This window comes from Salvia miltiorrhiza, chromosome 2, assembly GCF_028751815.1.
Source record: "Salvia miltiorrhiza cultivar Shanhuang (shh) chromosome 2, IMPLAD_Smil_shh, whole genome shotgun sequence".
NCBI lineage: Eukaryota > Viridiplantae > Streptophyta > Magnoliopsida > Lamiales > Lamiaceae > Salvia > Salvia miltiorrhiza.
This window is the reverse complement of record NC_080388.1, coordinates 36,144,827-36,215,492: the sequence shown is the minus strand read 5'-3', so window position 1 is coordinate 36,215,492 and position 70,666 is coordinate 36,144,827. Positions and strand designations below refer to the sequence as shown.

The 70,666-nt window shown below is 37.7% G+C and overlaps 7 protein-coding genes, 1 long non-coding RNA gene and 1 other non-coding gene across 12 annotated transcripts; 3 read left to right on the top strand and 6 right to left on the bottom strand.

Annotated features, from left to right (window-relative positions):
- Window positions 1-4,065: 4,065 nt before the first annotated feature.
- LOC131008383 (uncharacterized) lies at window positions 4,066-7,512 on the bottom strand. Its single transcript, XM_057935267.1, has one exon. The coding sequence runs from the start codon at window positions 7,510-7,512 to the stop codon at window positions 4,066-4,068; it is 3,447 nt and encodes a 1,148-aa protein (XP_057791250.1).
- An 11,509-nt stretch (window positions 7,513-19,021) lies between these two features.
- On the bottom strand, window positions 19,022-19,654 carry LOC131008382 (glycine-rich cell wall structural protein-like). The gene has a single exon (XM_057935266.1). The coding sequence runs from the start codon at window positions 19,652-19,654 to the stop codon at window positions 19,022-19,024; it is 633 nt and encodes a 210-aa protein (XP_057791249.1).
- A 4,001-nt stretch (window positions 19,655-23,655) lies between these two features.
- LOC131012218 (uncharacterized) lies at window positions 23,656-27,444 on the top strand. Of its 4 annotated transcripts, none has more exons than XM_057940122.1 (9): window positions 23,661-24,003; window positions 24,311-24,493; window positions 24,979-25,621; window positions 25,729-25,917; window positions 26,009-26,100; window positions 26,293-26,352; window positions 26,443-26,512; window positions 26,597-26,800; window positions 26,949-27,444. In XM_057940122.1, the coding sequence occupies exons 3-9, from the start codon at window positions 25,025-25,027 to the stop codon at window positions 27,321-27,323; spliced, it is 1,587 nt and encodes a 528-aa protein (XP_057796105.1). In that variant the 5' UTR covers window positions 23,661-24,003; window positions 24,311-24,493; window positions 24,979-25,024; the 3' UTR covers window positions 27,324-27,444. The 4 variants fall into 4 exon arrangements, with proteins under 4 accessions (XP_057796104.1, XP_057796105.1, XP_057796106.1 ...); XM_057940123.1 differs by having other exon boundaries at window positions 23,671-24,003; window positions 24,311-24,383; XM_057940121.1 differs by lacking the exon at window positions 24,311-24,493 and having other exon boundaries at window positions 23,656-24,003.
- Window positions 27,445-27,711: 267 nt separating this feature from the next.
- Window positions 27,712-29,805, bottom strand: LOC131012216 (exopolygalacturonase-like). The gene is made up of 4 exons (XM_057940120.1): window positions 29,515-29,805; window positions 29,103-29,405; window positions 28,513-29,028; window positions 27,712-28,429 (listed from the first exon to the last, which is right to left on the bottom strand). Exons 1-4 carry the CDS (start codon window positions 29,656-29,658, stop codon window positions 28,196-28,198), a joined length of 1,197 nt encoding a protein of 398 aa, XP_057796103.1. The 5' UTR covers window positions 29,659-29,805; the 3' UTR covers window positions 27,712-28,195.
- Window positions 27,802-27,962, bottom strand: LOC131013726 (U1 spliceosomal RNA). Its single transcript, XR_009097813.1, has one exon. It is a non-coding gene; the product is annotated as a U1 spliceosomal RNA (small nuclear RNA).
- Window positions 29,806-43,468: 13,663 nt separating the features above from the next.
- Window positions 43,469-44,895, bottom strand: LOC131012215 (WRKY transcription factor 71-like). Its single transcript, XM_057940119.1, has 3 exons — window positions 44,364-44,895; window positions 44,026-44,151; window positions 43,469-43,934 (listed from the first exon to the last, which is right to left on the bottom strand). Exons 1-3 carry the CDS (start codon window positions 44,714-44,716, stop codon window positions 43,637-43,639), a joined length of 777 nt encoding a protein of 258 aa, XP_057796102.1. The 5' UTR covers window positions 44,717-44,895; the 3' UTR covers window positions 43,469-43,636.
- Window positions 44,896-47,850: 2,955 nt separating this feature from the next.
- LOC131012214 (probable receptor-like protein kinase At2g42960) lies at window positions 47,851-51,462 on the bottom strand. Its single transcript, XM_057940118.1, has 8 exons — window positions 50,871-51,462; window positions 49,693-50,423; window positions 49,503-49,607; window positions 49,244-49,366; window positions 48,853-49,023; window positions 48,633-48,762; window positions 48,350-48,559; window positions 47,851-48,213 (listed from the first exon to the last, which is right to left on the bottom strand). Exons 2-8 carry the CDS (start codon window positions 50,334-50,336, stop codon window positions 48,109-48,111), a joined length of 1,488 nt encoding a protein of 495 aa, XP_057796101.1. The 5' UTR covers window positions 50,337-50,423; window positions 50,871-51,462; the 3' UTR covers window positions 47,851-48,108.
- A 5,031-nt stretch (window positions 51,463-56,493) lies between these two features.
- On the top strand, window positions 56,494-57,369 carry LOC131012213 (uncharacterized). Its single transcript, XR_009097235.1, has 2 exons — window positions 56,494-56,839; window positions 57,087-57,369. It is a non-coding gene; the product is annotated as an uncharacterized LOC131012213 (long non-coding RNA).
- An 8,674-nt stretch (window positions 57,370-66,043) lies between these two features.
- LOC131012212 (protein ALP1-like) lies at window positions 66,044-67,999 on the top strand. The gene has a single exon (XM_057940117.1). The coding sequence runs from the start codon at window positions 66,369-66,371 to the stop codon at window positions 67,731-67,733; it is 1,365 nt and encodes a 454-aa protein (XP_057796100.1). The 5' UTR covers window positions 66,044-66,368; the 3' UTR covers window positions 67,734-67,999.
- Window positions 68,000-70,666: the final 2,667 nt, after the last annotated feature.

Here is a 70,666-nt window from a genome sequence, read left to right as displayed (position 1 = left end):
AAGGTTTCGGTGCCCATACACTGGATTGGACTTCTCGTCTCTTTCTCAGCACGCAGTTGCAAGGACTACACTTGTCGTGCTTGCGGGGGCTAAGAACTCTTGAGTTCAGACCACTGTCTCGAATTTTCTCTCTCAAACTCTCTTTTCGCTCAATTGAAAAGGGTTCGAAATACCAACTAGATTTCAGAGAATAGGCTCTCTGTAATCGAGGACTTAGGCTTGGGATTTTACAAAGGATTAGCCTAAGGACATAAGAGAATGTATGTAATCAGTGAACAGATTTGGGCTTTGAGTATTCTCTTCTTCGATTCAAACTTTGAAGTCAGTGAAAAGGCTGAATTGCGATTTTGGCAGAGGTTCAGCTTGAGCGTTTGAATCGGTGAATATTGAAGATGTTCCTCGAGCTCTATTTATAGACGAAGTCTTGAATAGATTCGTTGGGAAGATGGTCTTAAAGAATTTGGCCATTGTGAGATAGATTTGAATTTGGCTGAGGCTTCAATCTTCGAGGTTTCTGATTTGGTGAGGAACGACGTCTCTAGGTACAAGAGCATGGTGCATCTGAAAAGTTAGCATAAAAAAAGAATGCTCTGCTCAGGAAAGGACGATCTTCAATATCTCTGCATTTAATGCGGTTGTACTTGGTATGTACGTGGCTTCCTTTTAACTTAAGGTCTTCAGTTCGAGGAAGAATGTCAACTGATACTTGACTTGTGTATCAGTCCGTTAATTCCACGTGGCTAGCATTAGTTATTTTAGGGCTGTAAACAAACCAAGCCGCTCGCGAACTATTCGGAGCTCGGCTCGAAAAAAGCTCGTTCAAGTTCGTTTAGAGAAGCTCGTAAAATAAACAAACCAAACTTGAGCTTAGTAGTATTCGGCTCGTTAGCTCGTGAATATGTTCGTCAAGTGATTCAACTTAAAAAATATAAATTATTAGTAGACATAACTTATATTTATCCACTAAAATTAATAATAATTGTATTAAATCTCTAATTAATTTTGTTTGTTATAAGAAAATAATTAATATATTTATTATTTTAATTAAAATAATTTATTTTTAAAATAAAATAATCAATATTTTGAATATAAATATAAATTTAGAAAGTTCGTATAGGCTCGATTAGGCTCGTGAGCCTCAAAGTATTCGGTAAGTAAAGTTCGGGATTCGATTCGATACTTAACAAACCAAATTTGAGCACACCACTATTCGATTCGGCTAAGCTTGATTACACCCCTAAGTTATTTAGTCATAACTGAATCTTCAGTGAAGTCTTCGTCCATTAAATACTTCAGTATTTGACTTTGGTCTTCTCAGATGCGATCTTCAGTCGAGCGGTTTTCAGTCTTCAATCTTCAGTACGCCGGTCTTCAGTCTTCAGAACTTCAGTCTAACTATATAACTGAACTCTAACACTTGAGTTCGAAAAGTTCTAGACTACTGAAAAGAAAATCTAGGAGTTTTGGTATCATCAAAACCAGGGTAAGGATATTTCATTAATTTTCCAACAATTTCCCCCTTTTTGATAATGCCAAAACCATACAATCAGTCCTATGACACGCGACGACTAAAAACAAAAAAGCAAGATACTAAACATGGTGAATACTATTCCCCTTAACAATATACCTAACATCTTGCGAACTGAAAGAAAACTAAACATATAAAGAACAAGGAAGAAAGCATAACTGAAAAATATAAACAGATAATCAGAGTTTGGATAAAGAAATATTGTCTTCCGATTGAGATCAAGAGGATTGTACTTTCATTACATATGAATTGACAAGATATCAGTTCCAAAAAGGTTTCAGATACAGAGCCAAGGTAAAAAGAAAAAGATTACAACTGAAAGAAAAAGGCTAAGGCCGGCTTCTGTTGGTAAAGGCCACAAACTGTCATCTTGATGCTGTTAAATCTTGTGGATGCTCCTTCTCATCAACTCTCCAGATTTTGCACAGTGCAGCTACTTCTCATTAATTGTTGAAATTAACTCATAATAAAATTAACATCGAAATTGTTTGTAATAAAAAAAAAATTGTAGTTATGAATGGTACGAATTCGTATTTTCTCTATGTTTTATGTACCCTTCTATTACGAACAGTACGAATTCGAGAAAATGAATACATCACTCGCGCAGCATCATAGGTAAAACTTGGGATGGTGTGAGAGAATTTTCTTCTCCCTTATGGCACTAATGGTGATGTTTATGGTTGAATTGGCACATTGATATGATAGATCTTAGAACGGATGGTACAAATTTGTATCATCATTCCAGATCTTGTTAGACCTAAATTTACATATTATAATTCTTGTACATTTACAATTCCTTGAACTATTGGAACTTTTCGCGGGGGAAGGGGGATGAATTAGGGTTTCAGAGAAAAAATGAATGTAAAAGTGATTGAAAGAGAGAGTCGATGTCTTTCGTATGTACAATAGAAAAAAAAAAAAAACGAATCCAAAACACTTAATTTTATTATAATTTATCATAATTATGTTTATAAGATTGATTTCCATTATTTTCTATCACTACTTTAAGATTTGCCGTATATTATCTATTTATTATATGAAAACACAGTTTGTGGCACAATGGTAATTAAAGAATCATGATAAGGGTATTTACAAAATTCAACAAATTTTAATCTCATATATTTTCTCTCTTCTCTCTCCTCTTTCATGGCTCGATTTCTTTCAATTTTTCATACATACTCTCTCTCTCTCTCATATTCTCTTTTTCATATTTTTTTGATTTAAAAAAATCAAATTTTATTTAAAAAACTATTCATTATATATATATCTTAAATTAAAGATAAATGCAAGATCTTTAATTTGGTATAAAAATTATCAAATATAAATTTAAAATAAATAAATTATTATATTTTAAAATTTTAAGATGTTTATTTTTTCTCTCTCCTATTTTTTTAATCAAATTTTCATATTTTTGTCTTTTCTTATTTATATGGTTGTTTTAAGGTTGTCGTTATTATTAAAATTTTAAGATGTTTATTTATTTTTAAAAAATAAATATCATTGAAACATTATATTTATATGTTGAATTATTTTATCAAGCATAACATAAAGATACCTTTAATTCTTTTGTGGAAATATCACATCTCCTTAATACTAAACAAACGTTTACTTTATCTCTTTGGTTTACTATTGTATATAAATTTAGTGGCCTTTTTGCACATCAATTTTGAAATATATATTAAAATTATCCAATTATTATATATTTTGTATTTTGCATACTCGCTTATTTTTTGGTCAAATTTTGTGCTGAAATACTATATGAAATCCTACGTACCATATTTGTCGATTACTAATATAATGTTAATTTTGGCATATTAAAACAATGTCATTTACGTTTAAAATTAGCATATAACTAAATAAATTAAGAATCGAAGTATTAAATTAAGAGAAAGTGAGATGAATGAAGCTGATGAGAGAAAATGATAAGAAGTAATCCAAGAAATCAAAGTAATAGATATAAACTAATTTTTGCTGCAAAAAATATGATTTTTTTTAATAAGGTTATATTATAAAGAGAAAGAGAAAAAAAAAAAAAACAGCCAAAAAAGGATCCCTTGAAAGCACAAAAGAGAGCAGACTAAGGGCCGAGTCTCGAAAAAACCTCCATAGAGAAAACCCGCAAGGGAAAACCTCTAAGGAGAAAAAAGAGTACTCATAAAAAAACAAAAACAAACGACCTAGAGTAGTTGAAGAGCGGGAAGGACTGCCTCAGAAACTCCGGCCGAACCATCGTCCCTAGGCAATCCGGCTCTGCAACCCCAAAACAAGCACAAGCACAGACCGAGCTGAAAACACCGCAACTAACCTGAAAGAACGAGCTGAAAGAGGCCAAAGAAAACTAGCGAAACGCGCAGAGACAACCACATCTCCAAACTCTCAACGCCGATAGCCAAACGCCATCGCGGAGCAACCAACAGGACCCGACTCCCCAAACCCCAGCGCCGAGCACACCCAGCAGCTGAAAAAAGGCCAGGAAACGCCCTATCTCAACAGCCAAAACCATCCCATCAGGCAGCTAAAACAAGCCCCCACAGCCATCAACCACGAACACGAACAAAACTGTGAGTGGCCATATCCAAAGCAACAGCCTTCCTGACATCATCAATCGCATGAGGCCACCATCCTTCCGACCTATCAGGATTAGCCATAATATCAGCCGCAGAATTACCTTCCCGGTAAATGTGAGAAACCATAATCTGCATATCCGTAAGAAGATGCAGCGTGCGGTTCCAAGACGCCACAAATCTCCAAGGAACATCCCGGGCACGAGAGCTTAACAGATTTACCACATACATCGAATCCGCCTCAATCCAAAGAAACATCCAACCCCGAGCATGAGCAATCGCAATCGCAGTAATAACCGCATGTAATTCAGCCTCAAACGCATAACCACGACCACCTTTCAAGTGAAAGCAACCACGGACCCAGCCAAACTTATCCCGAAAAACCGCACCAGCTGCAATAGCACCTGGCGAACCCGCAGCCGAACCATCAGTATTGACCTTGATCCACTGGCCAACAGGAGGCCACCAATACACCTCAATCATTAACGGAGGCGGAGACGCACGAGAAACAACACCAAGACTACGGGTGATCAAATAATCCTGCCAAGAATTCGAAACCGAACCGATTTTAAACGATGACGCATCGAGCTCCTTAAACGCCACTTTAACGAAGCTCATCACAGCCCTTGGATCGAAACTCTCATCATTGAAAATAGCTCGGTTCCTCCCCTCCCAGATACGCCAAAGAATCGACAAAACACCTAACTTCCAAAAGGAGTTCACTTGAGAACTGAACTTAGCATTCCAAGCCAAAACCAGGAAGCTATGAATATCCGGTGCATGCCCAGAATCACCCTGATGAAACCAACCAAGAAAATCCATCCAGATCGGTCGCACTACCGAGCATTCCCAAAACAAATGGGATATAGTCTCCTCCGCAGCACCACATAAAGAACACCGATTGGGTCCCAAGGTACCCTGACGAATGAGAACATCCAGGGTCGGCAAGCGGCTCTGAATTATACGCCAACAAACAATCGAGCGTCTCACAGGGATATAATTCTCCCAAATCCAATCTCCCCAACGGACTTTGGGAAAGCTATGGCAGATACGAGAATAGGAAAGAGCCGCCGTAACATCACCTATAACAGAATGTTTCCAGAACCTCAAGTCCTCACTCTCCCCAATAGGCAATAATAAAATATCACAAACCGTGTCTGGAAACTGAATAAAGAAATCCTCAGCGAAATGCCAAGCTCCCTCAAAATAATAATCAGCCACCGATTGATGGAGAAATTCATGCATGAAGTGCGGAACCTGAAGCTTATCCACCAACTTATAACCAAGCCAATCATCAAGCCAGAAATAAGTAGAAGAGCCATCCCCAATAAAGGAATATGAATTGTCCACCAGCTCACTTACATTCTCACGAATACTAGTCCAGACCGGCGAAGAAACCAGCGAAGACTTAGCATTCCCAAAACCAGTCAGGTACCTCGTGCGAATAATGGAAAACGCGAAGTCAGTCCCTTTAATGCACTTCCAAGCCAGCTTCATCATAAAACTCTTATTCATGATACCGAAATCTCTAATCCCCAAGCCACCTTCCTGGCGAATAGCACAAACCCGAGACCAACCAACAGGGCAGGTAGGTCGCTGATCAATCCTGCCTGTCCATAAGAAATTCCGGCACTTTTTATCTAAGCTGTGGAGAAGAGATTTTGGCCATCGATAAATCATCATCGAATGAATAACAGAACTCTGAATAACCGAACGAATCAGACAGAGCCTTCCAGCGATAGAGAGCTGCAATCCATTCCAGCGAGAGAACTTCTGAACAATTCTGTCATAAATGCTGGTAAAATAAGAAGCACGAGAGCGACCCGTAAAGATTGGAACGCCAAGATAAGTAACAGGAAGGCATCCCACAGCAAACCCAAGTTCTCGGGTAATATTACGACGCATGACAACAGCAACCCCCGAACCAAAGAAGACATGAGACTTCTCGATGCTGCAAACTTGACCAGACAAACTCCCATAATAATCAAGAATCTCCTTGATTTTACGCGCATTTTTCTGAGAAGCCTTACAGAAAATAAGGATATCATCCGCATAAAGCAAGTGAGTAGGGAAGTTACTCGCCCTACTGAAGCTCATCGGCTGAAGATGACGAGAATTCACACAATTGATGAAAAGGTGACTGAGAACATCTTCCGCAATGCCAAACAGAATGGGGGACAAATGATCCCCTTGTCGAACACCCCGATAGCAAGCAAAGTATCCGCTAAGATTCCCATTATAAAAAATAGAAATTCTAGCCGAAGAAAAGATAATAGAAATCCATCTAATAAAATTCTCATGGAAGTTATTAGCACGAAGAACCTGCAAAATAAACCTCCAACTCATCGTATCAAAAGCTTTGCGAATATCCACTTTGCAAGCAATGTTCGAACCACGACCCGATCTATTCATACAATTAAAACCCTCTGAACCCAGCACAATACAATCATGAATAGATCTTCCTTTGATGAATCCGAACTGATTCTGAGAGACCCCCTCCGCAGCCACCAAACTGAGACGAGTTGCCAAAATCTTGGAAATAATTTTGAAAAAGAAATTGGACAAGATGATAGGACGAAGATCAGCCACAGTCTCCACAACATCTTTTTTAGGAATCAAAATCAAAGTACTCGCATTGCAACCAGCCGAAAGATAAGAATGCAAAAAGAAAGCTCTAACCGCATCAATGATATCCACTTTAATCGTAGACCAGCAGCTCTGAAAGAAGCGCCCAGAGAATCCATCCGGACCCGGAGAACTATTAGCATCCATACTGAACACCGAAGCAGAAATCTCATCCTCAAGGGGGATACTCGTGAGATGGCGGTTCTGCAACTCTGAAACCCAAGGATCAATATTCGCCTCCAACTCAGCAAGATCCACCGAAGTCTGTCTATCCTCAGAAAACAGTGACGAGAAAAAATCCGTAACATGCGCCTCGATAACCTCCGGATCATGCACAACCACCCCATCAATTTTCAAATGGCCAATCGAAAATCCCCGGTTCCGGAACTTAATCATATTGTGAAAAAAAGTCGTATTCCGGTCCCCATCAACAAGCCAATTGATACGACTTTTCTGCTGAAGCATACTATTTTTTCTAGAAAGGAGCACATTAATCTTAGCCTGAGCCGACACCTCCTCATCAAACAAATCATTCGTATATCCCGACTCAGCAATATGAGTTTGAATCTCTAAAAGATCCTGCTGATACTCATGAATGGCAGTATCGACGTTACCAAAAACCGTCTTATTCCAAGAGCGAATCACACCACGAAGACGGCGCAATTTAAACATAACTCGAAAAATAGGGCAATGAGCATCAACATTATCATTCCACGACTCAGCGACCATGTTTTGAAAATCCGGGTGAAGAACCCACATATTGAGAAACTTGAAATGACGCTTACCAGTAGGCATGGCAAGCTTACATTGAAACACCAACGGAGAGTGGTCCGAATAAATCCTAGGAAGAGCGTGAGAATTAAGAGTCCCACATATCCGCGAACCCATCAGAGATCAGTGCTCTATCAAGCACCGATTCCACATGCCTAGGCAAAAATCGACGACCCGACCAAGTGAAGCGCAGACCAGAAGTGGTGGGCTCGCCAAAACCAGAAGCTTCAATGAAATCACAGAAGTCCTGACAAGCGCGCCTGTACGGGAGAACCGAACTAATCCTCTCATTAGATCCTTTCACCGCATTAAAATCCCCAATAAACACAGTATTTCTGCAAATAACCGAGAGTAAATCAGCCCACAAAATACGACGCTCCCCAGCATCATTCGAACCATGAATAACAGCCACGCGAAAATTACGGTTCTGCCAATAACAATCCACCACTACAGCCTGAGAAGAGGAGAAGACAACACTAGTCTGGACCGAAGGGTGCGTCAGAAACCAAATATTAGAACGACGAGGCATCCTGCAATTCTGATGACAAGGTACCATGTTCAAAGATAACCAAAAATTCTGCTGGATTTTTTGAAATTTAGATTTCGGCTCAATAATACCCAGCATAATAGGAGCAAAGGAATGACAATACTCCTTCATCAAACGCTTAGACTCGTCCGTAAGACCCCGGACGTTCCAAACGAGCATATTCATCAAAATGTGGAAGAATGCGTGGACTGGTTGTCAGCCAGCTCCACTTCGTCTGCCCAACGTTTATTAGCAACAGAATCCATCACTCGCAAACTCTCGCGATTGCTGCGATCAACCACATAAGGGTTTGGCTTGTGTCCCGCCTCCACCGACTTCCTAAGCCGCTGCTTGATACTTTCTTCCTGTTGTTTTAGAGAAATGTTGTGATTGCGCGCCACCTGAACCTGCTCATGCTTCGGAGGCCTCCCACGACCCTCGTTTCCCCGTGGTTTCGGTACTAGTCTGCCCCAAATTTCTTTGCAAACGGTCAATTTTTATTTGGTTCTCCAAGGCCGCCACCTTTTTATCATAAACCTCCGCTGTCATAGGCTTAATCATCTGCACTCCATCAGATCCCAACGGCGTCTGCACTCCAGAGGAGTCTTGCTGTCCCCCCGGATGGACCCACTGATTCTGCTCAGTACACGCATCTCCCGACGAATGCTGCCGATTAACCATCGGCAAACCAATCTGCATAGAATCAGCCTTCGAACTTCCATCAAGCATCTGATGTGCGTGTTCAGCCTTCATGTTCAGCGTTGGATCTTGGTCATGCTGCTGTTTAAGCGCGGAATCAATCTCACCAATCTGCCACTGCTCAGCCAAGGATGAACGCAGCATGCTCAAATCTGATGGTGACTGTCTAGCAGCCTCCGGACTGTCCCTAAACAGTTGGCGTGTCGGACTGCTCTGCTGCTGTTGCCTCTTGCCCACATCAACAATCACATTGCCAGCTGACCCATGAGCAATTTCCTCCTCCTCTGAATCCACATCCTCCACCACACCTTCCCTGAAAGTCTTTAAAGTTAAATCAGTCTCCGGGTCATTGCGAAACGTAGCATTTTGCGGCTTGTTCTCCGACACTGGCCGAGTAAATTTGTCTAACAAATCCGGACCAGACAAATGTTCCGATTGTTCATCACCTAACACCTGAAATGAGTTTTGAGATCGTCTACCATTAACAATTTGTCAATCCTTATTAGCAAGAGTTTTCTTCTTATCAGGAAGCTTCTGTTCCGTCTTCTCCACCAGTTTATTTGTACCTTTATTACCAGAATTCCCCTTCAACACTTTACGACATTTATCAGCAGAATGTCCCACCATTTTGCAACGAGGGCAAAACAACGGAAAGTTTTCAAAATTGAACTCCACCGAAAAGGAGCAATCACCACCTTCCACAATTAAAGTTTCAGGGATATGTTGCGTTAAATCCATCTCAACCTGCACACGCACAAAATGACCAACCTCACCGCTTAAAGAAGCCGCATCAGTTCTGAGGGGTTGCCCCAAAATCCCAGCGATACCCGCAATAATTTCTGGATGCCAATACTCAACCGGTAAGTAGTAAATTCGGACCCAAATCTGAGCAAACGAAGACGACGCTTTATAGGGATTAAAATTCCGCACCCACTCACGAATCAGCAACTGCCCCGAAGCAAGATCCCAACCCGATCTCTCCATGGCCAGAATTTTATCTTCGTTCGTCTGGAATTTGATAGTATAGAAACCTTTACCCATAGGCATAAGGGTCCACGGATCTTTCGGCTTCCAAATTCCTTGCAATTCAGCCTTGAGCTCCAGAGAAGTTCTAGGTTTTTCTCCTTTATTAAGAAGGTGCCTTCCAATAAGAGAAAATTTGAAGTTGGAGACCTGTTGCATATAAAGATCACGAGGGATAGCGATCGACGCCGACTCCCCATGTTTGACCGCTTTCAAGGCATGGAATCTGTGGAGAGGTATGTCCGGCTTGCGCGCAGGCCTTGGAGCAACCTTATCAGCATAAGAAACTTTCGGCAACTCAGTCACGTTTGTATCATGCAAATCATCGGGACGTGCCTCGCCAGTCAATGGCTTCTGCCCCATCAACCCTTGGTTTTCCATGTTAGGAATCTGATTCTCAAGATTACCAGACGGCAAAGAAGGGACTCTCTGGTTTTCCACCATCATCCCAGAATTATGAGAATTCGCTCCCCCTGAACCGGGAGAGCTTTTGTTGCCATCGAAATTGGAAGAGACCTGTGGCAGATTGAGCCCACCCCTATCAAGAACAAGGTGAGGGCCTCCGGAATCCATCGCCGGCTAAAGGAAGGCGGCGCAGAAACTAGGTGGTTTTCGTCAAGCTCTCGCCCACTGCACCCAGATTGCCTCAACAAAGGAGGCGGCACCGCCGTGGATGCAGCGCCGATCGAGGGAAGGGGCTCCAGGCGGCGACCTGGGCGCAGTGCGCGGATCGAGGCTCAGAGCGGCGGAGATGGCAGGTGGTGCTCGGCAGGGGCCTCAGGGCGGCAGATCTGGGCGCGGCGGAGATGGCAGCAAAATCACGCACGGCTCTTCTCTGAATTAGAGCGCGGCGGAGAAAGACCTTCTCTTAATTACTCTGTCTACCAGATCGCCAGATCGCAAGATCTTTCAACGGCCGAAGGGACTGCGGCCGACGGAGCTTGGAAACGGAGGCGAGCAAAGGCAGGGACTGCAAGGCTGGGCCTCGCGACTGGGCGTCTCGCGTCTGCGTCTGGGTCAAGCGCGGCGGCACTCCGGTGGGAGAGGCGGGTGGCGCTCAGGTGGGAAGAGGCGCGGTGGCCCGGTGGCCCGATGGGAGTCGTCCTGCGACGAGGGTATCAGAGCATGTTCTCAGTCAATGGAGTATGATTTATGCTTAATTGTTCTAATTTTAGGGGTTTGCATGTGCATATTTTAAATTAAATCTTCTGGAAATTGGTGCGTTTTATGGTTTGTTTGATGCTTTGCAGGAGATTTGGGTTTATAGATGGAAGAATGCAATTTTGGAGATTTTTGGGCTAAAAATGGTGTTTTTAGCAGACATCGACATAGCAGAGCTAAGTGCCAAAGTCAAAGTCATCGCTACTGCAGTCAGCGCTGCCGAATCCAGCTCCACCCATTCTTGCCAGCGCTGACCATTTTCAGCTCCGCCCATTCTTGCCAGCGCTGACCATTTTCAGCTCCACCCATTCTTGCCAGCGCTGGCCATTTTCAACTCAGCTCATAACTGCCAGCGCTGACCATTTTCAGCTCCACCCATTCTTGCCAGCGCTGGCCATTTTCAACTCAGCTCATAACTGCCAGCGCTGACCATTTTCAGCTCCGCTCATTCTTGCCAGCGCTGACCATTTTCAGCTCCGCCCATTCTTGCCAGCGCTGACCACTTTCCAGCTCCGCCTATTTCGCCAACGCTGACTACCTTTCCCAAGCATAATCATAGGAGTTCACTTTCCAGAGCTATGTTTATTCTTTCCAGCTCCGCATATTCTTGCCAGCATCATTACTTTCCAGCTATGTTTATTCTTGCCAGCGCTGCCGCATGTGTATCTAGCTATGCTTATTCTCATCAGAGCTAGGTCTATAAATAGGGTTTCATTTCTATTGTAAAATCATCTATCTTTTGCTATAGTTTTAGACTCCATCCTTGAGATCTCTTGGCATCCGAAATTGAGAAATTATTGCTTTCATAGTTCTTTTTCATAGTATTGAAAATTCATTGTTTTTAGTTAGTTTTCGATTAAGTTAAGTTTTTAGTTATTTATTGGATTGTGATTGCGTGACACAATTACACGTTCAAGACATTTACGGTATTTCGTATTTCAATTCAATTTATTTTCGTTTAATCATGTTTATGTTTTTAGTTCATGTTTATGCTTTCTTTTTAATTATGCAATTTAAATTATGCACTTTAGTTTAATGCTTAGATTAGTTTTATTTTTAATTTACAAGTACTTAATTTCTTAAGTTAGATTTTATTTAAGTTGTTTTAATTCTGCCTAGGGTTAATAATTTAAATCGCCTAGTAATTTTACAATTTGGTTTTAATTCAGTTTTAAGTTTCAGTTCTAGATTAATAATCAAACTCTTTACTGCTTTCTTTTATTACTTTTTCCACGATACTACTAGAAGCCCTTTAAGACTTTCCTTGAGAGATGACACTGGGTCAACTTACCATCACTAGAATGTCCTTGTTCTATTGCAAGTCAAACTAGAGGTGTTCTAGGTTGAGTCAAATTTTGGCGCCGTTGCCGGGGAAAGTTTTAGGCGTTTTAGTTGTGTCGTTTTTACTTGCTTTATTTAATTTCCAGTTTTTCTCGATTTTGTTTTTACGTTTCTTCCACTCGGTACGCGTAATCTGTTTGTTCAGTGTTATGCATGCAGGGACGCCGTAGTCTTAAAGGCAAATTGGTGTCTCCAACTGATGATTTCTACTCTGGCTCTGAATCTGAACCTGAAATTCCAGAGCACACCGTAGAGACAAAGTAGGAAGAGGCCAGCCCTGCCTTCAAGTTCTTCGCTGCCGAAGTCAACGCTGCCAGCTCTGCCGAAGTCAACGCTACCAGCTCTGCCGAAGTCAACGCTGCCAGCCCTACCTTCAAGGAGGAAGAGGCCAGCCCTGCCTTCAAGTTCTTCGCTGCCGAAGTCAACGCTGGCAGCGGTGCCGAAGTTCGCACTGCCAATTTCAGCACAGACCAAGCCAGCCCTGCCAACTTCCGCACTGAGCAGAAAACCACCAAGGAAGAAACCAACTCTGAACAGGACAAAGTTGAGCAGAATTTAAACGAGGAGAAGAAGGAGATGGCCCAGAACCAGGAATACATGGGAGACTTCACCAGACCTGTGATTGGAGATACCAACACATCGGCAATCGTGCTCCCCACTGCTGTGAGAAACTACAATCTCAAACCAAATGACTCGAGTTTACTGCCGGTGTTCCACGGGATGCCAAGCGAGGATGCTCTGCAATTCATCCGAGATTTTTGCACCCAAGTGCAAACAATTCCTTTGCTTAGTCTCACGGAGGACCAACTCAAGCTCAAGTGCTTCCCCTATGCACTTAAAGACCGGGCGAGGACGTGGATGCTATCTCTGCCACCCAACTCAATCACTACGTGGGGAGATGCTTGTGAAAAATTCATGCTGAAATACTACCCAAGCCATAAGACACAGGAGTTGAGAACAAAAATAATGGAGTTCACCCAAGGAGCGGACGAGCCTTTGCATGAAGCTTGGGAGAGATATGAAGAACTCCTCCGTCAATGCCCTCAACATCAATTCACTAATGTTATGTTGATGCAGTTCTTTTACGATGGGTTAGTGCAAACTGCCCAATTTATGGTGGATAGCACGGCAGGAGGTAACATAGCTCGGAAGACAGCAACTGAGTTAAAAGGGATTTTCAAAACTTTAGCTGAGAGCTCCCAACAAAAATCCGTCCGTGGAAGAAGAGTTGAAGCCAGCGCAGTGACGAATCAATTTGAAATACAACAACAATTGGCTTCAATCATGCGGGATGTACAACAACTGAAGATGGGCAAGATGGATACACCTTCCGTTCCGGTGCAGAATTCAGCTCTGCAGAATGCAGCGCTGCCGACGCCAGCTCTGCAGAATGCAGAACTGCCGATGTCAGCTCTGCCGAACCCAGCTATGCAGAATATGGAGCCTTGTGGTATTTGTGGAGATTTCAGCCACGGAGCTAATGAGTGCCATAGAATGGGAGAGTTTACTCCGGAAGGACAAGCCGAGGTCTATGCGGCACAAGGATTTCAAAGCTATAATCAAGGGCTAAGTAGACCATATGGGCAGAACATGAATCAAGGGCAACAGAATGTCAATGGAGGATGGAGAAGTCAACCGAATGCTGTATGGGGAAATCAAAATTTTGGGGGGAATCAATACCGTCGACCACCCCAAATGGGCTACCAACAGCAACCACAATATTTCCCTCCGCAGCAAAGCTCCTCTCAACCATATAGACCGCAATACCAACACCAACAATCAGCCCTGCAGCAGAGTGCACAGCCCATGCCACCACAGAAAACATCCCTAGAGGATACCTTGCAAGCTTTCATGGAGATTAGTAAGCAAAATATGGAGATGACTAAGCAGAATATGGAGTCCCAAGCATCTACCATAAAAAGGCTTGAAACAACTGTCGGTCAACTTTCCGGTACTTTGAATCAAATCCAACAACAACGGCAGCCCGGAAAGTTTCATGGCCAACCTGCTCAGCCGCATCAAGCTCTAGCTGTAACTGTTCTTCGTAATGGTAAGATGGTGGATAACAAAGTGGAAGTGCCAGCGCTGCCAAGATCATCCCTGACGAACTCAGCATTACAGAATCTCTCAAAGTCAAAGTCAGCGCTACTGCAGTCAGCGCTGCCGAATCCAGCTCCGCCGATGTCAGCGCTGCCAAGTCCAGCTCTGCCTAATTCAGCTCTGAATAGCTCTGCCTTCACAAGAGCAGAGCTGCCGAGCTCAGCACAGCCCAGACCAGAGATGCCGAGCTCAGCTCTGACCAGCCCTACCAATGGAGAGAAGGCAGATCAACAAAAAGATGGAGAGATGGAGGAAGAAAAGGAGAATAAACTTCATAAGTCTACCACACCCTATCGACCTCCGATCCCTTTTCCTAGCAGATTGAAGAATGAAAAGCTGGATAAACAGTTCGCCGACTTCTACGACATGCTTGCCAAGGTGAACGTGAATCTTCCTCTCCTTGATGTGATCAGAAAAGTACCGGCGTATGTGAAGTTTTTCAAGGAGTTGGTTTCCAACAAGCGAAAGTTCGGGGACAATGAGAAAATTTTAGTTTCGGAAGTAGCGACCTCAATCATGCAGCAATCCTTACCACCAAAGCAGCGCGATCCAGGCAGCTTTGTGATTAATATTGCTTTGGGAAATGGTAAGAAGGCCACGGGTATGTTAGATCTGGGAGCGGGAATTAATTTGATGCCTTACTCTATTTTTCAACAATTAGAGTTAGGTAATTTGAAATCCACTCGCATGTGTCTACAACTAGCTGATAGGTCCGTTAGGTACCCCCGTGGGATAGTAGAGGATATTCTGGTTAGAGTCGGGGGTTTGATTGTGCCTGTTGATTTCGTAGTGCTTGAGATTGGGGATGTGCATGAGAATGGTAGAGACCACACTCTACTATTAGGAAGACCCTTTATGGCGACCACTAACACTTTGATTGATGTTAAACATGGAACTATTAAAATGACAGTGTTAGGGGAGTCGGTGTCTTTTTCGGTGCATGAAAATCGTGCAATGCCTTCTACGAATTTCATAAGTGAATGTTCATATATAGATGCTATTAATGGCTTGGTTGAGAAGGTATTTATTCAGGAACAGGAGTATATGGAAGCTTTTGCTGGATCGGCCGACATGGAGGAATTAGCTAAGGAAGCTGAAGAATCAGCGCTGCCTGAAGAGTCAGCGCTGCCGCAGCCAGCTCTGCCGATTCCCGCGCTGCTACAGTCAACTCTGCCGAGCTCAGCACCCTTCAGCCATACCGAGCTGCCCTTTGATGAACAGATGGAAACCAAGAGGTCGGCGCTGGAACTAAAGGAACTCCCTGCCAATCTCAAATATGTATTTTTAGAAGCAGGTGAGGAGAAGCCAGTGATCATATCTTCCACGCTGACTTGGGAGCAAGAGGCAGCGTTGCTCAAGGTATTGAAGAGAAACAAGGCAGCTTTGGGATGGAGCCTGGCAGACATTCGTGGCATAAGTCCAGCCACATGCATGCACAAAATTAACCTAGAGGAGGGAGCAGCACCCAAGCGAGACGCTCAGCGACGATTGAATCCTATTCTGATGGATGTCGTGCGCAAGGAAATCCTTAAGTTGCTGGCCGAAGGGATCATCTACTCTGTCGCTGATAGTGAGTGGGTGAGTCTCGTGCATGTCGTGCCAAAGAAAGGAGGAATGACGGTTGTGCGCAATGACAAGATGGAGTTGGTACCGACGCGTCCTACGACGGGATGGCGGATGTGTGTTGACTATAGGAAACTCAATGCCGTCACCAAGAAGGATCACTTTCCTCTCCCTTTTGTTGATCAAATGTTAGATCGTTTAGCTGGGCATGATTTTTATTGTTTTCTTGATGGTTTGTCAGGATATTACCAGATCGCGATCGCCCCGGAAGATCAACTCAAGACTGCCTTCACCACTCTTTTTGGGACGTTTGCATGGAAGAGGATGCCGTTCGGGTTGTGCAATGCACCCGGGACGTTTCAAAGATGCATGATGTCCATATTCTCTGAAATGATTGGTAAATTCGTGGAGGTTTTTATGGATGATTTTTCGATTTTTGGGCAGTCCTTTCATGATTGTTTGACGAAGATTGATGTAGTGTTGCAAAGGTGCATTGAAAGTGGCTTAACCTTGAGTTGGGAAAAGAGTCATTTCATGGTTACACGTGGTATTGTCTTGGGTCATGTGGTGTCTAAGCATGGACTAGAGGTCGACAGAGCTAAAGTGAAGGTAATCCAAAAGTTACCACCCCCTATTGATGTTAAAGGAATTAGGAGTTTCTTAGGTCACGCCGGTTTTTACCGACGTTTCATTAAAGATTTCTCTAAAATTAGCCAACCTCTATGCAAACTGCTAGCTCAGGACATTCCGTTTAATTTTGATGACTCTTGCATGAATGCCTTTGAAACATTAAAACTAAAATTGAGCTCTGCCCCGGTGGTGATTGCGCCTGATTGGTCATTGCCCTTTGAAATTATGTGTAATGCGTCTAACTCTGCTGTAGGAGCTGTGCTAGGTCAGCGTGTGGATAAGATGTTACGTGTAATTTACTATGCTAGTTTAACTCTGAACAGTGCACAAGTAAATTACACCACTACTGAAAAAGAGATGCTTGCTGTGGTCTTTGCCTTAGATAAATTTCGTGCCTACATCATTGGGTCTAAGGTTATTGTTCATAGTGACCATGCTGCGCTGCGATATTTGATGACTAAACCTCAAGCTAAAGCTCGTCTGATCCGTTGGGTTTTACTGTTGCAAGAATTTGATGTAGAGATCAGGGATAGGAAAGGGAGCGAGAACCATGTAGCTGACCACCTTTCACGCTTGGATAATCATCGGATAGAGTCGAATCTTAATTGCATCCCTGAATCTTTTCCTTTTGAGCAAACATATGCATTAACCTTTGACAAGTGCAGCGCTGCAGAGTCCAGCTTTACCGAGCCCAGCTCCACCGAATGCAGCGCTGCCCAGCCCAACGCGGCTCAGTACAGCCCTGCGAGCGCCGAGCCCTGGTATGCCGATATTGTCAATTACTTAGTTTGTGGTATTCTACGACCTGAGCTGACATCGCAGGAGAGAAAGAGATTTTTAGCTCAGTGCAGGCACTACTATTGGGAGATTCCTCACCTCTTCAAGCTTGGAAAGGATGATGTCATTAGACGGTGTGTGCCGACAGAAGAGCAACAACAAGTGTTGAAGATGTGCCATGAAGATCATTGTGGTGGACACTTTGGGGGGCAGAAAACAGCACATAAAATTCTTCAATCAGGTTTGTTTTGGCCTTCCATTTTCAAAGATGCACACATTTTCACTCTTGCATGCGATAGGTGCCAGAGAGTAGGAAATATCGGCCGCAGGAATGAGATGCCTCTCCAAAGCATATTAATTGTTGAAATTTTCGATGTGTGGGGCATTGATTTCATGGGGCCATTTCCTACTTCGCATGGGTTTCAATATATTTTACTTGCTGTAGATTACGTGTCCAAGTGGGTTGAGGCTATTCCCACACGAACATGTGATGCTAATGTGGTACTTAAGTTTGTGCAAGAGAACATTCTTTCTAGATTCGGATTTCCTAGAGCCATCATTAGCGATGGAGGTAAGCACTTCTGTAACAAGTTGTTTGCAAAGCTCATGAAGAAGAATGGAATCACGCACAAGGTAGCAACACCTTATCACCCGCAGACCTCTGGCCAAGCCGAGACGAGCAATCGGCAAATCAAGGGAATTTTGGAGAAAACGGTTCAACCCTCGCGCAAGGACTGGTCCGCAAAGTTGAATGATACTCTTTGGGCGTACAGAACTGCCTTCAAGGGCGTGCTTGGGATGAGTCCGTACCGTCTCGTCTATGGCAAGGCCTGCCATCTGCCGGTGGAAATTGAGCATAAAGCTTATTGGGCGATCAAGGCTGCTAACTATGACTTGGACTCTGCTGTGAAGCAGCGCACGCTACAAATGGAGGAGCTAGATGAGCTACGCAATGAGGCGTATGAGAATGCGAGAATTTACAAGGACAAAGTGAAGCGACTCCACGATCGCCGCATTTGCCACAAGAATCTTTGCCCTGGAATGAAGGTGCTCTTGTTCAATTCTCGACTTAAGTTATTTCCAGGAAAGCTGAAATCCAGGTGGAGCGGTCCATTTTTACTCAAAGAGGTGTTCGAGCATGGTGCGGTAGAGCTGTTGAACGAGCACACAAAGGAGAGTTTCCGAGTGAATGGCCATCGAGTGAAGCCGTACTACGAGCACCAGAGCTCGCCTATGGAGGAGGAGTCTCAAGCTCTGCAGAACCCTAGCTGAAGTTCAGCTCTGAAGTCGGGCTGGAGACTTTAACTCTAGCGCTTGGTGGGAGGCAACCCACCTTTGGTTTGTTTTTAATTTTTATTTTTCTTTTGCTTTCTTTGTTTTCGTTGATTGTTTTGAGTCTTTCTTCAGTTTTGGTTGCCAACGCCGACAAAGGGAAGAAGGGAGCCAACGCTAATAATAAAAAAAAAATGAAAAAATTCGTAAAAAAAAAAAAAAAAAAAAAAAAAGGAATAGCTGAAGGAGTTCGTTGCCTAAAAGATTAAGAATACACCAAGTCTAAGAGAAGGCGTTGATTTAAAATGTGTGGGCCAAAGGTGATAAAGGTGTTAAAAATTGCTAAAAGAGAGGGGAAGGAGTCAGCGCTGGATTAAAAACTAAGAAAGGGCCAACGCAGCTTTGGCTAGGAAATTACGTCAACGATTGAAGTTAAAAGAGTCAGCGATGGCCAAACGTCGAATGGAGCAGGCTAGCAAAAGAAGGAAAAGTCACCAAAAATAACCACCCGCCAACCGCAGCCCGCCCCCGGCAGCGCTGCCACCCGCCAGCGCTGCCACCCCGAACCGCAGCCCACCCGTCAGCGCTGCCAGCACCGACAGCCACACCCCCCAGCCACGCCCCCACCCAGCCACACCGCCACATGTCCGCCCAGCCACCCGCCTGCGCTGCCAAGACGCCAAGACCGCCCAGCCACGCCCCGGCAGCGCTGCCACCCGCCAGCACTGCCACCCCGCCATCCACACCCCGCCCAGCCGCCCCGCCAGCGCTGCCAGCTGCCAAGACGCCAAGACCGCCCAGCCACGCCCCCGGCAGCGCTGCCACCCGCCAGCGCTGCCACCCCGCCAGCCACCCCGCCATCCACGCCTCGCCCAGCCACCCCGCCAGCCACCCCGCCATCCACGCCCCGCCCAGCCGCCCCGCCAGCGCTGCCAGCTGCCAAGACGCCCAGCCACGCCCCCGGCAGCGCTGCCACCCGCCAGCGCTGCCACCCCGCCAGCCACCCCGCCACTCCACGCCCCGCCATCCACCCCGCCAGCCACCCGCCAACCGCCCAGCGCTCTCGCTCTCCATTTTAAGCGCCGAACCATGCCAGCGCTGCCAGCGCTGACCAGCCAGCCCGGTTGCGCTCTGCCAACCTGCCCAGTGCCTTCGCTCTCCAAATTCATAGCAACACCCGTCAGCGCTGTCACGCCACACGGCAGCCCAGCCCGGCTTCTTCGCTCCACACCTCCATCGCTGGCCAGCCCGCTGTGCTACGTTCAACACGACGAGTCAGCGCTGCCTTTCTATTCTGCAGCTATCAATGCTGCCACTCTCCACTTGCAACAGACAAAGCCCTTTCTTAACCGCCTCTCACAATGCTTCAGTTTTTCAATGCCGATAATCAGAGAAGTTTTCTTAACTTTTCGTATTTCTTTTCTTCCCTGAGGACATGGCATGCTTTTAGTGTGGGGGGTGTTTTCTTGTGCTTATATTAAAAAATAAAAAATAAAAAAAAAATAATAATAATAATAATAATAATAATAAAAAAAAAAATTGGCGAGATTAGTCTTCTATGCTTAGTTTTTGGTCTTTGTCTCATGCGAATTTTTATGAATTTGTGGAAGAGAAGATGGTTTTCGATGTGCATTTAGGGTTTGTGAATGAATGGTGGTTATTCTTGTTTTATTTTTAATATGCGTCTCTTGATTATACAAAGAATTATGAGTTTTGTTGCAACATGATTGTAAGTTAGTAAAACGTGATTTGTCCGGCAGATACTAGAAGGAGTATTGTCAGTGTGATTACCTACGATTGTATCTTATCTGTGAAATGTGAAAAATGTTGGACGAATTGCCAACTCTGAAAATTCCAGCTCTGAAACATCTGGCCTGTTCTGAAAACGTGACAGCTCTGAGTCTCTGCTCCTCTAGACTAACTATGAGCATGGGAAACCACGTGAAAAGACTTTGGATTACATCCAAATGGTTTTATTTCATGAATTATGGCTCAACTGTTGAAAATCTTAAGTACAAAAAGTGTGAAAAATGGGGATATTGATTATAAAGGTGATCACATTAGGGAATTCACTTCTAGCGGAGAATCGGGTCTGATCGAATTACTTGCATTACTCTTTTGTTGCGTCTTAAACTTTGAGTTACTTGCATGATCAAGAAATGTGTGTTGTTGATAAAATTTTGAATTGACTTTGTGAATGTTTGGATGGAAATTTGCATTGTTGAAATCAATCTCTTCCTAGGATTCATATGGATTTTGCTTGAGGACAAGCAAAAGGCTAAGTGTGGGAGGGTTGATTTATGCTTAATTGTTCTAATTTTAGGGGTTTGCATGTGCATATTTTAAATTAAATCTTCTGGAAATTGGTGCGTTTTATGGTTTGTTTGATGCTTTGCAGGAGATTTGGGTTTATAGATGGAAGAATGCAATTTTGGAGATTTTTGGGCTAAAAATGGTGTTTTTAGCAGACATCGACATAGCAGAGCTAAGTGCCAAAGTCAAAGTCATCGCTACTGCAGTCAGCGCTGCCGAATCCAGCTCCACCCATTCTTGCCAGCGCTGACCATTTTCAGCTCCGCCCATTCTTGCCAGCGCTGACCATTTTCAGCTCCACCCATTCTTGCCAGCGCTGGCCATTTTCAACTCAGCTCATAACTGCCAGCGCTGACCATTTTCAGCTCCACCCATTCTTGCCAGCGCTGGCCATTTTCAACTCAGCTCATAACTGCCAGCGCTGACCATTTTCAGCTCCGCTCATTCTTGCCAGCGCTGACCATTTTCAGCTCCGCCCATTCTTGCCAGCGCTGACCACTTTCCAGCTCCGCCTATTTCGCCAACGCTGACTACCTTTCCCAAGCATAATCATAGGAGTTCACTTTCCAGAGCTATGTTTATTCTTTCCAGCTCCGCATATTCTTGCCAGCATCATTACTTTCCAGCTATGTTTATTCTTGCCAGCGCTGCCGCATGTGTATCTAGCTATGCTTATTCTCATCAGAGCTAGGTCTATAAATAGGGTTTCATTTCTATTGTAAAATCATCTATCTTTTGCTATAGTTTTAGACTCCATCCTTGAGATCTCTTGGCATCCGAAATTGAGAAATTATTGCTTTCATAGTTCTTTTTCATAGTATTGAAAATTCATTGTTTTTAGTTAGTTTTCGATTAAGTTAAGTTTTTAGTTATTTATTGGATTGTGATTGCGTGACACAATTACACGTTCAAGACATTTACGGTATTTCGTATTTCAATTCAATTTATTTTCGTTTAATCATGTTTATGTTTTTAGTTCATGTTTATGCTTTCTTTTTAATTATGCAATTTAAATTATGCACTTTAGTTTAATGCTTAGATTAGTTTTATTTTTAATTTACAAGTACTTAATTTCTTAAGTTAGATTTTATTTAAGTTGTTTTAATTCTGCCTAGGGTTAATAATTTAAATCGCCTAGTAATTTTACAATTTGGTTTTAATTCAGTTTTAAGTTTCAGTTCTAGATTAATAATCAAACTCTTTACTGCTTTCTTTTATTACTTTTTCCACGATACTACTAGAAGCCCTTTAAGACTTTCCTTGAGAGATGACACTGGGTCAACTTACTATCACTAGAATGTCCTTGTTCTATTGCAAGTCAAACTAGAGGTGTTCTAGGTTGAGTCAGAGTACTATATAATTTAGTGCTCATTTCGGTTCTCTCAGAGCAGACGAGTTTTTCATGCTTTCAGTCAATGGAGTACTATATAATTTAGTGCTGCAAAAAATATGATTAGATATAAGGATTAGGAGAAAATGAAAATAGGAATTAAAATAATTTTAGGGTTTTTAATTGTCTAATAGCCTGAAACGACGTTGTTTCCATCCAACTGACGTTATATCTATTTTACACACAATCATATTTATGTCATGTTGGGATTATATGAAAATAGAATTTCAAAAATAATTTTATTTTATGATTGTGAATGAAGGTATTTGATTACTATATAATAATAATGTGTGATGTCAATTGCCATTATAAGTAATTTAAATAGTGTACAAATAATTATAAATATATGTTTATATACCATGCATGTTCAAAATTATAATCAATAAAATTTTATAAACTTTGAAATTATACCTTTTTAGCAAAAAAAAAAAGTGATTTTAGAAATGTATTTAAATAAGTATGTTTGGAGGAGAAAGCTAAAGCAAAATGATATATTTCATTTTTATTGGGATTTATTTTTTGGCATCAAATAATTATTCAATTCTTTTATTAGTATTCTAAAAAATTCTAATAATATAATTTATTTTCCTACTGATCAATTGAAGCTTTTCTAATAAGATGACATAGGTAATGAGCTAACTTTAAAAAATAATTTTATGCATGATTAGCTCATGTTTTAAAAATATATATTGTGATGTCAATACTTTTTTTATTATTATTATTTCTTCGTTTCTTTTAATTTGAATGATGTGTTTATTCTATAATTTTAGGGAAGAAAACAAAGTTTTCCATCAACTAGGTGGAAAATTAAAAATGATACTTTTGAAAATTATAAAATAAAATTAAGGATCTTTGCTGAGTAATTGATGTAGATTATTTTAATTTTTTAAGAAAAAATAATTTACATTTACTTATATTCTAACTATATTTAATATTTATGTTTTTATTCATTTGATACATCATTTAATTTTTTTTATAAATTAATATGATTAAATAAAGAAATTTAAAGGTCGCGTCACAGGGGGTTCGAACCCAAGACCTTCGATTTTAGACATTAACCCCTAATTACTTAACCGATACATACACTACATCGTTTAATTTTGATGCAAAGCTATATTCGCCGTGCATCGCACGGGCGAGTGTACTAGTTAATAAAAAATAGCAGCGTTACTCTATTCTGATTTAGTTAAGCCTTTTGATATTGATGTGTTTTGAGGAAGTGGGAAAACAAATAAAATTATTATTGATAGCAAAAAAATGTTTATATTGTCAATTTCATGATAATAATAATTCTATAACCTGTGTCATTGAAATTTTTTAATACAGTGGGAAAAGAAAATCTATTTTAAACCATATAATCATTTCAAGACATACTGATATTATCTTGGTGAGGGCCATGAGGCACAATCCTAACCCTTGAGAATCAATTGTGATCTCGAATACTCCAAGGAATAACTACCTTACCCACTTCCAAATTCCCAAACATAAGCATTACATCACAATAATTGCCAAAAAACACAAAATTCGTATGAAAGATTACTGATTTCTTCAACAAATTCCTCCAATTTCTGGTGAACTCTCCATCCCCATTTCTTGAGCTATACAAAACAAGATACAGTTTATATCCGAAAAAAGAAGAGGAAGCTGTCTTTGTTACTATACTGTCTCATATTGCTCATGTGTTAACTAATTTTTATGAACCCAAGACACAGCATAAATGGTAATATTTCGATTCTTGATATTGCATATTGTAATTGATGATTGCGTTGTGATGTTTTGAATCTTGATCGATGATTGAGTTCATCCCTGTTTTTATATAATTTATGTTATAGAATATCCCTGCAAAATAGCTTGAGCTATATCCAAATGTTATGCATTCATTGAAAAATTTAATCTTTCAATTTGAAATTTTGCTTGTATATTCGTTTAGTAGATGAAAGTGTGTATACTCGTTTAGTAGATGAAATTTTGCTTGCATATTGGTTGGTTATTGATGAAAAGGAAGTAATTGTGGAAGTCTTATCTAGGGAAGGGAAGGCGGGAGTGAGTGCCATCTTCGATCCTTGTTGCCTCTATTGATGTCGCCTTGAAAAGTGTAGGGTAAATACAGCGAAGCTGAGGCGAATTTAGGTCCTATGATAGCTAAACCATCACGGCTTATTTATGTAGGGAGCGTTTAATTTGAGGATTAGCCTTGATAGATAAAAAGAGTAAGGCTAATCTCTTGTTTACTTAGATGGCTTGAAACTTTGGGATATTTTAAGGCCCTTGATTATTTTTATCATTTAAGCTAGTTTTGCTTGATTCATATCCCATTGAAAGAGTGAGATGGAAAATCCTACTTTTTAGGATAAAAATATTCAATCATATATCTTATCAATCATGCAAAGTAAGGGGTGGAATAAGGGATGATGATGACAGTTCTTTGATCATTATATGGATTCATGTCTTATTGAAATTTTACTTAATCTGGATATGCTGTAATAATGTAAGTTGTGATAAGTTCATGTTTATGGAATATGTATGCCTAACTGTTGGATCGATCACATCTTCAATGCCTAAGGTTTTCTGTCTTGTGCTGAAAGATTTGCATCATAAATGGACAAAGCAACCTTTTTTACGATGATGTCTGCTTCCTGTTTCTGTTCATGAATTATGATGCCTGCAATTTTCATTCTCTGCAATTTACTTTCAGATGTTGGGCCTCATAAATTCATCACGTTAAGGGTAATGTCACAGCAATGAGCAATGATCAGAAGAAACAAGAAAGTCACAAACAGCTGTCGTGTAGGGATGTTACGTTGGGTGATGACTTATGGACGGATGGGCTAATATGTGCTTTTGAATTTGTTCGAGGTAATAGAAAACCTCATTATTCGGGGACCGGCTTGAAAGTTGAGTCTGCGCACACTAGTGCCGTAGAGAAGTCACAGAATGGAGATTTGGAAGCTTATGATGTTGACACTCTAGACGGGCAATCCCAGAGCTACAAGCATCATCTAGGATGTTCTCATCCGCGTGAGAGATCCCTAGGAAATTACTGGATACCAATCGGGTGGAACAGGATATCTCAGCTGGTTCAGATGGTGCAAGTTGATGCTGTTTGGGCATCTCAATTCGTTGAGCTAGATGATGAGGACGGCGTGGCTGTAGCAGACGTCGCAGCTCCTTACTGGGAACGTCCAGTGGGCCCCACCTGGTGGTGCCACGTAGATGCTGGCAGCCCTTTCATCAGTTCATGGTTGAGCAACGCTGAATGGTTGCATCCTGCAATTAGCACTGCATTGAGAGATGAAAGCAAGCTGATAAGCGAGCGAATGAAGCACCTGTTATACGAGGTAATATTGGCTTACTTACACAGTTCGTTTTTTATTTTGTAAATTTGTTATGTTTCTCATGTAGTAAGTACTAAATGATCGAGAAACTTACCTTGACGAATTAATAGGTTCCAGTCAGAGTTGCCGGAGGGCTGCTGTTTGAGCTGTTAGGGCAGTCAGTCGGAGATCCTTATGCAGAAGAAGATGACATCCCGGTTGTCATGCGATCTTGGCAAGCACAAAACTTCTTGTTGACTGCATTGCATGTCAAAGGCTCATCTTCAAACATTAACGTGTTAGGTGTTTCCGAAGTTCAGGTCTATCGATGTTTCATTTGAGACTGTTTATAACTTAACCTTTCTCCAAATCATCTTTTGGATCTCGTGGTTAATGCTATTGTTGAATCAGGAACTCCTAGCCGCCGGAGGTAGTAATATACCACAAACGAGTCATGAGGTGATAGCCCTTCTTGCTTGTCGTCTTGCTCGTTGGGATGATAGGTCAATGCTTTCTCCTTGTTGCCAAAAAATATTATCGATCTTCACTCTTAATATTAGTTGCATTCGCTGCATAACACATCTCTAATAATTTTATCATCACACACTCCTCTCATACCTCAATTGTATATGGCTTAGAGGTTAACGCGTTAAATGTCTAGCTTTGATGATTCCAATATGTGTTGATCTTTCTAGATTGTTCCGCAAATACATTTTCGGGGCAGCGGATGAGATTGAATTGAAGTTCATGAATAGGTAATATCTCCACTCCATAGTGCAGTAAGATTTTGCTTTACTTTGAAAGAAACTACTTTCGGTAAGAAGAAATGCTGTCATTCTCAACAGGAGAACTCATGAAGACATTCATATGTTCAGTATAATTCTGAACCAAGAAATTCGAAGACTTTCGACACAGGTATGCTGCAGGCAACACGAATAACCTTAACAGGTAATCAGAGTAAATATTTGATCTAAACTGATGACCAAATAACCTTAACAGGTAATCAGAGTAAAATGGGCTTTGCACGCGAGGGAGGAAATATTGTTCGAGCTTCTCCAACACCTACGTGGCAATTTTGCAAGAACTTTGCTCGCAGGCATGAAAAAGAGCACTAGGCAAATGATTCAGGAGCAAGACGCAGTTCGTGGTCGTTTGTTTACAATACAAGATGTCATGCAGAGCACTGTTCGCGCATATTTGCAGGTTCTAGAATCTTCTGTGAACTCTATATGAACCCTGCAGATAGACAATAGTCCACAACTGAATAAATTTATGCGTCATTGCAAAATCTTTTATTGCATTGCTCTTTCAATCAAGTTTCAAAATTGTCTACCACGATCGGATTTTTCAGGATCAGAGCCTCCACGTGCAACATAACCTTGGAGTGTTTGGAGGTTGCGGCCTCATTCTCAGCATCATCACCGGGCTGTGGGGGATAAATGTGGATGGTATGCCAGGATCTGGAGATGCCCCTTATGCATTTGCCGTGTTCTCTGGTGCTCTCATCTTGTTAGGGGCGGTGCTGATAGGAATCGGACTGATCTATCTGGGACTGAAACGGCCGGTGATTGAAGAGATGGCGGTAAGGAAATTGGAGCTTCAAAAACTGGTGAAGATGTTTCAGCAGGAAGCTGAATCTCATGCTCAAGTAAGAAAGAGTTCCAAAACATCTTCGGCTGCTGCAGAGATCTTTGTTGATGCTGCCAATTTTGTTCTCCTTGACTAAATGCGTTTTGCTCTGTGCATAGTTGGCACTATTTTGGTGATGTATATAGATTACTACATAATCAATATATGTATATATATATGTACATGTGCGTATATATATAAAGAGTAATGTTATTCTACACCTAATGAATCGTCATTTCAAAGCTAAACAACACTAGTTGTTTCAAATTAGTTGCAACTTCACCGTCTCATAGTTCATGACTTTATTAGGTATATAAATACTTATTTGTTATTTCTGCCTAAATGAGGAGAACAACTCCGGACACTTTGTAGATAATTTTTAAGTATTATTTATCTCCTTCGAAAATATGTCAAGTCACTTACCAAACTAAACTTATTTGATTGAGAAATGCCAAGAAGCATTACAAGAAATAAAGATTCTTAGGTAAGACAAAAACGTCTAAAGGCCAACTATTTAAAACATTTAAGGCGGGCCGAAGCCCAACACCATACAAAAATACTGAACTAAGAATTGGGTAGGGGCCGCGCGAACGCAGGCCCCCGCTAGCACAAATTATGACGTAGGCTCGACCACTTGGGCCGACCTTAGGCTGGCGCCCCTTCAGAGTGCAATGAAGATCGCCAACCTAGGCCATGGGCCTTATGGATCGCCCATCGACCCCGTCCAGGTAAGTATGTTTCTCAGTTCCACCCGCACCTCTTTTATATTCCCACTCTCTCTCTGCTCTTTCTCTCAAAACCGATGTGGGAATCTCAATTTCCTTTTATCCATTCATCCATATTGAGTCTTTTTGTAAATGTAAAACATTCTGAAGCGAAGATATGAAGGAGCCAACCAATTCAAAGACTTGTATGAAAAAACCAAATTGCAAATAGATACATTTGAGAAAATTCTAGCAACTGAGAAAACTATACACATCCAGCAGGTACGAGTTTGCCATAAGAGGAGCCGATGACATGCGAGCAGAGCGACGTGGCCCGTCTCCCCGGGCCGTCGTAGGCCAAGTCTATGTCGATGAGCTTCACATTCTTGCACGGCATCGCCTCGCTGCACTGCAATTTCAACGCCACCTCTGTGCTCGACACCCCGTAGATATTCTTGAACGTCACATCTTGTATTTGGACGGCCGAGCTCGAATGCCCCTACATCATCAATAAATAAATTATCTTTCACAAATTTTCAACATTAAAACAATAACGCAAATAGAATATTCAATTCGGGTTACCTGCAAGTAGCAATGAGGTGAAGGGCAGTAATACTGATCAATAACAACTGGATTTTTCGAATTTTTCATATTAATATCTTCGAAAACTAAACCAGAAGCAACGCTGTATGAAGAGGGTGACCAGGTTTTGATCCGCACACCATTTTCAGAGCCAATAAAACTGCAGTTCCTCACAGTTATCCCCTTCACATACTCACGCTCATGGCCCCTCCCCAAGCTCCCGATGCTAATGCCGTGGCCGGGCCCACAAGCGACGTCGTTTACCTCGATGAACTGGCTTCCGGATACCATTGACACGCAGTCATCTCCGGTGCCGATGACGGAGTTGGATATCTTGATGTTGCTGGAGCTGCCGATGTGGATGCCGTCGGTGTTGGGGCTGTCGGAAGGCGCCGACAGTTTAACATGGCTTATGATCATATTTTCGCAGGCGAAAATATTGAAATGGGAGCTCTTGCTGTTGATGGATTCGATGTTTTGGACCCGTGAGTTTCTCACAAAGTCGAATCTCAATGTCTGCACATAAACCCTTAATCAAGAACACAAATGAAGAGGGAGGGAGGGAGAGAGAGAGAGAGAGAGAGACTGACGACAGGGAGAGGCTTGCATTGAGGGTTGCGTTTGCAGTCATTGTAAGGCCAAGCTGATTGGCCTTGGCCGTCCAAGGTGCCGCCGCCTTTCACCGTGAGGCCGGTGACGTACCGGAAGGCGATCCACGTGTCGGTGAACGAGCGGTCAGTGGGGGCCACGAGGGCCCCTTTGATCAGAAACGCCATTGAGCCGTTGCATGAGCCTTCAAATGAGACTGAGCCTACCAAGAATCTCCCATTTGGGATCCAAACTCTACTCCTTCCATTATACGCACATGCATCTTTCCATGCTTTAAGAAATGCCTAAAATCAATTCAAGAAATTAATCATTTCTATAAAATAAAGTACAACCAATTAATTTTACTGAAAAAGCTCAACTTGAGCTTGAGCTCGAGCTCGAACTCGATCGCACCTGAGAGTTGTCAGTCGTGCCATCGCCGATGGCTCCATAGCGGGCAACGTTGAAGAATTTGGGCGGCAAGCTATGGCTAGTAACAACAATGGCTACGCACGAGAGCAAGAGAAATACTCGTGAAGAAATGTTGAAAATTGCCATTTTTTATAAATCTTGTAGAGGATTTTAATTCTTTAGAGATGTTACAACAATATGTAACTTTCAAATGTATATATATGCACCTAGGTTTAATGTGTGGAACACAAATGAAGAGTCATGAAAATTTAATACCTCTTTGAATGTTGTTAATGTGGTTTGCTATTTTCCCTTAGTTAGAATCGCATTTTTCGATATGTGAAAGGGGATATTGGAAAGACATTAATTTATTCCTTGTATGATGTTGATGGGGCTAGTTTTTATGTGGTGTTATTATTTTTTTTTCCTCATAACCAAAGGAAAATACGGTTGAGATTCTCATGGTCAAAATACCACATATTTAGCTATTTGAAATTCTCTAATAAATATCATTTATTTCGTTACGTTTGATGAATATTAAGGGAATAGCAATATTATTGATTCATATAAAATTTGAGTATATATGGACTCAAAATACATTGGGCCAAAAGGGAATCCATATTGAAAATACTAGCGTAAAAGTGTCCACTTACAAGAAAAAACCAATAAAATTCATTGAATGCAGAACTTAATGAATTTTACTAAAACCCATTGAATGAAATATTTATTGGGGTTTTCAAGAGACTCCATCTAGTAAAATTGAGTTGATGAATTATCATATCCGAAAGCGTTTAATATTATCAATGAAAACATTCATATCAAACTTTACATGAACCAGGTTTTTATTGTTCATTTTGCTGTTGGATTGAGCAATATATATCATGGAAGACCCAATTAATATTTAATTATTCCTGGTGTAAAATCTCTTTCTTTTCAGGGAATCTCTTAATTTTTTTTATAAATTAGAAAAATAAATTTGAGCCTTTTTTTTTCTTCTTCTGCACAGAAATAAAGAATAGAATATAGGAGTATAAGAGTGTAGTTAATACTTAATATATAATCAGTTCGAGTTCCACAACTCCTCAACCTAATAAGTTAACATACGTTTTGCTTAGAAGTGAGCATGAAATTAATGGCCAATATAATTCTATATAAATGTTCTATGAAACATTATATAAATTCAGTATGGAAAATATGAATTCAAAAAACAAAATTTTCGCCACCTACGATATTTAAACTCTGAATTACGAGAATCCATATAAATCTTCACGATTTAAGAATTGAAAATTATTCGTATTTTATGTGTATACATGCATGATCGTTATTTGTTTTGGAAACCATAAACTATGTAGTATATTATGTAACAATATATTTATAAGATTAATATTGCTATGGGTTGACTGCGAGTAATACATTACTGTATTCTATATATATTATGAACACCCTTATATAACTCATTATTTACATCAAATTAGTACGCCTCGCACGACAAACATCAAAATGAAACAATACATTTAAATAAATAAATATAAATATTAAACATGGTCATAATATAAACAAATGCAAAATATATTTTAAAAATAAAATAAAATAACCCACATCAATTACTCAATTCATCAAAATATGGTTTCATATAATAATTGTAGTTATTAAATTAATTTAAATTATTTGATAATGAAAATTTGATTATTATAGAGTATTACGCGTCATAATAAATAAATAAATATTTCATATACAAATATAAATAAAAAAGTTGTAAAATTTTAATGAAAAGAGAGAAAACAAACTATTTTAAATTTTAAATTTTTCATAATTAATTTTTTTAAAATTTATTTTTGATGATTTTTATAACATAGCATTAAAGATTTTGTCACGAACTTAAATTTAAAATGCATATTGATTTTTTTTTCATGAACCAAATTTCACAATGTTTAGAAAAGAATTAAAATAAAAGAAAAAAGAAAAAAGAGAGGAAATTGGAAGGAAAATAGAGAGAAAAATAGTGAAAATTTGGCAGAGAAAAAAAGAGATAAAAGGAGGGATTCAGGGAAAAAAAAACTCTCTTTTACATATATATTTTTTTTAAAGGAAACGGAAATTAATAGCTTAAATCCTGACTAACCAAAACTAAGAGCCAAGCCGGGAAGTTTGACTCCCAAAACAAATCATCAATACTAGAAAAAGCAAGATGAGCTCTTTTACATATATTATATATATATATATATTATATAGATATCATTATAACCACAAATAATTATCTTCATTTTCACTTGAAAAAGAATATATTCATTTCTTCCTCCTACTTTTTGACAAATATATCCTAAAAAAAATTACTTTATCTCTCTTATTATTATAAGCAACATTTTTTAATATCTGTACTAATGCCTAGCTTATGGCCTATTCAATTGGGATGGAGGGAGTATTATGTAGCAATATTTAGAATTAATATATGCAGTGATGTATAATAAAAATAAAAATAAAACATAACTATTTAAAAAATCTTGCGACAAAATTTTCGTTGCAATATATGTATATTCCAAGGTCGACCACCAACCGAAAGTCTTTCTAAATTTGAATCACTCTCATACTTGATATATATACTTTGCCTCAACCGAAAGTCTTTCTAAATTGATTAAAATGATTAAAAAAATAGAAAAGGAAAAGAAAGTGTTAATATTGTCTTAAATGTCCTACTAAAATATCAAAATACTAGTTCTTCTGTCCACGAAAAAATTATCATACTGTGGACGATATTCATTTTAATAAAATATGAGAGTTGTTAGTGGAGTAGGAGTCCCAATTAAAATGTGAGTGGAGTGGTGTAAGTCCTACTACTATGAATAAAAATGATAAATTTTTCGTGTACGGATAAAAAGAAAATTTTGACAAATTTTTAGTGGACGAAAGGAGTAACTTTTTTCAAAAGAAAACGAAATTTAATAAAACATCATAGTTGAGATAGAAAGTTTTGGAGCGCACGACTAAAGCCGGGTACAAACGAACTTACTATAATTCGGTTTATAATTTCAACTTACACTTTTAATATTATTTTTTGGGTTATTATTAAAAAATAATCCGAACTTTGAACTCATGGAACTTTTTAGCCCGAATTTACAAAATTTCAAATATAGCTTGAACTTATCTACATTGTTCAGTCTATAGTCCAAGTCAATTTTTCAGGCTCGTTCGGTAGCTAGCTTGGAAATAAAAAAAAATACATTAATTTTTTTAGAGAATATATATTTTTATACCAAAGCATAAAACATTAAGTTTTTTACACTCATCCATAAGAGTATATTTTCATACCAAAATCAATATAAAAAAACTAAAACACCCCTAAATAAAAGAGTATAAGTTACGGCTTGCACACGATGGCAAGACACGATCGTGTAGCCACCGTGTGCATGTATATATACCACTAATTGTGCACACGAAGGCTCAAAACACGATCGTGTAGTCAATTTTGTGCACACGATAGATGTACGACCATGTCTTGTGCACACGATGGATGTACACGGTGACTATTTTTTAATAACAATCCCTTCTTTTATGCAGTGAAATAATGTATAATGGATCAATTATTGGCCCTCGGCAATATTACATATATATATATATATTCTCTTCTATCTTACTGTCACAAAATAAAAATATAAACAAATAGAAATTAGAACTGAAGAAAATAAAAAGTGAGTACTTCGATCCCATAAAGCTTGTATGTAAAATGTTGCTTATTCCAAGAAGATAAACCGTAGTATGAAATGTTAAATTATAGTACTACTACATTGATATCCCTTCTTGTGTTCCTTTTTTGAAGAAAGAATTTTAGGGGTGTTTAGTTTGAAGGATTAGTGATAGATAAAAATAGTAAGATTAATCTATTATTTATTTTATTATATTAAAACTTTGAGATATCTCAGGGTTTTTGATTATTTTTATTATTTAAGCTAGTTTTGCTTGTTTCTTATCCTATCAAAAGAATGGAATTGGAGTAATCCTACTTTTGATGATAAAAATACTCAATCATTCATTTTATCAATCATGCAAAGTAAACACCTTCTAAATATTTTTCTTACAAGTTTATTATCGTGTTAGTACATATGCTTAAAGCCTAAATGCTTACATATAATATAATATGACATCATGATTAAATACCACATAATAAAAGGTAAAAGTTTTTAACACTCATCTATAATATACCAAAATGTGTTAAATTACTACATTACCCTTACTATATATTAATAAGTTTAAAAAATAAAAGAGTATAAGTTACGGCTTGTGCACGATGACAAAACATGGTATGTAGCCACCGTGTATAGCCATCGTGTGCACAATTGGGGTCCATAATTGTGCATGTGATGGTTGTACACGGTGGCTACACGATCGTGTCTTGAGCTTTCGTGTGCACAATTAGAGGTATATATACGTGCACACTGTGGCTACACGATCGTGTCTTGCCATCGTGTGCAAGCCGTAACTTATACTCTTTTATTTAGGGGTGTTCTAGTTTTTTATTGATTTTGATATGAAAATCTTATACTCTTAGAGCATCCGCATTGGGGTTACATGATAGCCTACTTGATGAAGGGGGACCACATTGAGTAAGGGGGCCGCATTAGGGTTACATGATAGCCTACATGATTTTTTTAGTTTTGATTTTTATATTTTTCATTTAAATTTAATTGCTCAAATTTAAATAACACAATTTACTAATAATTAAATTTTCATTAAAATAAAAATCCTAAAAATTACATAAAAAAAAACTTAAAAATAAAAAAACTCTAGATCGGTCAACGACGCTTGAGCATTTCTTGAATCATGTACTCGTGTCCCCTCCTTTGTGCATCGCTCATATGCGTCGTATCCAAGCTGAGGAGTTGCATATCGAGCTCCTTCTCCTTGAGCGCGTTCTCCTTCTTCTTGAGCAGGAGATCCTTCTCCTTCAGCTCGTTCTTCTTGGCGTACTCGGCGGTGATTTTTTTCAAATTTTGGTCGAACTGATCCAATGCCTCTTTGTATTTCGATGGCTGCTCGGAGCTTGCTGCCTTTCCCTTCTCCTTCGCCTTCTTGTTCCCAATCGACCGGGATGACGAGATCTTCTCGCCCGACGCCAAGGTGGTGAAGTCACCCTACTCTGTAGTCTTTGTCCTCTTGGAGGAATGCAAGTCTCTCTCGAGATACATCGACTTGAACTTGTGGTTGACACGGAGAACTTTCCATGTGTTCCAATAGTTGAAGGCGGCATTAGTTGGGCTCCGACTTTTGAAGAGAATTTGGGCCTTGTCCCGGAGCATATCGTCAAAATGGCCGGAAGGCCACCGGGTGCGCGTCTTCACCCAAATACTCTCCCAGAGCCGCACATCTTGGGCCACTCGGGCAAAGTGCCCTTGAATTTGCGGTGCTTGAGGTTGGCGCCGATGAGGGGGTTGACACGGTCGATAATCCGTCTCCAGTACGCCTCATTCTTTTGATCGGCACCACGGATGGCGTCGTTGGTCTCCTCCGTCCAAATTTGGACGATGAGGTCCGTCTCGTCAGGGGTGTAGGTATGACGGATAGTCTTTTCTTCCTCCGCCAGCGCCTGCTTGTCGTGCTTGACCTTGTAGGCGATTTTCTTCCTCCGATTGCCTTTCTTCGATTTGGCGGCACTATGGGCTGCCGGTGGCTCCTCCTCGCCGGTTAGAGGATCATCCCCCAAGTTACATCCTTCCATTGAGGGATGATAGTCGCCGGAGAGATCGGGACACCAATTTAGATCATAGTAGTTTGGGTAGTGTGGATCCATGGAAATTGTAGAGGGAGGAAGAAAGTTGAAGGAAAAATTGAGGAAGAAGATAGAAATTGAAGGAAGAAAGTGAGGAAGAAGAAGGAAAATAGTAGATAAAGAGGAGAAAACAGAAAAAAAAAAAAAAAAACATGCAAATGATCAAAAAGCACCCAAAACGAGGTAGTCAAAGCTGCCTAATTTTTCAAATTTTGATTTTTTTTTTTAATATGGCGCGTGTAAAACACGCGCCGAATTTCATGTCTATCGGGCATACACGATGCATCGTGTAGCCCTCGAGTGAGGTAGAGCTGCAACGCCCTACACGATCTCACCCTTACTCGAGTAGGGTGGATCGTGTAGGTGCGTTGGGGGATGAGTGTAAAAAACTTCTATGTTTTATGCTTTGGTATAAAAAGATACATTCTCACATTTTTATTTTTATAAAATAATTATTATAAATTTACATTAAATTTTTAGTACTCTCTTTGTCCACGAAAAATGTCCTAATTCATTATTTTAGTTCGTCTATAAAAAATGTTTTAATCTATTTTTAGTAATAATTTGTGGGTCATTTCTCCACTCACTAAGTTAATTAATTTTTTTTCTATTTTTCTTAATTTGTGAACCTCTTTTTTTTACTCATTAAATAAATGATACCCCTTCCGTCCCATAAGAGTGTATCACATTTTCCATTTTCGCCCGTCACATAAAAATGTATCACTTCCATTTTGGGAGATGACCCAACCTTTTCTTTTTAACCACAACCACTCATTTTTACATAACCCTACAATCAATTCAACCACAACCACTCATTTATACTCAACACATTAATTATCAACTTTTTCTTAAAATATGTGCCGTCTCATATGTGATTCACTCTTATGGGACGAAGGTAGTATAATTTTTCTTAAAATTCGTGTCATCCTTTCTTGGGATACTTTTTCATGGAGGGAGATAGTAAGTTTTAAAAGTGTAAGAGCAACTCCAATAGATCCTCTAAAATAGCAGCCACCGCTATATTTTGGCATGGAAGCCTTCTTCAACCGACCTCTGCTCGCTACTTCAAAATAGAGGCTGTGAAGTGTGAACAGTGCACTGCTTCATGTGACGGGCACTGTTCACCCGCTAAGTTTATTTATTTTTTTCTTTTCCTTTTATTCTTTTATTATATTTATCTTTTTTTTTACTTTTAGAAAAATGCTTAATTTTGTTTGATTTAATAAGTTAGATTTAATTTATTAATCTGTGTATTATTTATATTTTTAAAATAGCATAATATATACAAAATCTAAAAAATATAATATAAAATTTAAAAATGCAATAATATAAATTACATTATAAAAACACAATAGCATAAAATTACAACATAAAAATACAGTAATATAAATTGCATTATAAAAAGACAATGGCATAAAATTACAACAACATAAAAATACAATAACATTAAACTAATAATATTAACAAACTCTAGTAAGGTCCAAGATCACTTCCAGATCCTCTAAAGTCGCTTTCTGATCCTCCAATGTCGCTTCCTGATCCTCTAAAATCTTAAAATTTTCCTCCAAACATATTGAAAGCATCATATGGACTTGAATGTTGTCGTCTTTTAATAATGATTTTTGTTTGTTCACTTTTGAAGTAATCTCGTCGAATGAGACCAGAAATATTGTCAGTGTCCATCATTAGAATTTTATTATCTGATTCCCACATTTGGAATACAATAACTTGCTTTTTTGCTTCAATCTTCTACATTTATAGTTGCAAAATTTGCTCTTTTGTGGTTGACGAGTTCTCCATTAAATCTCCAATTCTTTTGTTTCGTTGTTCAATTACTTTAAAAAAATCAGACATGTCTTCACCTTTTTTTCTTTTGTTTTTTGTATTTTTCACACCATCTGGACGGTGTGACGATCCAGATTCACTGCCACTACCATCGCTTAAATTGATAGAAAAAGAAGACAACCCATCAGGTGAGATAAGAGATTGTGGTAGTGTTTCTGACTGGATTGAAGACCTTTGATGTTGAGAGTTTTGTGAAGGACAATCAAACTTTTGAAAATCTTTCATAATAGACCACACATGCTCGAACTTGAAGCCTCTTTCTTATATTTTGGGTCTAGCACCATCAATTCTTTTGCACGAGTGAACTGCATAATGAATAAAAATGTTAGAATTAGTAAGATAAATAATAATAATAAATGTATACATAACTACTCCTTACAATATCATTTTCTAAACAACCACTTGGATTCAGATATTCCACTTGTTGTATACACCCTTTGAATTTTGAAACAGAACTCAAAATAATTTACATGTGAGTTTCAAGTGATCTTGGACTTCGATCACACATATTTGGACTGAGTTTTTCTGGTTGTAAACATCGTTAATACGATCCCATAAATTTTCTTTTCTTTGACCTATTCCCGTTTCTGAATTTTGACATATCTCCACATACACACGACAAAGATGTTTATTTTCGTCAATTGTGTAATAATGATTTTAGGAAAAGCCATAAAAAATGAAATAGTCCATCCGTCCCACTTCAAATGGCCCAAAACTATAGGAAGGATCGTCCTATAGTTTTGGGCCATTTGAAGTGGGATGGAGGGAATATTAGCTAAAGAAAGACATGTTGATACAAGATGGAAGAGGGTTATTGTGTGTTAAAGACCCTAAAGAATATTGTGTCGTGTCTATTCAACATATTCTTATTGATATTATAACTAACTCTAACTCAAATTAAAATTGTTTTTGTATAAATAAAATCTACAATACAAATTTCGTGGTCAACATTAGATTGACATGCATGAATTTGAAATATGTATATGCATACTTTGTATTCTTTTTTTGTTCCTTGTTCTTATCACTTTATTTTGAAAGATTTTTTGTGGGATTTTAGCGGCCGATTTGGGATGGGTTCATGTTAGAAACATTTGACCCGAAAGCAACCCTAAGTGGAAATGAGAAGTTGACTGATTGATTGACACGATTTAATTGCCATATTCGAAGATAAACTGAAGAACTATGTGTATACAACATTATATTGCATTCGAAGATAAGCTCAAGTACTAGATTAAGGTCAATAATATCAAGCTCCTCGTACAATGTTTTCATCTCGTACAAAAAGGAAGCACACTACATTTCTCATCAACTTAATTACATCATTGTAAATTAATTAATGCAATCATCGCCTAGGTTATATTAATCTAAATTTCTGCAAGGATATATATATAAACCAAATATATATATAGGTGAGATTTATAATATTTACAGAAAGAAGAACGCTATATTTGTCATGGTTTCACAATAATATTTATAGAAAGAAGAAAGACTAGTACAATAAAAAATAAACTATACTATACTTTTTAATAAACTAACCGACGGGTTTTCAACGGTTACAATAAAAGTAAAATATTTTTGTAGTATAATTAATATTCTCAACAGATTAATTACGACTAGTGTAATAAAAAAATAAACTATCTTTTTAATAAAATAATATTCTTGATGGATTAACGATGAGTACAATATATATTAAAAATAATTTAATAAATTACTAATTTATGGAGGCTTGTGTAATAACGATGTCAAAATTTTGAAAAAAAAATAAAAAATGAAAAAAGGCCGATCTGTCAGTAGGCCCTCCTTTTTAACGATGGATTTTCTCCCATTGTTAATATCCGTCACTATTCAACAATTTTTATTTTTGGTAGTGTATATGAAAGTCTTAACCTAAAAAACATTGATGAAATTTGAATTGATTACACCATTTAACCATATACACCACCACCTGATATAGTAGCCACTCAAAGGGTCTAAAATTCTAATAATTTATTAAACAATAGTGATATTTGAACACCAGGTGTACGTTACACCTGGTAAAAAACTGGTTTTTTACCTGTTTAGAGTGTGAGCCGGTTTTATGGATTTAGTATATTTACTGATTTATCCTTGATTTATTCCATCCATTTTCTTTCTTTTCTTTTCTGCCATATTATTTCATTTTTTTCGGCCAGTATCATTAGTTTTTTTCGGCCAACATCTTTAGTGTTTTTCGGCCATTTTTTTCCTTTATTTTCGGTTAGTTTGTTTCCTTTATTTTTGAAGACTTTGTTTCCTTATTTTTATGTTTTTATTTTGGAAAATTTTATTATTTATATAATTCGATTTTTTTTTAAATTTTTGTTCGGTTTTGTTTTTGATTTATTTGTTTTTAAATTTAATTATTGATTTGTTACCAATAATTTTGTTTTTTATTTATTCGTTATAAAATAAACATTTATTAATTATTTTAAGTTAAATTAGTGATTTTGAGGAAAAATATAATAAAATGAGGTGAAATGGTTGATATGAATGTATTTCACTCGCAAGACTATGTATTACAAGTCGATTCAACTATTCGTTATAAAATAAATATTTATTAATTATTTTAAATTAAATTAGTGATTTTGAGGAAAAAATATAATAAAATGAGGTGGAATGGTTGATATGAATGTATTTCACTTGCAAGACTATGTATAGCAGGTCGATTCAACTATTCGTTATAAAACTATATAACATATACTTGTAGACAATGTATTATAATATAGTATTGAAGTCGATTTGATAATAAAAAAATGAACTACTATAGTGTAAATAATGAAGTCGAAATAATTATACTCAATGAAATGAAGTTGAATTAATTAATTGAATTAAATTAGTGAAGTTTTAATAAAAAACGAATCATATGATGGGATTTTTCTCGGAAAGCTATATAACATATACTTTATTAAAAGCGATATAATAGTAAGAAAATGAACTACTATAGTGTGAGTAATGGAAAAAAAAATTAATCAAGTGAATCATACAATGGGATTTTGCTCGAAAAACTATATAACATATACTTTATTTGAATATATTATAATGAAGTATTGTAATCGATATGATGATAACAAAATGAACCACTATTGTGTGAGTAACGAAGTCGAAATAGTTATACTCGATGAAATGAAGTTTAATTAATTAGTGAAGTTGTAATAAAAATAAATTTTATAAGATATATATAATGAAGGAAATCTTATTAAAGTATAATCAATCCTACGTAGAGATTTTGCTCGGAATCTATATAACATATACTTGAATACAATGAATTATAATATAGTATTAAACACGATATAATAATAAGAAATAATTATACTCAATGAAATAGAGATGAATTAATTAATTGAAATAAATTAGTGAATTTGAAAGAAAAAAAAATGAATCATACGATGGCATTTTGCTCGGAGAACCATATAACATGTAATATAATACAATACTTTATTATAATATATTACAATAAAGTATATGTAATATTGTTTTTCGAGCAAGATCTCATCGCGTGATTCAGTTGAAAATTTTCTGTTTCGTTACTCACACTATAGTAGTTCATTTTTTTATTATCATATCGCTTTTAATAAAGTATATGTTATATAGTTTTCCGAGTAAAATCTCTACGTAGGATTGATTATATTGTATTTTTGCTTTCAACTTCACTAATTTATTTCAATTATGTAATTAAACCTGATGAACGTTGAATTTAATTATTTCGACTTCAATAAAATATTATAATACATTCTCTTAAAGTATATGTTATATAGTTTTCCAACCAAAATTACATTGTATTCACAATTTTTTTTGAACTTCACTAATTTATTTTAATTAATTAATTATAATTTATTTCCTATTGTTATATAGCATTTACTGGATTATTATAATACATTTAATCCAAGTATATGTTATTTATTTTTTCAATCGATGCCCCATCATATGATTAATTTTATTTTTCTTTATAACGCTTCACTAATGCGGTTGCCACTACCGGACAAGGTGACAAAGTATAACTCACATATTATTGGTGTCTCATGTTCAAATCCACCAAGCACTTTTTTTCTTGTATTTCGCTTTTTTTTTAAATCATCTTCGAATTTTTTTATTAAATATTTGAAAAAAATATAAAAATAAAAACAAATCTAGGAATACTTTGAAAGGAATCTCTAAATTAGTAGAAATAAATAAAATTAACATATAATTCGCAAAATAAAAAATAAAAATCGAAAAATAAAATAAATGTTGACATAAATCTAGGATTATTTTATAAGAATCTCTAAATTAGTGGAATCAAATCAAAGATTATTTATTGGAGAATAAAAATCTCTAAATTAGTGGAAACAAATCAAGGATTATTTTAGGATAATATCAAAATTAGTGGAAACAAATCGAAGATTATTTTAGGAGAATTTCTAAATTTGTGGAAACAAATCTTGGATTATTTTTAGGAGAATATCCAAATTAGTGGAAACAAATAAAAAAATATATAATTTTCGAAAAATACAAAACATTCAGAAAAATAATATTTTCGAAACAATAAAAAAATAATATGTGGAAACAAAAAAAAGAATATATAATTTTCAAAAAATACAAAAAATTCAGAAAAAAAATATTTTCGAAACAATAAAAAAATAATATGTGGACACAAACAAAAAGCATTTTTTTTAAAGAGAATCATAAAATTAGTGGAAACAAAATAAAACACAATTTTAGAATATAAATAAATAATTTAATCATCAATAAAAATAAATAATATTAATTTTTTTTAAAAGTTGGAAAATATAAGGAAACAAAAAACCGAAAAATTAGGAAACAAAAAAAATCATAAATTTCAAAAATTATAACACAGAAAAAAAAACAAAATAATAAAACAATATATCTAATAAAGGATAAATTAGTAAATCAATAAATCACTAAAAATCGGCCCATTTGGACTAGTAGGAAAACCGGCGGTTTTTTGGAGGTGTATTGCACACCTAGTGTCCAAACATCATTATTGTTTATTAAAATGTCTAGATTATTATCACAAGAGAAATTCACTATCCGAGAGTGCGTTTTGGACAAACTATAGCTTCTTGGTAAATATTGAAAAATATTACTGTATTATATGTCACGAGTTCGATCTAAAAAGTATTTCAAAAAATTTAAATTTAAAATTTGACGAAAAACACCTCCACTCAACAAAGTAGCCAATTTAATGATTAGCATGTGTAGTTTTGATGCAACGATTCCTTTGGTTTTTACAATTAACGATCCAAATCAAGAATTGAAACTCTTTCTTTTATAACTTCTAGTTTCACATAGAAATGGCTTTTGAATGCTTTTATGGACCAAAAAGGCCACCAAAGTAAAAGTGAATGATAGACATCGCCGCAGACACATAGAGATATTAAAATATTATTAGCGGCCACGTTTTTTGGAATGCTTTTATGGTCTTATATTACTAATTGTTTCAACGCATGCAAAATTAAGATTCAAAGAACTTCTTCCTACACACGTTACACCTTATGGGATGTTAAATTCAAGCTCATATACAGTATTTAATAATTAAATTTTGACTAAGTCGCCAAATCAATGTCAATAGAAAGATTTCGATCAACCTATAATAATCAAGGATCGAGCAAGAATCATCGTTAAACGGAGATTTTTTAGAGCAATTTATAAACCGAGTTAATTATATATGATTAATACCACCGAAAGAAATTAAGCTATATATTTAAGCAAATTAATTACCGAGAAGTCAGCAATAAATAAATTAACGGTCAATGGCCTGAGCTGATTTTGTGGCGGAGACCTTATGTCAATATTAATTTCCATTTACTAATTAAGGAACTCAATTAAAGCTCATGCAAGTAATATATATAAGAGTGTTATTATTACTATTCTAAAAGGTTTTTGCTAAATATTTCAGTACATGAAATAATTGAATTACATCACCGACGTTTCATTCTCATCCTAAATTACATTAAAATTCAGTTTAGCTAGCCCATCTTTCATGACCTAATTAAATTGATGAAACTCCAAAAAATCACAGAATTGAATCCCAATTTAAAAATTGCTAGAAAAGAATCATCCGTTTCATATATAGAGAAAGGATCCTAAATTCCACAGAAAAAAAACAAAAAAAAAGTTCCAATTTCTTTAAATTAATTAAGAGAAAGAAAAAGAATACTAACCTGGATGATATTGACCAGCATGAAATTCCTGTAAATAACGTTCAAGTACCCTAATTGGAAATAACAATCATATATTGTGATTTAATTTCCCTTCAAACCGAATGATGCTCTTAATTTCTTCAGTTTTGGGAAATCACATTTTGGTAAAACAGTCTAGCTAGAACAATGCACAAACTCCCCAATAAGTTGCTTCAATAAATATTAAATAGTGCCTAAAATCCACCAACACATATAATTAGGCAAAAATAGATACAAGTACAAATTCGTAAAGTTTAATTAGAGAGGGAGAGAGAGATGATACAATGATATTTTTATATATGAACATGAATCCACCATTGATCTATGGGTGTTGAAGAAAAGATGAATCCATGTTGAATTGATCAGCCAGAAATTGGGGATTAATCTCGAGCTGTGGAAAATTAGGGTGAATAGAAGTGAAGTAGTTTTCGGGGAAGTTATGGAATCCGAATTGCGGCTGAAGGGGAGGCGGCAGCACGGCGGCTCTGCCGCGTAAAGTGGCGGGGCTGTGGTGGTTGTGTCTCCCCAAATAGGTGGTGATCACCATTGTCGAATCTTCATATGATCTCTCAATAAGCTTCTTCACACTACACTTTTGGCTAGTGCACTTGTAGTAGCTCCTATAGATTCAAATATAAATGATTGCAAATACAAATTTAAGTTATGTTAGTAATGAAATTTAAAAAAACGTTGCAAGTTTGAATTGATTACCTCGGAAAAGGGCTATTCTTGACAGCTTTCTGGCCATACTTTCGCCATCTATATCCATCTTCAAGATTGTCTACCTCGCTTTTAGTCACAAAGGCAAATCGTGCTTCTCTTGCCTTTTTCTCCTTGCTGCTCATAAATAAAGTTACTCCTTAATATGGTTACATTTTGGCGAAATTCTAGAAATTTTTGCTTTCAACAAGATAATTGAGAAAACAAAGGATGAGTTGAGATCAAATTAAGATAAAGTCTACTATACCTATGTATATAGGTAAATTAATTGAATCTTACCAAAATTTCCAGCAGAATTAAAGAATTAGCTAGTATAGAATAGAACCTACACTTTTTTAGGCTTCAAATCTCCAGCTTTACAGTGTTTTGGGCAAGAATCAGCTTCTTCAACAGCGGCGGCTTCCGAAGAATTGGGATTCTCTCCAAGATTCTTGTTGACAGCAAAAAGAGGTGGTTCAGATGATGAGCAAGAAGGGTCAAAAGCAGGTGATGGCGATGGAGTGTTGTAAAAGAAGCTCATCGTGTCACTAGGGTTTTGCTGCTTCGGGTGGTTGTACATGAAAGAGGTGTGATCGGCTAAGAAGGAAAACTGCAACCCTTGTTGTGATCCCATCTTGTAATTGTCTGCATCAGACATGGGAGATGATCGATCTTCAATTTTCTTTTTTGAGGAGAAACTCATTAAAGGGTTTTCTTTTTATTGTGTGACTTGTGCTTTTTCACATACTCTTTTGCCCCCCTCCCCTTTCTCTCTCTGGAGACACACACACACACACACAAATATTCAAGCATTGAGAGATGATCAGTCATATGAGTCATGATCATGAAAGTGATGTTCAATAAATACAACTGTATGGTTTGAATTATTTTTTGCTCTAGGCTTGAGTTTATATTCCAAACCATCTCTTTATTCTCATAATTCAAATTCAAAATCATATATATGTGAAACGCGTGTTTTTTGAATAAAATGTTATTTTTAGATATATATGTAACCTTATGAAAGCTTTAGTTAATACTTAGCCCACGTTTGGTTGAGTGTTTTTAGAGGTTGAAAAGGGATTCAATTAATTGAATCAATTGCTTGTTGTTTGATTTGAATAATGAAATAACCATTACCCTTACATGAGGGTAACCCAATCACCCAATTTGTTACCCTTCAAAATAGAGGGGAAACAACCAATAAAATAAAAGTAATGATTCATTTACATTATTAAACCAACCACTTAATAAAAGTAATGATTATTGTTACCATTCCACTCCTTTATTTAATTCCATTCCATTTTCATTCATCTACTTAAACCAAACGAGCACTTAATACCAATAATCGAGATCTAATAAACACAATTATTACAAACACCAATAAAATAACATATATTCATTCTATCTTAGGATCTTGATCTTTGAGATTGTCTACGTATACAATTTCTCATGTAACATGAATACAGAAGCATGATTGATTTCTCTAATCTGCTTGTGTTCTTACTAAATATTCTAGGGTTATTGGAGTTTCACGCATCAAAATATTGAGCATTTTGAAAAAGATATTTATTTTTAAGAAATAAGTATATACATTGGAAGTATATTTCTTAAAATATACCATGTCACTGTACGATTCAGAGAATTGAGCATTTTGACTATATATTATGTTGGCATTAAATTGAAGACTACCCTTTAAATGATGCCTAATATAGGGATAGCTATACTTATATACATATGGTGACACGTATTATGTGTATTAAAGTTTATTACATTAGAATATCGTTTACAATTTCATTTTGAGTACGGAAGTAATTTATCATCTTTATCACTAAGAACAAATTCTATTATCGTCTTCCACAATTTAATGGGTAAAAAAGTAGACTGAAAAACCCGAAATTACAAAATAAACCCAAGAAATTAAAAGAGATAAATCTTTCTAGCTAGCGACTTATCAAATTACAGAAAATGATTTTTTTTTTTTTCGTTCTTTCTTTCATTCTTTCTCTTCAATGAATAAAAGAGTTATATGGTGGGTGGTACCAATGTGAATCGATTTTGATATATATTATAATGTGACACTAAAATGAATAATTTCATTCAATATCTCAGATACATGGGCGGATCTTAGTTGGGGGAGCCCAGTGCAACCCCAAAATTTTATTTTATCTGTATTAATATATTTAACTTAATATCTATGTAGCTCAGCTCATAGCCCAGTCCAATTTTCAGAGACAGATAAAAAAATTTCAAAATAATAATAAAAAACTAATTTATTCTTGTAGAAGATAGATTAATTTTTTTTAAAACATAGAGAGATAGTTTTTTACATGCTTTCAATATATTTGTTATTGAATCAATAAAAGGAAAACAAATATTGATTATAATTAGTGATCAAATTATAATTCTAAGTCCATTAAGATTATACTTGAACATAAAGATGAATTGTACGGACTGTCCGGAAAATTTGGCTCGGTGGCTACCGCCCCCAACCCCCGGGCATACCTTCAAGTGATCAGCCTCCCTATCGGCAAATCCTGGATCTGCCCCTGCTCATATATGATCCCAAAAAATATTATATCATCAAATAATCTAATCAAAAAGATAAATCAGTTGCTGAGACTGTTGACACCGGATTTTCTATCGTATTGGATTCAACCTTGAATTTATTTTTAAACTAATTATAATGCACGCACAAAAACATTATGCTCACAGGATTAACTCTTTTTTTATTATTATTATTATTATTATTATTATTATTATTATTATTATTATTATTATTATTATTATTATTATTATTATTATTATTATTTAGTACACATTAACTAATTGCGCTGTTCACAATCTAGACAGTACATGTCAGTCTTTTAATCCACTAATTATTTTTACTATAAAAAAAATCCACTAATTATTTTCGAAAAACAGTTTTGAACTATTTAATTGAATTGATGAGAAAGTCTCGCTTACTTTTCATGTATAGTCAACTAAAAAAAATCTGCTCGATCTTGAACAACTAGTTTCGTATTATTCAGTTTTCACACTGATATTTCTTCCATATTTTATTATTTTGAATCCAACCATTTCCTAAGGTAGATCGGATAAAAGATGCCTAATGCTCACCAACTAATTGCAACTACAGATATTCTGAGAGAGAGAGAGAGAGAGTTTAAGAAGTTGAGGTTTTTTTTTTAAGTGTAGTATAAAACAAGTTATCATAACAGCAATATTTCATTAAATATTTATTTTTTATTAATGCCTAATGACTCATAAGAATATCATGTTTACATTATGTTTGAAAATGTAAAATGAGAATGTGAATAATAAAATTGCATGTGGGCATTGTAGAAATTTGTGGTGAAATAAAGCCAAGATGAGGGGCTTGTTTTTCGGAGGAAAAAGTGTAGTCATATCACGTGCACCGTCATCTGACTGTAAATTGTCACGTGCCACAAGTCTACATTAGCGGCTTGTTGAATATACGCGTGTAAAGCAGTGGTGTTCTGTTCTGTTCTTATATAAATCCAAACTCATGTTTGGGTTTACCATATTTTTAAGACAGTACCTCAAAATCCTTGAAACACCGCCCACATTTGGATTCTCATCTCATCATATATTAGTAATAATAATGTTGGAATTCACATCTCACAAAGCCTTAACCTTGCCATTATATACGTCAAGAGGAGATTCAAAACAAGAGATTTCGGCCGCGGCCCACTACTTTTTGGCACACGAAACACTGATCGAATTCCACATTTTTGTACTCAAACTTTGACTAATTGCAATTTTGAGTTTACCTAACATTTTCATGTGCATCATTAACGATTACTGCAAGCTACGAAATTCAATCAAAAAGAATGATCATCATAAATACATGCTGTCATCCCCAACATCCATACAACACCTGTACATCTCTCTCTCTCACCCTCATTCTTCTCTCATTTGGAACTAACAACCAAAAGAGCTACCAATAATTCAAGATTTCTAACTGGGTTTTCTCATCAAGGAATCTTTTTTTTCTTCTTCCAGTACCAAACTTTCAACATGTGCAAATAATGAGTCACTAAAATCAACCTCTAATTACCCCAACACATGTCTCAGTCAGTTCCTATCAGCCGCATTGCTCTCCATCTCAGCTGAACCACAGCTCTCCTTGGTGGATTCAATCTCCATTCCCGTGCTTTTACTCTTTCTGTTCCGTCGCTCCTGCACACCAAGATAGGTTTCACACGTTACAGAGTACCTCGACGGATTGAACAATTTTGAGCTTATTTGATAGTGTGATCGAAAGTAAACCCCCCTCAAATCATGAATTTTATCAAGAGATGGAACGGAAGATCACCTCACGATGAGGAAACTCGTCGCTTTCAAGCATACGGACGACATGACTCATTTTGGGGCGTTTCTCTGAATCGGGGTCAACGCATCTAAGTGCAACGAGAAGCGCACGCTTCATGGCTCGGGTCGTGGGCTTAACTTCAAGATTAGGGTCCACAAGTTCCTCGGCTCGCCTATTCCCTACCATCATTTTCAGCCACTCAACTAGATTAACCTGCAACATACTATATGCATCAGCAAATACTTCATTATTTAGTACATTAATCGTCGAGTGAAGATACTAGTACCTCATCCGCTGGACGCCCATAGTCCACAGGATCTCTTCCGGTAACAGACTCGAGAAGAAGAACGCCAAAACTGTATACGTCGCTCTTCTCATTCAACAAGCCCGTATTTGCATATTCAGGAGCGACATAACTGAAAATTCATGAAGATACCTAGTTACAATAATCTCTTAACAGAAAACAAGTGAAAGGGGGATCCGGAGCTTTAAAAAAGAACATGTACCCGAATGTTCCCATAACTCTCGTTGCTATATGGCTTTCTCCAGCTTCCAAGAGCTTCGCCAAACCAAAGTCGGAAACTTTTGCATTGAAGTCATGATCGATCAAGATGTTACTAGATTTTATGTCACGGTGGACGACTTTTGGTTCAATAGCTTCATGCAAATAAGAAAGCCTGCAATGCCATCATTAGATAAAATTTAACTCAGACGACACATTAAAACACGCTCAAAGTTCTTTATTTGCAAGAATGTTCCATGAGATATATATCATTAACGAAATTACATCACAGCTGTTCAAATTTCATCGCACGAAATGTCAACAGTTTTCATTTTTATGCCGATATGCAAAAGAGAGAACGTATGTTGAGCAGAACATGAGTCAACATCACTTACGCCTTTGCAGTACCGAGGAGAATCTTCATGCGGGCTTCCCAAGTGAGGGTGCCATATTGTCTCATAGCTCCATGAAGCCACTGCTCCAGGTTGCCGTTGTTTACGTACTCGTACACCAACAACCTGCAAGCACCGGCTAGTAAATGTGCCATATAGCAATAACATTTAAGATGAATAGAGAAAATCCAGAAGTCATAGCTTCTAAATAATTGCTCCTAAACATTACAAAAAAAAAAAAAAAAAAAAAAAAAAGCTTTACCTGTGGACTCCTTCCATGCAATAGCCAAGAAGCCGAACAAGATTTTTATGTCGAACATGGCCAATGGCCTCTACTTCAACCCTAAATTCCTTCTCTGCTTGGCCACTGCAGCATAAATTGTCATCCAGCCACAATAGTATCAATACAACGAGGTGGAAGTCTCTGAACTTTAGATAAGTTGAATACTTACACATTATTAAGAATCTTCTTCACTGCTACCTCTGTTCCATTGACCAATCTACCTTTATATACGACCCCATAACCACCTTCCCCTATAACACACTCTGCTGAGAACCGGTTCGTTGCCATCTCTAGATCTCTAAGGGTGAACCAATGGCCCCAACCAAGATGGGATACTTCAGGCAAACCAATCAAAGGCGATGCCATCACAAGACCATAAGACAATGAAGATTGCTTTCGGGTGTTGCCAGAACTTCCTTCCTCTCCGGATTGTGAGCTGTAAGTCCTTTCATGATGATACATTGAGCTACACTGGCTGATATCATCAACATCACTGGATTTACTCCGGCTTAAATGAACATGCATCTTCTCCGAGTTCTTATCACTTGTTTTATCATTAACAGTCAAGAATACACTTTCAGGGTGATCAAACGTGCTTCTTTCCCCTACTCTATCAACTCTAATCTCCTTCGAAATGTTAGGGATCTGGCAACGTGTATAGCTTTCCAAAGTTCTGCGGGATTTTCGGCGAAACATGACCCATATGGAAAGGATCCCAAGAATTAGAACTGTAAACGCCCCCACAGTAATGCCAATCAACACCCATAGTTTTATGCCCCCATATTTCTTTGATAACTCGGTATTTAAACTCATTTTTTCAGCAAAATGGAGGCTGGAATCAAATTCTGAAATTCTGTTTCGTCTCTCTGTCTTCTGTGACAAAAATTAATCCATTGAATCCTGGATCCCGCAAAAGAAATCACATTACCACAAAGGACTAAATCAAATCTCTGCCTCAAATTGTAGAAAACTAAAACCTAATTTCCCTGCTTATCCAATGTAGTTGCTCAACATTTCCCATCTCCAACAAATGAATTATTTATACAGCATTACTTTAATTACTGCTATGTGCAAGAGTTTTGAAGCAAATTCAATCAAATCAAACAGCACAAAAAGTATTTGACATTTATTCTTTTTCCAGGCATGTTAACCAATCAAACAGGAAGAATCACTTAAGTCAAGCATTTCAGTAATCAACCAGAATGATAAAAGCATTAATAAATCAAAACGAAATACCAAATCTCAAAATTTAAGGCGACTTCAAAACTAGAAGAATGCTTAACGATCCGAGCACAGAGAAAAGAAACAAATCAAATGGGAATTCAGCAAAATTAGAAAAGCTCTCACCTTTGCTGTTGATCTGACTTAACCCCCTTGATCTTCAACCCAAAAATAAAGGGGCACCTTTTTTTGGTAGAAACAGAGCCAAATGAGCATAGAAATCCAATGTGAGAGGAAATACAAAAAATCCACTACAAATTTAAAAGAAAAATAAAATAAAATGAAAGTTGAGCGGCTAAGCAGGAGTAGTTTAGAAGAAGGAAAGGGTGGCCTGAAGTGGGCCAAAGAGAATTCAAGAAAACAATAACAATAATGCAAATGACAGAGCAATTCTTTTTCTTTTCTTTTTTCTTTCTTTCTCAAACAATGCCAGACAAAAATCTAATCTTTATAAGTGGGCAGAGTTTTATTTTAATGGAGGAAAGAATTAAGGGTAGGGAGATGCCTAATAAAAGCAAAGTTGGGTGAAAATGGTAGGTGGGGTTTTGTGAATGTGGAGGAGAGAGACGCGCATCAGTAAAAAGCTGGAAAGGAAGCTTGGTTTGCAATGGAGGAAACCCGAGAGAGAGAGAGCGTCGTTGAAAATGAGGCGAACAGAAGATTGCATTTATATCAGAAGAGGATAAGAAAAAGGAGAAAAGTTGCATAAAATGTAATGTAACTAAACTATACTGGAGTGGAGTATATCATTAAAAATACTAACTGAAATTCATATTTACTTGTCAATAATAACGATCACATTATTTGATTTTTTAGAAAAAAAAATCATGCTAAGGATCAATTTAATGTCGTGTTTGCTTTGAATTAAAAAACTATGGCTGTGGTTTCAAAAAAAAAAAAGACTGTGGCAGTAGAAATATAGTTATCGCCTAAGATAAATTTGATTATTAAAATTGAAATGGAAAAGATTTGGTAGACAATATTCCTTTTGAAATAAATATACAGTTCGATACAAATAATATGGTTTAATGGATTTTGTGGGCATTTTCCCAAGAAAATGGATAAATGGAGAAAACGAAAAATTCCAATAAAAAACGAAAGGAAAATCCGAAAAATTGAAGAGAGAGAGAGAGAGTCAACTTTAAATCTAGTAGGACTTAGAGATAGGAGATTCACAATTGTGCCCTTAACAATATGATTGTGATACTTTGAGAATTATTCATTATACTCCATCCGTCAAGTTTCCTTTGTGGTTTATCCCACAAAACTTGACTAGTTTTTTTATATGATAAAAAAATTAGTTTTTATTCATATTTTCATTTTTACATTTACAACATTTAATATATAAAATACAATTTTTTTAAAATTCGTGTTAAAAAGAATTTGGTCATATTTCATGAGACGAAGAGAGTACTATTTTAATATGTAATCTGTGGAGTTTCAATGAAAAATTACTTAACATAATGGTTTTTAATTATTTTACATTGCATTTATGGTTATAGCAGTACAATGGTCTTTATATAAGGGCAATGATATAGAATATAAGTTATATTATGTCGAATTTCGATGAAAAATTAATTTACATTATAATTAATAAGTTAAAATTTTAGAAAATAACTACATGTTTGGCTGGAATTCAATCACAAGGAATCGTTGACGGTGACGAATAGGAGTGTGCATTCGGTTATATGGTTCGATTTTTGCTAAAACCACCAAATTATATTTTTGTTCGATTTGAAAAAAAAAACCAAGCCGAACCGAATTAACCAAATAAACCAAACCGAATAAACTGAAATTTGTATAATTAAAACCAAACCGAACCAAAAAACCGAATTAATCCGGAAGAAAAAAAAACTGAAAAAACCGAAAATTTCGAAAAAAAAAACCGAAAACTCTGAAAAAAAAAACTATAAAATTTTAAAAAATATTAGAAGTTAGATATTATAAAATTATAATTAAAATATTATAATTATATATATATATATATATGTCTACATATATATATATATATATATTATAAATATAATTCGGTTTTTCGGTTTTTCGGTTTTGTTCGGTTTTAAAAAATCCGAACCGAACCGAAAAACCAAAATATTATGAAGAAAAAAAATCGAACCGAACCGAAAAATCGAAAAAACCGAACCATATTTTAAAATTTTGGTTTGGATCAGTTCGGTTATTCGGTTTCAGATTTTTTGCTCACCCTTAGTGACAAAGCACATAAATTAATTTCAAAATGATTGCGTTAGATATAGATTTGTTGAGGTAATTTATCACTAATGGTGTACAGAATTGATGGTGTCATATAATAAAAATAGTTTTGATCAAATTAAATTGAATTTATTTTGGTGAATTGCAGTGTCGGCGTTGTTCGAATAAAGCCAACCAAGTGTTGCATGCTCCTGCGGATTTTGATTTCTCTTTCTGTGATGTAATAGTTTAGAAGTCGAATTTTTCATGTTGACAATTTGACATACATTATTTTTGCTCATCTATTTATTATATGAAAACACAGTTTGTGGCAAAATTATAATTAAAGAATCAATCAAATAATATTTATAAAATTCAACAAATCCCATATATTTTCTCTCTCCTCTCTCCTCACTTTCATCATACGCATCATTCAATTTTCTATACTCTCTCTCTCATATTTTGATGATTTTTTTTAAAAATCAAATTTTATTTATAAAAAATATTCTATATATATCTTAAATTAGAGATAAATGCAAGATCTTTGATTTAGTATCAAATAATTATTCAACTCTTTTATTAGTATTCTAATAAATTCTAATAATATAATTTATTTTCCTACTTATCAATTGAAGTTTTTCTAATAAGATGACATAAGTAATGAACTAACTTAGAAAAAATAATTTTATGCATGATTAGCTCATGTTTTAAAAATATATATTATGATGTGAAAACTCTTTTTTTTTATTTCTTCGTTTCTTTTAATTTGAATGATGTGTTTATTCTATAATTTTAGGGAAGAAAATAAATTTTTCCATCAAATAGATGGAAAATTAAAAACGATACTTTTCAAAATTATAAAATAAAATTAAGGATCTTTACTGAGTAATTGATGTAAATTATTTTATTTTTTAAGAAAAAATAATTTACATTTACTTATATTCTAACTATATTTAATATTTATTTTTATTTATTTAATACATCTATTTATTATATGAAAACACAGTTTGTGGCAAAATTATAATTAAAGAATCAATCAAATGATATTTATAAAATTCAACAAATCCCATATATTTTCTCTCTCCTCTCTCCTCACTTTCATCATACGCATCATTCAATTTTCTATACTCTCTCTCTCATATTTTCTTTTTCATATTTTGATGATTTTTTTTAAAAATCAAATTTTATTTATAAAAAATATTCTATATATATCTTAAATTAGAGATAAATGCAAGATCTTTGATTTAGTATCAAATAATTATTCAACTCTTTTATTAGTATTCTAATAAATTCTAATAATATAATTTATTTTCCTACTTATCAATTGAAGTTTTTCTAATAAGATGACATAAGTAATGAACTAACTTAGAAAAAATAATTTTATGCATGATTAGCTCATGTTTTAAAAATATATATTATGATGTGAAAACTCTTTTTTTTTTATTTCTTCGTTTCTTTTAATTTGAATGATGTGTTTATTCTATAATTTTAGGGAAGAAAATAAATTTTTCCATCAAATAGATGGAAAATTAAAAACGATACTTTTCAAAATTATAAAATAAAATTAAGGATCTTTACTGAGTAATTGATGTAAATTATTTTATTTTTTAAGAAAAAATAATTTACATTTACTTATATTCTAACTATATTTAATATTTATTTTTATTTATTTAATACACCATTTAATTTATTTATTTTTGATAAATTAACATGATTAAATAAAGAAATCTAAAGGCCGCGCCATAGGGGGCTCGAACCCAAGACCTTCGATTTTAGACATTAATCCCTAATCGCTTAACCGATCCACACACTACATCGTTTAATTTTGATGCAAAAATATGTTCGTCGTGCATCGCACGGGCGAATGTACTAGTTTGCATTAATATATGAGTTCTTCTTTCACCTAAAAAAATATCAGTCTCAAGACTCTTAATCATTACGCTAATAAAATGTGGATTTCTATATAATACTACTTCCTTAATTCCAATAATAACATCCCAAAAAAAATAGAGTATGCAAATTAAGAAAAATATAGATAAAGTAAGGGAGATATAAAGTAAAAAATGAGAGAAACATATATAGTAGTAAAAAAGTAAGAGATATTAAAGTAAATGAATAGACGGATAGAAAGAATACATTATTTCATTTTTTGGATTAAAATGACATTATAAATGAGATGCCCAAAAAGAAAAATTGGGACGTTAATATTGGAACGGAGGGAGTATTACATGGAGTATTTATTATGGCTAAAATATTTTTCTTAGTAAATAGTGTAGAAAATAAACTATTAACTAAGTCAAATTAAATTAAATAAATAAATAACTTTTTCATAAATATTAATTTAGATATTTAGGTAGAACACAATATATCTAAAACACATAAATATACTAATACTAATATACATGACTTAAATATATATATTTTATCTTCTCGATAAAAAAAAGGGATAATTAGAGTTTTTAATTCTTATTTTAAAAAATTTAATTCTAACTAAATTAATTAAACAATACTTCATTCGTTCATAAAAAATAGTCTTAAAATAAGAAGACACAAGTGTTACTAAAAATAGTTGAATGTATTGTGAGTAGATAAGAGGTCTCACTTAAAAGTATAGTGTTAATAATGAAAATTAATTATATTATGAGTGGAGAAAATAATTCATTATATGATAAAGAGTTTCTAAAAATAAAATTAAAAATTACTCTCTTCGTCCCGGTCCAATAGTCCTTTTTTGCCACGGAAATTAAGAAACTTATTTTTTGAGTGTAAAATTGTGTAAAAGTGTGTGGGACCACATTATTTGTAATGTAAAATCATTATCAAAAATAGAAATAAAACTATTGGAATGAAAAGTCCCAAAAAAAAAAAACTATTAGAGTAGGACGAAGGGAGTAATTTTTAAGGACGTTTCAAAATGATAAAAAGATAATTTATGTGGACGAAAAAAATAATAAATATCAATGTAAATCAATTGTAATTAGAGCTGACTCCAATGTGTGGGCGCACACACATGAGATTAGCTTTATCTTCTCTCAGCTATATACATCTACTCTTTTTTTTTTTTTAATTATATACATCTATTTTTTAATATTGATTAATTGGATAATAATCTATTTATAGTTAGTTTGTTATTTAACATAATAATCTAATAATTTAATAGAGGTGAATTGCGGATTTTGTGAATTTAAGAATAATCTAATACTCTAATATAATTATTAACGCCTAATTTAAAAAGAGAATATAATTATTATAATTAAAGAATGAAATTAAGAAGATACTAATAAAAGGTTTAGATAAATATGAAGTTGCATAGGACCAGAATTAAAGAGAGAGCTTGGATCACTAATCATAAATTAAACATTTAATCGAAGTAAATTGTGGATTTTTATGGATTTAAGAAAAATTAGAATATAACAATTATTAAAATTAAAATACCATAAATCAAGAATTTAGATAAATGAGAATGAAAATATGAAAGCGTCATGTAAAACCCTAAATTATGGATATCACTCAAATCACTGATCATATTTTATTGGGTTAAGATGCAAATACACCCTTAGGGCTTGTTTTGTAGCCAAGTAGTGGGCATATTGCAATCCAAACTTGGGTATTTTATTAGTTTGGTAGCCATTTATCCGAATACTGAGGCCCGCTCTTAAAAGACGGCCCGCACCAAAAAGCACTGTTCCTCTACGTAATTGAAACCCGGGGTCACCCTCGGTTCTATTTCCAGGTGTGCTACAGTGGTAGCTGCTATTTTGATGTGTACAATTTTACCCACTATTTCAAAGTAAAAAAAAAAATCAAACTTTCATTTCTCTCTCTCGTTTTTTGTTCTGCTCGACGAACTTGTGTTCTTCGCAGAGGGACGAACAAGAAGCAAAGTCACAGATCCTTGTCTATAGGTAAGACTCACAACATCAATGTATGTGAATTTCCTTGATAAACCTTTGCTGAATTTTTTTTTTTTGAATCAGAACCCCCAATTTTTTTTAATTTTTTTTTTTTGAGTATTCAGAACCCCTAATTTCACAAACACACCAATTTGGAAATGTGGTGGCTCAATTTTCACAAACACGATGAGGAGTGCATGTGGGTATTTGTTGACTCAATTTTGTGTTAATTATTTGTTGTATTTCGTTGTGCACGCAGCTGCCTCATCCGGCCGTGGGGATAGCAAAGTCGCCGTATCGTTTCTTTGGTTTCTAGAAATCGGAAGGCTTCAATTGTCAACAAAAGGATATTCTGGTAATTTACAAAAAAAAAAAAATCAGGGATAGAATAGTAAATTTACAGACTTTTCACTTTCTTAAGAAAGACTACCAAATATCCCCCGTGGGTTTGCTTATTTTTTTCAATATCTACCAAACATCATTCCCCAATTAGTAATCTGGCATCTTTAGCATTATGGACTAAACTATATTCTGCTACAAAACACGCCCTTAATGTAGACACCCCTAAAGCGTATACCCATCCATACTCTACATTGGATCAATTAAGCCCTCAATGTCCCAATTTTGGTGCAATTAACCCCCCCTCTCCCAACGTCGTTTAACTCCATTAAGTAATTTATTTTTTTATTTCGTAAGTGGTGGGACCCACCACCAAATTCGGTGCAATTATGCCCTTCCAACCTTTCTTCTTCACCAAGCTCGCCGAAAAATTTCAAGAATTGCAGATATTTCATCCTTTCAAATCTGCCACTCGTAATCTCCTCCATTGTCACGTCGCTTATAAATCTCACTCATCAACAACTCTTCCAATCACTTCACTTCCCGAGTTTCTGCAAATCCCATCAATTGCGTCTATAGAAACTGGGGGAGTGAAGCGGTTGGAAGACGGAGGAGGGGGGGTCGTGGCGTTCACGCAGGGGCTGGCACTGTAGCTGGCGCATAAGGGGATACGGGTGAACAGGGTGGCTCTAAGGCCGATTTGGACTCTTCTACTTCCGGCATCGTTCATGGAGGAGGAGAGTGCCAGCTTCGGGCAGCAGACGCCGATGGAGAAGGCATGGCAGCCTTGGAAGTGACTGGAAGAGTTGTTGACTAATGAGATTTGAAAGCGACGTGGTGGTGGAGGAGATTACGAGTGGCATATTTGAAAGGATGAGATATCTGCAATTCTTGAAAATTTTCAGCGAGGTTGGCGAAGAAGAAATGGTTGAAGGGCTTAATTGCACCAAAATCCAAGGGTGGGAAAGGCTCAATTGCATCGAATATGAAATAAAAAAATAAATTACTTAACGGAGTTAAACGGTGTTAGGGGTGGATGGTTTAATTGCACCGAAATTGGGACATCAGAGACTTAATTATCCGATGTCAAGTGTGGAGGAGTATACGCTCTAGGGGTGTCTACATTAGAGGTGCATTTGCACTTTAACCCTATTATATATAAGATGTGGGCCAACTATTTTATAGGCGATGAATTCTAGAATTTCTTCAATTTTTTTTTATAAATATACGTCTATCAAAATCTGAACAATTTATTGTTCCAAACAAAATTGAATAATGTATGAGGGGCTTTCCCGAAAAATATATACTTCCTACGTCCCAATAAAAGTGGCCACATTTTCATTTTGGTTTGTCCCACTAAAAGTGGCCACTTTCTTAAAATGGAAATGTTTAATATTTAATTAAATTTAACTAAAATTTCTAATTAAATTTAAATCCTCTTTTAAGTTAACACACATACACACACAAAACACACATAGCCGCTCCCCCTTCTCTCTTCTTCTTCGGCGGACGACAGCAGCGCCGGCCGCCGCCCCACCGCCTCTTGCCCCTCGACCTCTCCCACATCTTTCTTTTCTCTGACCCCGATTTATCTCCCCTTTTCTCTTATCTGGTTTGAGTTCCTTGAGTTTGGAGATGGCTTTGGAGAACACGATGCGGTCGAGGTGCGACTCCGGCATTAGGGCGGTCAACCGGCAGAGCTCGAGGACCGTTTTGGGTTTTCCTCGAATAGGAGGGCCGCGAGGGCGACGGATCGGTAGAGCTCGAGGAGCGTTCTGGGTTTTCCTCGAATCGGAGGGCCGTGAGGGCGAGCGGGTTTGCTCTTTGCCGCCGTCGCCGCGTAGGTTGTTGGTGTCTGAGCTAGAGAATAGGCAACGGTGTTCGAAGCTTTCTTGTGCACTGATTTGGGGGCTAGGGTTTTTTGATGGGCGTCGAAGCTCGCCTGTGAAGGTGGTTTGGTTTGGGCAATTTGGGGGCTAGGGTTTTTGATGGGCGTCGAAGCTCGCCTGTGAAGGTGAAGTCTGGTTTAGGTGAGGGGCGAGCAGCGACCGCCGGCGCCAGCATCGTCGTCGCCGGATGCAGTGAGAATGTGGGGTTGAAGAAGAAAAAGTTAATGTTAAAAGGAAAGCTTAATTAATTCATTAATCATGATAGATCACATTTAATTAAAACATAACAATCATTTTCTTAATCTTCGTGTCGAAAAGAATGTGACCGCTTTTAGCGGGACAGATGGAGTATTAGAAATATAGAGAGAAAACATAATAGTATATTGTTTTAATAATCGTAATATCCACGTTTATTTTATAGTGATTTGTTTTATTAGTTTGTTAAATATGTGTTATTTTTGTTTCATTTTCTTTTCTTAGTTAATTTTCAATGTTAAATTTGTGTCAATCTTCAAATATTAATAATGAAAATTTGTTTATTTTTTTAGAAGGTGAAACAATTTTTTTTAAAAGATGCATAGAGGTAAGTCTTTATATATGCTTTTAATGTACTTGTTGTTAAATTAATGGAATACGGACAACTATACATTATAATAAGTGATTGAGTATACTCCTAAGCCCATTAAAATTTTACTATAAAAATAAATGGTACGGAATGCTAAAAAAATTTGCTCGGAAGCTCCCGCCCCCGAACCCTAATATAAATAGTTTCAAATGCTATACTTCAACAAATTCAGCTCCTAATGATAATTTTTGAATCCGTCGCTAAATGTACCTATGATCGTATGATCTTTTATATATATATATATATATATAAATGGTAGTATTAAATAAAGAAATTTAAAGGTCCTACCATAGGGGACTCGAACTCAAGACTTTTGGTATTATGCATTAACTCCTTACCGCTTGACCAACACACATTAAAAGTTTACTTATAAATGATAATGTAAAGTAATTTTTCATCGAAATTCGACATGATATAACTTATATTCTAAATCATTGCCCTTAATGATCGTATGATCTTATACGAAAAAGATTTGTCAATTTTCCTCTGGAACCCTAGCCGCCTAGGGTTTTAGGAGTGGTGTCTTCTTTCTTTGGGAAAGGTGCCTTCATCCTTCGGGATTGGTGTGTTTTCTTGTGGTTTGTTGGGTATTGTTCGTTCTCTTCTGATGGATCCTGACGAAATAGCAAAACGTGTTGCGGAGTTACGACTTTCAAAGGAGGATGGGGTGCATTCGGTGGCTATATCTAATGAGGATAAACAACGTGGGATTTCTAGGGCTGCTAAACTTATTGTTGGTAAAATCTTCTCGGAACGTGTTGTGAATAGAGAAACGTTACGTGATAGCCTCCCAGGTCTTCTAAAGCCAAGGGAAACTATGGAAGTGGAAATTGTTGGTCGTAATGTGTTCGTGATTTCGTTGGATCTTAAGATTGATAGAAACCGTATTTTGGGTGATGGTCCATGGCACTTTCATAATGATCTTATGATTCTACAAAAACTTGAATCGGTTAACACTGCCACGAATACGAAGTTTGAATCCATCTCTATATGGGTTCAGCTTCATAATATGCCTATTGCTTTCATGGATCAAACTATTATTCGGCGAGTTGGAGAACAGATAGGCACTGTGGTTGAGATTGACGATAATAGGGGCAGTAACTTTATTGGGAGGTATGCGCGGGTGAAAGTTACGCGTTCTATTAATGAACCCTTGGTACGTTGTGTACCTCTTAAGATTGAGGGCATGCTTGAGGAACAATTGGTTCTTGTGCTTTATGAGAAATTGTCGGATCATTTTTGTTTTGCATGCGGCAAACTGGGCCACTACATTCGGGATTGTGATGGTGATGCGGAAAAGAAAGCTAATCCTAAGTTCGGCGTTTGGTTAAAGGCAGGTAGAGGGGTGGATTATAGACGCAATAGTAAAGCACGCCCGTCGACGTTTACTCCAACGGGAAACTTACCTTTGGTGCCCCGTCGTAACCCTAATGGTCCAACCCCTCCGCCACGAAATCCAGATCCGACGGGTTTGGTGAATAAAAATCTAGTGGATGATGATGTTACTGAGGACGGGGGAACTTTTGGTGGAAGCACGGTGATGGAAGAGGAAGTGGAAACAGATAAGGTGGGTGAAGAGAGTGATTTGAGAACGGCCATAACTATGCTAGATTGCAGAGACTATGATGAGGGAAAGAAGGGCGGGTCTGAATGCTCTCTCGGACATGTTTCAACTGGAGTATCGAGGGGATGGTGAAAGTGGCTGACCAGGTGGGGAAAAACACAAGCAACTTTGATTCGAAGGTGGGAAACAGCCCTAAACATTCGAGACCTTGTCCAAGTCAGTGGGGGTCTCTCCGGCTAAGTCTCGACTGAACCCGGGAGGGAAAGGGTGGAAGAGACTGGCTAGGAATTTAACTCCCTCATGTTCGAATATCCAGGTTACAGCAGGTACTAAAAGACGTGGAAAAGAGGCAGATAGTGGTGAACGGAAAAAACAAAAAACTCCTACTTGTGGCGACAATGTACGCGATAATCCAACGGCGGAGGCTGCTGAGCAGCCCTGCCGATCATCATGAATGCGATGGTCTGGAATGCACGGGGGTTGGGGAGTCCTCATGCGTTCCATGAGCTACGTCGGCTGATTGCTGGCGCCTCCCCAAATGTTCTTTTTATTTGTGAAACTAAGCTTTGTGAGAGAAAATGTCAGTGGTGGCGGTATTTTTTTGGCTTTGAGGGATAATTTGTTGTGAATGCTAAGGGTGCTAGTGGTGGCCTTTTATTAATGTGGAAAGATCTGTATTCAGTAAATATTCGAAGCTACTCTACTGGGCATATTGACTGTGTGATTACGTCTAATGATATTGTTTGGAGATTTACGGGCTTCTACGGGAACCCGGTTACTCATTGTCGGTCTCAATCTTGGCAACTCCTTAAACGTCTGGCTTGCAGTGGCGATATTGACCTTCCTTGGATCGTTGGTGGGGATTTCAATGAGATTACAAGTTTAAAGGAGAGTTTTCGCCGTGGACGACGCTCTTGGGCCCAGATGGATTCCTTTAATCGTGCTATTCAGTTTTGTGGTCTGAAATCTCTTGCTTGTGATACTACTTTCACTTGGTACAATCAACGAAAAGGGGAGGAAGCACGGTTCTTAAAGCTTGACAGGTTCATGTACAACAGAGCAGCTGATGATGTGTTTAATCTGAGGAAAGTCCAAGCTTTGGATCCTCACCACTCGGATCATCTCCCTCTTTTGCTCTCTCTTTCGCCAAGGGAAGAGAGAGTGACGACCGGAAATGGGGAAAAACGGTTTTACTTTGAGCAGAAATGGCTTCTGGATAAAAATTTCGCCGCTGACTTGATGACGAAGTGGAGTTCCGGGGGCTATCTTGCATTGCATGAGAGACTCGATGATTGTATGGATTATCTTAGGGTCTGGTCGAAAGATAAATTTGTACAGCCTAGAAAAGCTTTGGCCGAGCTGAGAAAGAAGAGGCTACGCATTCTGGAAAATGTTAGGAGTGAGAAGGGGGACTCCAAAGAGTTAAAGAAAGTGACAAAAGAGATTGAAAAACTCACGAACGCTGAGGAAACACACTGGAAATAGCGTTCTCGAGCTAATTGGCTTGGGCTTGGGGATAGAAATACTAAGTATTTTCATGCTTATGCAAGCCACAGAAAGAAAAAGAATACTATTGGCAGCTTGATGACGATGGACGGAATTGAGGTGTTTGAAGAAGATGAGATGGCTAAGGTGATTGATGGGTATTTCTCTGACTTATTCAGATCCAGCGTGCCGGGGCAGGACATGATTGATGAGGTTTCTAATTCTATTTCTACTGTTTTTGGTGAGGCTGCGATAGCTACTCTTGAGACCCCGTTCACTAGCAAGGAAGTTCGAAAGGCGGTGTTCCAAATGAACCCTCATAAAGCTCCCGGACCAGACGGATACCCACCGTTTTTTTTTTCAGAAGTTCTGGGGTGAGATCGGTGAGAATGTTACCTCTGAGGTTCTCAATATTTTAAACGGTGGAGGGAGCATTCGCCAATGAAACAGAACTCTCATTGTTCTTATTCCAAAGACTGATAAACCAAAGTTTGTTAAGGATTTTCGTCCTATCAGTCTTTGCAATACGTCGTATAAGATTGTGGCGAAAGTGTTGGCCAATAGGCTTCGCTCGGTTCTTAATTCGGTTATTGACGAGTCTCAAAGTGCTTTCATTCTGGGTAGACTCATTTCGGATAATATTCTCCTTGGTTACGAGTGCTTACATTGGATCCGGAATAAAAAGTGCGGTGGCGATGGGTTTGCGGCGGCCAAGCTTGACATGAGCAAGGCCTATGACCGTGTGGAGTGGAGGTTTTTGAAAGCTATGATGATTACTATGCGGTTTCCTCCTTCTCTCGTCGATTTGGTGATGCAATGTATTAGTACGGTGGATTTTTCTTATGTGATAAATGGGCGGGTGTATGGAGGGCTTATACCTTCGCGTGGTTTGAGACAAGGCTGCCCCTTTCGCCTTTTCTGTTCGTTATCTGTGCTCAAGGTTTTTCGTCGCTCATTCGAAGCTTTGAAAATCAAGGCTTTTTTAGTGGTATTATTATGGCGAGACATTGCCCCTCGGTTACTAACCTCTTTTTTGCGGATGATAGTTTGGTTTTCTTTAAAGCAACAAAGCAGGTGGCGGATAATTTTGGGGAGATTATTGTTAAGTATGGCAGGGCTTCCGGACAGATTATTAATTTTGATAAATCCACTATTTTGTTCAGCCCCAACACTACTCAACGGCATAAGACGGATGCTACTGGTGCTCTTGGTATTCGCGCTACTCAGGGGCATTCCCTTTATTTGGGATTGCCTACTTTTATTGTCAAAAAGAGAAGGCTGCAGTTCGGTTATTTGAGAGATAAGGTGGTGAAGAAAGTGTCTTCTTGGAACAGAAAACTCTTCTCTGCAGGGGGAAAGGAGGTGCTTATTAAATCGATTTTACAGTCAATCCCTACTTACGCTATGTCTTGCTTCCGTATTCCAGTGGGGGTATGTGAGGATATAGAGAGGAGTTGTTGTAATTTTTGGTGGGGAGATAGTGATGGAAAAAGGAAGATTCATTGGGCCCGTTGGAATAAGTTGTGTGAGCCTAAATCGCGTGGTGGGCTTGGCTTTCGACGCCTTGCCCCGTTTAATCAAGCCCTCTTAGCTAAACAAGTTTGGCGCATTATCCAGTTTCCGCATTCTCTTTTGGCGAGGGTCCTTAAGCAACGGTATTTCAGGGACGGCGATATTATGGATGTTCCGGTTTCAACGAATGCTTCTTTTACTTGGCGGTCCATTTGTTGGGGCAGGGAGTTGTTAAAAAAGGGTCTACGTTGGAAGGTTGGTAATGGTGTCTCTATTGAGGCTTTCCGGGATAGTTGGATACCGGGGCTTGGGAGATGGAATGTTGAAGCCACGAACACTCTTAAAGTGGCTGATATGATAACTGCTAATAATTCTTGGGATATTGATTTTGTTAAGGCGTGTTTTCCTGAGGCTGTTGTGGAGAGTATCTGCTCAATTAACTTGCCGAAGAAGGCAGAAGATGATAGACGATTCTGGGGTTTTGATGAGAAAGGCCGCTATCGGTTAAATCGGGTTATTTGTGTGGTACTGGTTTTTATGATTCTCCTGATTTCTCTTCTTCTTTCTCTGATGACTGTTTGTGGAAGAAGATTTGGTCGCTTAATATTCCACCAAAGGTTAAACATTTTGCATGGAAAGCTCTACATGATTTTATAGCTTCCGATGGGAATCTCGCTGCTCACCATGTGCCGGTTATTGGGGTTTGTACGTGGTGTAAGAAAGACTGGGGCAACACTACTCACTCTCTGTTATGGTGTGATCGGATTAGGGTGATATGGAAAGAATCAATCTTTTGGGAAATTGTTGGAGAGGATAAACATCTTTCCCTCATGGATTTGAGCAGGAAAGTGATGGATAGAAGGGGTATTAATCTGCTGGAGGAGTGGTTCTTTCTGCTATGGATGATCTGGAGGACGCTGTGTGACCTTAAGCATGGAAAGAAAAAGGATAAGGGGGTGGCGGATGTGAGACAGAGCAGTAGGTTGCTGGGGCAGTTCCATTATGCCAAAGAACAGCTTGCTGTTGAGGAGCGAGTTCTTCCGACTGAGGGTGCTGATTTCTGGTACCCGCCTCCTCGAGATGTTCTAAGGCTGGATGTCGACGTTGCGTTCTAGGAGGATGGCCAACGGGTAGGGGTGGGTTTCATCTTCCGTGATGTTAGAGGAGAAATTGTGGCGGCTGGATCTCAGCCGATTGGCTACACGGAAACAGTTCTCTTAGGTGAGCTTCATGCTATGCTCATTGCAATCGGTTTTTGCTTCTCGCATGATATTGGTCCTGTGGTCCTTTATACGGATTCCCTCTTGGCTATACATTTACTCCATGATTCTCAACATGGCTCCGACTCGCTTTGTGATGATTTATACGAGACCTTTGCTCATGCCCGTGATACTGTGGTTTTAGAGTTTTTTCATGCTCGTCGTGAGGCTAATAGAGCAGCCCATAAGCTTGCTCGTTTTGCTTTATCTCTTTCTGATGTAATGATTTGGAAGTCGGGGTTTCCTACCTGGCTTTCAAATATTGCTCTTTCCGATTTGAATTAATATAAGTTCATCTTTCTTCTAAAAAAAAAATGATCGTATGATCTTAATATCAATGTAGTTTGTCTATTGTATTAGCATAACTACCCTTTTTATATGTAAATTCGAAAAGTGGCTCTATTTGTAAAAATACAATCGCTTAGCTGTGAATATTTAAATACAATATTCAATAATAAAACTACTTAATGTGATCCAATCTTTTCCCGTTGTCAAAATCAAACCCTCAATTTAAGTGCACGAATAAAAGATACTGTACTAAGAGCATCCACAATGGTGGGTGCGATGGCCGGATCGAACCCGGCCTATCGCACCCACCACCATTGCCGCTCCCGGGTGCGATGGAGGGGAGGCGTGCGTTCGCACTCGACGAATGTGGGAGCGAAGGAGGGGGCGTGTAAACACGCGCCCCTTTCCGAAATTAAAAAAAAAAAAATAATAATTTTAACGGTCAAATGACCGTTGCCTTCAACGGTCTTCGGCCGATTTTTTTTGTTTTTTTTTTTGTTTTTTTTTTCTTTTTCACCTATATATATCCCCTTCAATCACAAACACAATTCATCCAACAATTCTCTTCAACTCCTAAAAAATGTCTTCATCCACCAATTCTTCCAACAATAATTCTTCCTCAAATTCTTCATCCGAAGAAGAAGTTCATGTTGATCCCGCACAACTTCCTCCTCTTCCCGATCCTACTCAAGCCCCCGATTTATTTTTTATGAGATGTGCTGTGAATTTTATGCAAGTAGCAAGTTCATATCGGTTCGATCCACCTCCACAACGCCCGGCGAAAAAGCGGACAGTGGTTCATCGTGACCGTGAAGGTGGAGCCGAGCGCCTCCATCGCGATTATTTCGCCGTCGAGCCTGTTTATGGGCCACAATTCTTTCGCCGTCGATTTCGCATGAGCCGGGAGTTGTTTCTACGCATTGTCAATGCGCTAGAAGTCGATCCTTACTTCCAACAACGTTCGGATGCTGTTGGCCGGGTGGGCTTCTCCCCGATCCAGAAGTGCACTGCCGCTATTCGACAATTGGCATACGGAAATTCTGCTGATTGTTGTGATGAATATCTCCGTATAGGAGAGACGACGGCGTTGGAATGCTTGAAGAAATTCTGCAAGGCCGTCGTTCGTATCTTTGGCGGCACGTATTTGAGGCGGCCAACAACTGCCGATGTGCAACGCATCACTGCAATGCACGAAGCCCGCCATGGGTTCCCGGGAATGTTGGGGAGCCTAGACTGCATGCATTGGGGATGGAAGAATTGCCCCATTGCTTGGCACGGCGCCTACACTCGAGGGGATCAAGGCGAGCCAACAATTATATTAGAGGCCGTTGCTTCACAAGATTTATGGATCTGGCATGCATTCTTTGGAGTCGCTGGGTCCAACAACGACATCAACGTGCTCCACCAGTCCACGCTATTCAACGATGTTTTAGCGGGGCATGCAGCGGCTGTGCACTTCATCGCCAACAATTCTCACCATACTCGAGGATACTACTTAACAGACGGCATCTATCCGGACTGGCCGGTGTTCGTGAAGAGCTTCCAGTTTCCGAACGATGAGAAGAAGCGGAGGTTCAAGGTGATGCAAGAAGCTGCAAGGAAGGATGTGGAACGAGCTTTCGGTGTTCTTCAGGCTCGGTGGGGTATAATTAAGGGACCGTCACGTTTGTGGAAGTCGGAGCAAATGAGTTCGATCATGTTTGCATGCATCATATTGCACAACATGATCATTGAGGAAGAAGGTGGAAATGCAAGTAATTTCGACGGTGACGACGGCGAGGGACCAAGTTCTACTCCTCAAACACAATTCAATTCCGGAGCACCACCGGAGTTCGCCGCCTATTTGGCACGGAATGCAAGCTTGAAGGATGCACGATTGCATGCTCGCCTCCGCGACGATTTGGTTGAGCATATATGGGCACGCTTTGGTCCGGTTGACCCGTAGTTCGACGGCTTTAAATTATTCGAAAATTGGATGTTTTAAATATTTGTTGTTTTTTTTTTAATTTTATTTGTAATGTTTGGATTTTTAATTGAATGAATTTTATGTTGTTAAAATTGAAGTTGTTTAATTTAAATTGAAAAATGAATAAAAGTAAAGAGAAAATGAAATTAAAATCTATTGCACCCGGGTGGGTGCAATACCATTGTGGGAGTGGGTGCAATAGAAGTGGGACCCATGGTATTGCACCCACTATGGGTGCAAGCATTGTGGATGCTCTAAGGGGTCAACTCGTCTATCGCGATTCATTAATGGCTTCAAAATCAGGAAAATCATCAATCAATTTCATGCTCATTATTGGTTTCAAAAAAAATTCACGCTCACTCTTTTTCCTATTTATTACTGTCTACAAATAATCACATTAAAAAATTCCAACCTACACATATAGAATAATAATGATATGATGTGTTACTTGTCTGTAATTTGTAGTAATATTAGTATATTAATGTATGTTTATTTGGATAAAAATTTTCAGAAAAAGTATACGAGGCATTCCAACGACAATAAATTTTTTCAACAATATCATAACACGTTTAAATCATAATTTTGATACCCAACATTTGAATATTGGTATAAAATATATTGAGTATAATTTTTCGTACTATGAAAACATGGTTAAATATGCATTAAGATTTAAGAATATTGTTGAATTGTACTTTGTGAATTTAGGGTTAAAAATCTGACATCAATGTACATGTAGACTTGAGAGCCCAAAATTTGACCTACGACATTTTTGTTATATTGATAAAAGATTGAGTACTAAAATATTATGATTAAATATTATGACAATTTTAAGAAAAAAACTAAATATTGAGAAATTTTTGTATATTTTCTCTTAGTTCTTTCTTTGGGACTGCAAACATATAATTCCTCCGTCCCATTAAAATTGGTAACCTTTCCATTTTAGTTTGTCCCACTAAAATTGGTCACTTTCTAAGAATGACAAAATTTACTTTAATTAAGTTCAATTAATTAATTTAATTAAAGTTTCTAATTAAACCTAAACCCTCTTTAATAAACACACACACACACAAACATACACACACTCAGCCACCCTCCCCCTATCACCACCGCCCCTCCCCAGTTTGGTGGCGCTGCCCGACGGGGAGCCACAGGCGGCGGCGCTGCTACCTCGGATACGCTGTTGTTGGCGTCGTCGGGCAGTGGAAGCAAGAGAGAGGTGATGAGGGGCGACGTCTTGCTAGAGAAGATGGAGCTGGCCGGCGGCTGCTCGCCGGAGATGAAGGCGGCGCAAAGAGGAGATAGAGAGAGGGAGAAGGGTTTGATTCGTGAGGGGAGAAAGAGAGAAAGAGTTGAGAGAGAAGGGAGACAACACTAATTAATTCTTTAATTTTTGATGGACAACACTTAATTAAAACATACTATCTCTTTCTTAATCTTCGTGCCGAAAAGAATGTGGCCAACTTTAATGGGACGGGGGGAGTATTTCTCAGTGCAATATATATATATATATATATATATATATATATATATGAGATGGCTAGAATAAAAACACTCTTAAGTGTATAAAATATAAATGATTTTCAGCCCTTAGATCATCAAGATCTACGGTTGATTCGTAACCCTTTTGGATGAATTCGTGGTCCTGGGTTCGAATCCCAAAGGTAGCAAAAATTTATTTTTCATAATTCGTAACCATGTTGGATGAATTCGTAACCCTGTTGGATAAAATTCGTACATTAAAAAACGTTTATATTTATATTTTAAGAAGTGTTTTTAATGTAGCCCTCCCCTATATATATATATATATATATATATATATATATAGGGGTGGGCTAGAATAAAAACACTCTTAAGTGTATAAAATATAAACGTTTCTTAATGTACAAATTTTATGTAGAACACATATGAATTTATCTAACAGAGTTACGAATTGCGAAAAATAAATTTTTGTTACCTTTGGGATTCGAACTCAGGACCACGAATTCATCCAACATGGTTACGAATCAACCGTAGATCTTGATGATCTAAGGACTGAAAATCATTTATATTTTATACACTTAAGAGTGTTTTTATTCTAGCCCACCCCTATATATATAATAGGGTTATTGCCATAAAATACATCAAGTTTGTCAATTTTCTGGTTTATATCATCACTTTTTTTTTTGCCAAAAAATACATGAATTTATAATTTGTTCTCAATTGTCCCATCATTTACAATTTTGCCCAAATTAATCTGAGGTAGCAGCCGGATTGCTAACGTGGTTGCCGGAATTGCCAAATCACACATACACACCTCTCTCTCTCACACACACACACGTACACACCTCTCCCTCTCCCCCCCCTTTCTCTCTCTCTCTCTCTCTCTCTCTCTCTCTCCCCTCCAACCCACCCGACTGTCCCCTTCTTCCCTCCCCCAACCCTACCCAACAGACTGTCCCCGTTCCCCACCCACGCCACCATCACCAGCCCGGCGGAGCCCCTTCCCCCAACCCCGTTGCAACCACTCCCCCCCTCCAATCCTCTACAATTGGTGATTTTGCGGATTCCCTACAATCCTCCTCATTTTCGAGTTCCCCAAAATCGGCGCAGGATTCAATTTCCTCAAACGATAGCAGAGCTTCGTTTTTGGAAGCGGATAATGATTTTGTGGGGACAAAGCTCGAGGATAAATGTGGCAGATTTCGAGGGTTTTGGGAGCGGCGGTGGAGGGGTAAGCTGCTGGCTTTGGGGGCAGAGGAGAAGAGGAATTTGATAGCCGCGACGGCGGCGGCGGAGGAGGGGCGGGACCACGACGGGTGCTGCTGCTGCGGTGGCAAGGGCGGTGACTCTGTTGGGTCTGCGGCGGAGGGGGGGCTTTATTGGCGGGCGGTCGCAGCTGAACGAGGACCGCGACGGGTGCTGCTGCTGCGGTG

Excerpts from the sequence above, each read along its gene's own strand:
- LOC131012218 (XM_057940121.1), top strand. The coding sequence starts at position 25,025 with ATGAGCAATGATCAGAAGAAACAAGAAAGTCACAAACAGCTGTCGTGT. Across the intron at positions 26,513-26,596 it reads TTCGAAGACTTTCGACACAG|GTAATCAGAGTAAAATGGGC; the intron begins GTATGCTGCAGG and ends TAACCTTAACAG. Across the intron at positions 26,801-26,948 it reads CTGTTCGCGCATATTTGCAG|GATCAGAGCCTCCACGTGCA; the intron begins GTTCTAGAATCT and ends CGGATTTTTCAG.
- LOC131012215 (XM_057940119.1), bottom strand. The coding sequence starts at position 44,716 with ATGAGTTTCTCCTCAAAAAAGAAAATTGAAGATCGATCATCTCCCATG. Across the intron at positions 44,152-44,363 it reads GATTTGAAGCCTAAAAAAGT|CAAGGAGAAAAAGGCAAGAG; the intron begins GTAGGTTCTATT and ends ATTTATGAGCAG. Across the intron at positions 43,935-44,025 it reads AAGAATAGCCCTTTTCCGAG|GAGCTACTACAAGTGCACTA; the intron begins GTAATCAATTCA and ends TTGAATCTATAG.
- LOC131008383 (XM_057935267.1), bottom strand. The coding sequence starts at position 7,512 with ATGCCTACTGGTAAGCGTCATTTCAAGTTTCTCAATATGTGGGTTCTT.
- LOC131012212 (XM_057940117.1), top strand. The coding sequence starts at position 66,369 with ATGTCTTCATCCACCAATTCTTCCAACAATAATTCTTCCTCAAATTCT.
- LOC131012216 (XM_057940120.1), bottom strand. The coding sequence starts at position 29,658 with ATGGCAATTTTCAACATTTCTTCACGAGTATTTCTCTTGCTCTCGTGC. Across the intron at positions 29,029-29,102 it reads AATGCAAGCCTCTCCCTGTC|ACATTGAGATTCGACTTTGT; the intron begins GTCAGTCTCTCT and ends GTTTATGTGCAG. Across the intron at positions 28,430-28,512 it reads CACCTCATTGCTACTTGCAG|GGGCATTCGAGCTCGGCCGT; the intron begins GTAACCCGAATT and ends TTGATGATGTAG.
- LOC131012214 (XM_057940118.1), bottom strand. The coding sequence starts at position 50,336 with ATGAGTTTAAATACCGAGTTATCAAAGAAATATGGGGGCATAAAACTA. Across the intron at positions 49,608-49,692 it reads AAGAAGATTCTTAATAATGT|TGGCCAAGCAGAGAAGGAAT; the intron begins GTAAGTATTCAA and ends TTTATGCTGCAG. Across the intron at positions 48,763-48,852 it reads AGAGTTATGGGAACATTCGG|TTATGTCGCTCCTGAATATG; the intron begins GTACATGTTCTT and ends ATGAATTTTCAG.
- LOC131008382 (XM_057935266.1), bottom strand. The coding sequence starts at position 19,654 with ATGGAGAGCGAGAGCGCTGGGCGGTTGGCGGGTGGCTGGCGGGGTGGA.